Source organism: Gastrolobium bilobum, unplaced genomic scaffold, assembly GCF_033153095.1.
Source record: "Gastrolobium bilobum isolate Gb01-03AN ecotype WA unplaced genomic scaffold, APGP_CSIRO_Gbil_v1 utg16813, whole genome shotgun sequence".
In the NCBI taxonomy this organism is placed as follows: Eukaryota; Viridiplantae; Streptophyta; class Magnoliopsida; order Fabales; family Fabaceae; genus Gastrolobium; species Gastrolobium bilobum.
The window spans coordinates 7,679-79,767 of record NW_026899974.1 but is presented as its reverse complement, the minus strand read 5'-3'; the positions used below and the strand labels follow the sequence as shown (position 1 = coordinate 79,767).

Here is a 72,089-nt window from a genome sequence, read left to right as displayed (position 1 = left end):
CGAAGCCCCACCCTCAATCATGTTTAACCCATGAATCATGCAATAGACATGTTAGGGTTTAAAGTAGATACCTTTATTCGGGTTATTATTCCTGATCAAATGTGTTCTTGATCAATTCTTCAGACTTGAAGAACACAAGTCCTCCGATGGAAATCCACACCACCTTGTTGTCTTGTAAGAGAAGTATTCTTCTTCGAATGCCCAATCTCCTTCAATGGAGGTTGCTAGACTTAAGAGAAGAATAGAGATTGGGTAGTGCCTTTGGTTATTCCAAGAGAGAGATAGCCGCCACACTGATTTGTGTGTTGGCTAAGGTTTCAGTGGAGAAAAACTAAGGAAGAAGAGGGGCTATATATAGATGTGGCGACTCATTAACCTAAGACTAGTTCAAATCAGCGCCCTCATCAAATCCCAATCTTATTGGGTAATTTCCTTAATTTTACCCAATCAATCCAATTGATTAGTTTCCCCAATTTCAGCCAATTAATTTAATTAATTGGTTTCCTTAATTTTATCCAATCAATCCAATTGATTGGTTTCTCAAATTTCAGCCAATTAATCTAATTAATTGGTTTCCTTAATTTTGGTCAATCAATCCAATTGATTTGTTTCCCTAATTTTAGTCAATTAATTTAATTAATTGATTTCCTTTAATTTTAGTCAATCAATCCAATTGATTTGTTTCCTCAATTTTAGTCAATTAATTTAATTAATTGGTTTCCTTAATTTTGGTCAATTAATCCAATTTATTTGTTTCCAATAATCTAATTGATTTGTTTCCAATCAATCTAATTGATTGGTTTCCTTTATTTTCTCCATCTTCAAAAAATCTAATTTAATGACTATATTTAAATTCCAATTTCAGATTCGAAATTCAAAATTAGAATTTAAATTAATTTTATTTAAATTCAAATTTCAAATTCGAAATTCGAAATTAGAAGTCAAATTAATTTTATTAATTTAACATTTAAATTAATTAGGTTACATCATGGCTCAAGTCCAACTTGACTCATGATGCCACCTACTCTCTCTTGGCCCAATATGTGGGCTTTTCCAACTTAGGCCCATTATGCCTTATTGGGCCCAAAACTCATTTGCTAGAATTCAAGACAACTTAAGGTGTTTGTGTGCGACCCATCAGGCCCAACATAGCCACTGACATAAATGGGCTTGGGCCCATTGGGCCCAATCCATCTAATGACAACACAGAGCACTAGCAATGCTTTGTTGTCCCAGAGCTAGTTGAGTTCATCGAATGATCAACCTGTTATACCTATTTGGTTACCGTGTGAATTGTCCTTTCGTATCAGTTATCCATCCCATTGACCTAGGTCAAGGAAAATGTATCAACCCCTATGGTCTAGGGTTAGCTTTTGCCGAAACAGGGAATCTTCATTTACAGACTCTAAAGAACGGGCCATCTCATGACTCCTTTACTATGCATAGATTCTCGAGTCCCATAAATGTCATCCCGGTTTCACCGGTTTATGGATAACCTAATCTCTCACAGAGATTGACGAATTCCTTTAGCTTGTCACACTAGCCCTGAGTACTTAGGGCATGCCCAAAAGTATACCTACGAGTCTCCATTTTTCAGGCAGACAAGATATACAATCAAAGCAAGCCTTCCAGAGCACAGGTCTATATGACAACGTCAGGTCTAAGGAAAGACACACCCAAATAATAAGAGACATTACCTATTGATACTATCTGTGAGATTTCCTTGTAGTGTCTCTTTGTGGATCAGTTCAGTGCGAGCTATTCTCCAATAGGTCCACCCACGAGTCAGCTAAGACATCTCTATGTCTGCAGCTCACGAGGACTCTACCTTGCATCTCCATGCAAGTAGCTGAGTCGTGCTAGTCTTACCCGAGATAACCAATGCCCATTATCGGTATCTCTAGACTAGGAAGATATTTCTGGCAATCGACGTGTGGTGTCATTGAGCCCTCATGATCGTGATCCCTATCACTGATCCTCAATGTGACACCCGTTCTATTCCAAGGGCTTTATCCAGTTACTCATATTCAATATTTGAGACATGCAATATGAAACAAGATAAAGAATGATTTTATTCATAAAATTTATTCATAACTAATAAAGAAGTACATGGGTCCATCTGACTCTCAGATTGTCTCTAGGACACCTATGTACTAACATAAATAAGATCAATTATTTTAAACTGACTTTTAAAATATTATTATTAAAAGGTAAATTAATTTTTTATATTAATTCTTCAAATATAATTCTTTCAAACTCAATTCTTTAAAAAGGAATCTATCCCTATATAACAAATTTGAGTCATCATTCTTGAGCCTGAAATAACAGTAGTCTCCTTCTCACATAACTACATGTCTTTCTCATCTGTGACACGTGTTTTCAAAGCTTCTATATCAAATAACATTAATGTTATTCATCTTTAATTAATTATTCATTTAAAAATTCTTTTTTACTTAATTTTTTTAAACAATACTCGAATTTCTTCAATCGACATTAGACATGATGTACTATTTACAAGTCACCAATTAATCCATATTTTATCAATTAAACCAATTTTTGAGAATTTTAGTGAAAAATTTAAATGCCTGTATTTTGATATTTTAATTAATTTTTTATTATAAGGGAAAATAATATTCTAAAATTAAACTATTTTTTCCTTAAACTTTTCATATATTTCACATGCATTTCAAAATATTTATATAATGTGCCGAATAATTGTTAGTTTTATTAAAATTTAAGTCAAACGAAACTAAATCTTAATCAATAACTGAAGAATATACTTGAAAATTTATCTTAAATATAATGTTGGTTGACCTAATAAGGGGACTAATCTCATAAGTTGAGCCTAATCCAATTCGGAATATTTTTGGCAGAAGTTTGTTAATCCCATGATCTCTGGCTTTCAAGTAGGATGGTAACTTGGGACAGAACTTGGATGCTACAAGTTTGAATGGTATGATTGGAACGAGAAAGAGATATGTCCATGTAAAGCATTTCGATGCTCAAATCAGTGTTTGAGTAAATGAATATGTAATATAGAGAAGATAAATGTATCTTGGTATTTGCCTCTCGAATTATAATGAGCGGCATGACCTGCTTGTAGGCTCGATTGGCTGCCTTTGTGTGATGGTTTAGTTGATATGCCTTCTGATGGACTTATTTGGTGGCCTTTAAAGCTTACCTCTTTAGTGAGATGCCTCTTCATGAACAACATTGCTAAGACTTAGAAGCAAGCTTGTATATTCCATTTAGTCTTTGGATGGATGAGGTGATAATTAGCTTTAAGCTTTTTCTAATATGTGGGATAACATATATGCGCATCTTACATATTTCTTTAGGATTGCTTTGGGTTTGATTGCTTCTGTGCTCTCTATTAAGAATAATGGTTTAGAAGTCCCACATCATGTATATCTCATTGTATTTTCTTTCCTTTAAGTTATATAATAGAACCTTGTTAGGAATGTGGCTTCCATACTCAAGAGGGGGTGAATTGAGTATTACAAGATTTTTGCAAAAGCCCTCTTCTAGTTTCTAAATAATCATTTCAAGTATACTTTGATATGTGGAAAGCTAATCAATACATTCAGACAATCCATAATATATAATATATCACAAGTATAGAACTTATACTAGCACATACAAGATATCAAAGAAGCAATTAAAGTGCTAGAAATAAAGAGTTTAGAGTTTAGAGAATTGCAAACACAATATATCCTGATTCAGTCCCACCACTTGTGACCTTCGTCCAGACTGAAGCCGCTCGATCAACTCTTTCACTAATGGTCAAGCTTCACGGGTGCTTGACAAACCTTTACAATCTTCCAAGACTTCGAGTTCTTGGATACCTTTCAATCTCCAAGTTTACGGGTACTTGGCAACCTTACAATTCACTCCAAATTTACTTAAGTATTTGGTCACCTCTCAAACAATGAGTCTCACAACCTTTTCAACTCAAGAATACAAGGAGGGAAATATGTGGAAATGAATATACACTCTCAAAGTGTGGATATACAACTTGAAGCACTATGGGTATATGGATTTTCAAAATATGAGCTCAAATATGTTTGATCTTTGAAAGATATGAAAGAATATGCAAGTGATAGTGTAGAAGCTCTCAAAGTATGTTTAATATGTGTAGGAATGATGCCCAATGTTTTTGAGTCATTGTGAATGCATATATAGTGTTTTCATTGAAAACTAACCGTTGGAAAACTAGCCGTTGGAAAACTAGCCATTTATAGCCGTTGGGATCTCATTCAAAAAACTAGCCATTTTATAGCTGTTTATAGCCGTTGGGACCACTTTTGAAAAATTAGCCGTTTTATAGCCGTTGGAATATGTTGCAGTGGTAATCGATTCCCAACTTGACAGCAAAAACATTGTTTTGTATTTTGGCTATAATTTGAGTTATACTTGTCGGATTGATCTGATCTTGGTCTCTTTGGAAAGATAAAAGAGATATCTACAACTTTTATGAAGAACACATGATCCAAATCCATCATCTTAGATACGAAAAATTGTATGGAAGGAAGCAGCGAAATTAAGCAACAAATTTTAAGTTCAAATGTGTTCTAGCTTGCTTCCAACTACTTTTTGTGAAAGATCTTGACTTGATAAATATGTTTTGAAGTTATAAAATATGTCAAGGATCTTTTCCATGGATTTTTCAAATTTCTTTCAAGTATATGAAGGTTATGATTATGCAATTTGAAAAACATGTTTACTTTAAGAAAAACTTTGAGCTCATGCAATGCAATCTATCATATACCCTCACATATATTCTAAGTCTTAAAGATATATTCTAAATATAATTTTAGACTTAGCTTCATGTCTTGTGTCTTGGATCTTTTCTTGAACTTGATGCTTTGACTTGTTGAATATGACAATGCTTGACACTTTGTTGGTTTTGATCATTTTTCACCATGGTTATGATATTGAGCTTCTCTTAGATGTTGTCCATGGTTAGTTATCTTTGATCTTGGTGTTGCTCTTCCAATTATTCCTTGTTGCTCTTGATCAAAGCTTTTCTCTTTTTGTTGTTGCCACTTTGTTATCATCAAAACATACCTTGTATTTACAAACCTCCCCTGTGTAGTTTAGACACACGAATTACTCACAAAATTTTCGGATCTTGATATTTAACATGGTATCCAGAGCCTAACAAGAGAAATTCTAATCTACTTTCCCTTATTTCTTATTTCCATAATTTTAATATGATAATAGAGAGATATCATCCTCTATAAGGGATTTTCACTGCCATCGTTAGTTTCCAGCACCACCGACCACAACCACCGTCGTTCGTAACTGAAAAAGTTTTTCGGGGATCGTTTTGATCAAAAAGTATGTCAACGGAATTAGAAGGAGCCGATCTACCCAACACCATAGGACCTACCGTCAAAAGAGATCCCACATGCTCTCCGTTCTCATCACCATCACTTTACTGCCCGTTTTCGTGGTTCAGATCTCCCTATTGTTGCAGCGTTCTGGCTTGTTCAGTTCGTAGGTGCTACCATCGCCCCTGTTCCAGCCTCGTTCATCAATTAGTTCATCCTGTTCGTGAAGGTGTTGTTCGTTCTTACTGTTACTCGTTTGTTGTTTGCTATCATCGAAGCCAGCAACCACCATAGCCTCGTTTCTGTTCGTGTTCTGTTGTTGGACAGACTGTCGCATTTTGCTGTTCGCATGTTAATGGATCTGCCATCGAACCAGCATGCCATCATCGTAAGACCACCAATCCGTACCTATTCGTGTGGATATATGGTTTTTGCACCACTTTGTCTCTTAGTTTGCTTCGGTTCTACCGCTGCATCTTTGGCTTCTCATCCCGTTACCTCTTAATCTTATTTTTCATTTTTGTGGATTTTATTCAAGTTTGATCTGCCATGATTTGATCTCTATTTTTCAGTTTTCCATTGTTTGGCATATTGTTCTGACTAGGCTTGTATCTGGCCACTTTAATTTCATTTCCACATGTTTGTTGTGTTTTCAGTGTTTTTATTTGTGTTTAGCATTATTTTGGTCTTTCATTAAGGGGGAAACCAGTGTTGCTCGCCAACTATTTGATGAAATTCTTGAGAGGGATCTGTTCAGTTGTCTTTGTCAACGTCTGTCGTGGTCATCCGTACTACTAGCTTTATAGACTAATGGTCATTCCCGATGATTTGTTGTGCTACCAATTTTTCCGGCTTATGTTTCGTGAAGCTTCATTTTTAATCTTCTTTCTTCCCAAAATAAAGTGTTCATGTTATTCACCCTCCATCTTGAAGGGTAGTGTTAAGAAGTTCCTCATTTATGGGGAGTATCGTTCATGCTGCTAATGTTCATTCCAGTAGCGCAGTTGTTTTGCCGATGTTCATCACGACACGTTGATGGTCATTCCAGTTCACGTGTCTTTGCTGATGCTCATTTCAGCACCCTCCATGTTGCTGATATTCATTCTAACTGTCGATGTTCATTCTGGTCGTCCATGTTGCGGATGGTCATTCCAGCATAGTTGTTTATGCCGATATTCATTCTGAAACCGTCCATGTTACTGATGATCATTCTAGCATAAATATTTTAGCTGATGTCCATCTCAGCAATGTTTCATTTCATCGATGTCCATCCCGAATCCATTTTACCACACTGTTGATTTTGGTTCCTCTCTGTAGGAGATTTATTTTGATGTTATGTTTCTTAGTCTTTCTTATTCAAGCTTATTGTATTCGATTTATATGCTCCAGCTTGAGGGGGAGTGTTAAGAATATTGGTAGAATAGAAGTTTAGAAGTCCTACATCATATATATCTCATTGTATATCTTTTCCTTTAAGTTATGTAATAGAACCTGTTTTGTGTAGTTTAGACACATGGATTACTCACAAATCTCTGGGATCCTGATATTTAATAGGATCCATGGACTTCTATTATAATTTGTAGCCCATATTTCTCGTTCAGATAAAGCATTTTACATTCAACTATTATCCTGGATGTTTCATGTCTCATTGACGATTATTCTCCGGTTGATATTAACCGTGAAACCAACTGGATCACTCCATGAGTGGAAAGTTTTATCGTATATTCCTAACATTTTTGTCACAAGAGAATTGGAACTCATGCTTAGTCCTCCAATTAGAAACAACCCCTTTTGGTAGTTCACTCCTAATTTTACTCCATGGTGTGTTTGTTAATATTCTATTCCAATATCGTTGGAGAAAAAAATAAGAAAAAGAAAGAAGCAATATTACAAAAGTATGTTCAAGTAAGGGGTTCGCGGTCAGGATTGGATCGATTTTGAAGCAAAAATCATCTAATCCAATCCCTTTGGTTTGATATTTTTCCAAATCTGATCTAATCCAATCTAATTTTATTTGGTTTGGATTGGATCAATTTTCAATTTTTTGAAAAGTCTAAAATTTCAGCCATAGTAAAACAAGTCTAAAAATTCATGAAGTGTTAAAATAGAGTAATAGACAATAAAAACTAAAATAAGATAGTTTGCTATCAGTAACATCCAAGATTCTCTGTCTACAAAACAACAAGATTCCAAGTCACCATCTTTCTCTTCCATAATTCACTCTTTTAACTTGCTCAATGCTCACTCTATTGTCTTCAAAATAACCAGCAAGACAACAACTTTCATGAAAATAAGAGATTAAGAGAGGGTTCAAGCAACAAAAAATTTAAAATAAATACATGAACAATTGAAATTAAAAAATAGCAACTTACATCATCAACTTTTAATCGAAATCCGCACCAAAATTATCATTACCTTTAGAGGAGATGGAAGGGACAGCGACAATGGTGCAGTGGAGGGAGCCTCTGGATTCTGGAACGAAAGTGGGTTCTTCAGACAGAAGAGGCACGACACGGGTGGGTATGAATTTAGGAATAGTCCATTCTAGAATTTGAAACAAAGGGAGTTACTGAACTAGTTGAAAAGGGCATTAACGAAATTTCAAAAATAATAAATACATAATACATTGGATCGATTTTCACCAACTAAACTGAAAAACGATCCAATCTAATTCTAATATGTGATTTTTTTTGGTTTTCGGTTTTTCAATTTTTAGTTAATTTTATTATTGATTTCTCGGTTCGATCACTGCGGTTTGAATCGGTTTGGATCGGTTAATGAACAACCCAATGTTCAAGTTGAGTAATTGAGAAACAATTCCTTTTTTATGTGTCTAACAAAATTTTTTCTCCAATAATTTCAAAAACTGAAAAACTTTTGAAAATTCAACTCAATAACAATCAAATTCTACGAGAAGGATAATTTTTAGAATGAAGATTATGCAATCAACTGTTAGCTGAACATTATGTTCATCAGTCCTTGGATATTTTATGGTACTTAAAAAGCATGGAATTTCAAGTTGGAATAGGATAATGGAAGACATGGACTTGACATGGAACGACATATTTTCACTACCTAGCAATTTGCTTGAAGTCAAATATTGAAATTTGTACTACAATTCTAGTCAGGCGCAGCGCAATGCATGGACAATATTTTGTGATCATAATAATATTACTATATTAGTCATATAATATTGTGTCTTCCTAGAAGTTATATAGCACAACATCTAACGCAAAAGGATTGGATGGAAAAAGTAAAAAAATAATTCTGCTTACCAAGAACTAGTCATTTACAGTTTCGAGCGATAGTATCATTCAATATAAAAACTTGTGCAATTATTGGCTAACAAAATAGGAATTGCTTGTGCATGAAGATGCGGAATTCGTGAAATATGGAAACATTATTTATTGATCAAAGTTGAGAATTTTTTAGCCAGCCCTGTCTCCTTCAAAGAAAAGATATTCTTTAATAATTAATGGGTTTTATTATTCTCCTTCAACATAAGATAGGTATCTTATGTTGTAGAGATAAAATGGGTGGGTCCCACCATTACAAGAAAAAAGAAAAAAAAGAAAAAGGTGAGGTGCGGAAATCGAAGTGAGAGAGTAGGAGAGAAGTAATCTTATGCAAAAGGAGAGTAATATTTCCCATAATTAATATGTGTTTTTGTTTTTCTTTGGTACATCCAAGGAGATAGCAGCCTAAAACTCCAGAAATCCAGTCACTGGATCAGATAAGCAAGCAAAAAAAGTGCTTTATTTTTTGTTTTAATAACTTCACATGAGAGTTAGAGAAAGTCAGAAAGAACAATCAAGATCAGCAATGTAGAATGATACTTCTGAAAGATATACAGAGAATGTGAAGGACATGTGATTTTCTTTCATCTTCTGCAGACTCTGCATATTATCCCAGCATAGCCCTGAAATAGTTGAAATGTCAGTAACACTCTTGGGCTATTCCTATCTGTATTTGGATTGATAAAATAACATGAAATTTTGGTTGATTGGTCAAAGTATCTTTATTTTTTTAAAAATATTAATATGCCCCACTTTGAAAATTATTTACCAATTTAATCTTATTCTGACCTAAGTTGATCACATCAGCCACGTAAAATACTCCAATATTAAACGTAGCGTGATTTCATTTATCCTTTAATCAAAGTTGACCGCATGAGTTGGGGCGGACTGAACTTGTCTCTTCCTAAATTTTAATTTTATTATTAGGAAAAAAGAAGTATCATTTAAAAGGACACAACTGTGTAAATTTGTATGACTGGTCATACTTTGTTTAAATTTGAAAAGTTGTTTTTTTCGCTCCCCTCAGTCACATCGCTGAGGTGTAAAGTGAAAAAAAGCCACTTTTCATTTTCAGAATTACGAGTATGACCGGTCATATTCTGTGTAAGTCACTAAAAAGACACAACTTGCATCCTTTTAAATGACACACACTAAACCCTTATTATTATAATCTAAAATAATATTTTTAAATAATAATAACTTATTAATGTTAATAATTAACCGCTTTTCTAAAAATACTCATAATAATTAATTCCTCTTATTAATCTTAATAAATAGTTTCCATTTTTCTTATATTGCTGGAAAAAATTATTTCATGTAAAAAAAATAACTATGTACTAAAGATAATATATAATTATAATGGTAAAATTATTTTTTCTCTCTCCGTCACATCAGTCGACAATATCTGAAGAGAGAGAAAAATAAAATAACTTTAATATTATAATTATGTACTACACGTAATACATAGTTTTTTTTTTTTTGCATGAGATGATTTTTTTTCAGCACCATAAGAAAAGGATTTCCGTAATTAAATTTATAATTTTAATATTTTATTTCTTCCCTCACCTTAAATTCTGGGTTCACCATTGCGCATGATCCCGTCGAAGATGAATGAAATCATGCTATTGTGTAAAGTTGAAGTTTAGGGCAGCGCCATGTAGTTGACTTTGACTAAAATGAGATAAATTGATAAATAATTTTCCAAATGAGATAAATTGATAATTTATATTTTTAAAATAAAATTTCAAATTTTATTTTTACTTGTGTATATCTTTAAGAAAGAGAGAGCAGTGAACTACTTATTTACGTGTATTTACTATATAAAATTAATTGATTGGTACTTGGTACAATGTTAGTTGGCAATGATCACCAAGTTGCTTATACCTTGCAACAATGGTGGAAGACTTCCTCAAATATTTTTTTTTAACTTTCTTGTTGTTTTTGCCGTTTTTGGTATTGTCAACTACTTTTCATTAACTATCCATTTATTCTTTTAAGTACTCTTTTGTCTATAGGAAGCTATATATACTACTAGCCTAGCTGTTAGGGTCAGTTTCTTATTATGCCAGTAACCTCTCATGCATTTGCAAGTCCTTCTTTGCATGTGCATCATGTTAAATACTACAGCAATAGTGGTAGCCATGAGTTTCACAAAAGTCTTTAATAAATCTCCTTGAAGTACCAGTTAGAAGAGAATGAAAGCAAGAAAGATATGAAGACTATTTCTTTCACAAAGAAAGTTGGGGCACATGGGAGAAGATACTTATCTTATCTGGTTAACATTTTGAAAAGTATACATATATTAGTAATTGATCAATAGTACAGAAAGCACATGACAAATGTATTGAAGGCCACTCAAAACATTGCACACCAACTCCAAAACATATTGTGGGGTAGAATATCACCCAAGCCAAAAAGTTAGGGGAATACAGTAAAGATAACAACCCCATAAACAAAGCAAGAGAAGGAAAAGGGGTAGGTGGTCCTACACACCCTTTTACAAGTATCCCACACAGGCTGTTAAAGGGAACCAAATAATGCAAATTCTGATGGGTCACATGGACTAGAAAGCAAACTGACACCACACATGCCCTTGTTTCCCAATTGCACATGCACATGGTGACTGTTCCCTAAGTCTCCCACCACTTAATAACAACACATCCTAAACCTTTTTTTTTCTTGAACTATGCAATGAAAAGCACACACAAACTACATTAAAATTCTCACAACATCTCACAAATAAAAAAAATAAACAAAAACATTTGGTCCTATCTAATATTATACACAAGGATTAACTGAAAGTAAACTATAGTTAGCACATTACATATGCTATTAAGCATACATAACTTTTTTTATGTCTTGAGCTCTTCAGGGTCAATCTCTTGTTCCTTATTTCTCAGTTGAGATTGGATTTATAAAGAGGGCTCTATGGTACAATGGGGACGAGTTGCCAATAATGTGCATTGCAAGTGCCTGTGGCAAGTGATTAAGTGGTCATTGGTGAGTCCAGCTGCTTGCATAAATGAATGAACCACTGTTGGACCAACGAACCTAAAGCCCCTCCTAACCATGTCTTTGCTTATGCTCTCTGATTTTGATGTCTTTACTGGGATCTTGTGGCCAAACTTGTATTGGGTGGAGATAGGTTTGTGATTGACAAACCCCCAAATGTACTTGTCAAATGAACCAAAGTTTTTCTTAACCTGTAATTCAACAATTTTCAAAAGCAAATATTAGCAAATGCTTAGTAAATAGAAATGTTTATTGCTTGATTTGTATTATCAGCTAAATGAACAAAAATTATCACCCCCCCTCCCTTTCCTTCTCCTCATCAAAAAAATACTCCCTATTAAACTCAGAGTAATGAGGGTAAAGATAAGGACAATTCTTGCCTCCAGTCTTATTCTTGCATATTTGTAAAGAGACGGTTTCCGTGATTTGAACACGTGACCTTTTAATCATAAAGGAGAAGATTTATGACTAATCTAGACCTACCCTCTTTCTTTCTCCTCATCAATGAAAAACTTTTTTTTTTTATACTTCATTAAAATTTAATTGCTAACTAATATTAAAAAACAGCAACTAAAATTTTGTAATATATGACAAGTTGATGTGGTTTAAAAATTTGGCAGAGATCAATCAACTCATGTGGGGTCAGGCATGAAAGTTCTAACCTATTGGAACATGCTTGTCTGTAGCTTACTTGTCAGTGGGTGAATTAAAGAGAAAATAATAAGATGTAACTGTAAACAAATTTCCATTAATACTATTTTAACTAGCTGTGCTTCCCTTCTAGAATATTCACTTAAACCAGCTCAAACTACTGTTTAGGGGGGACATGATATGTAAAGAAGAGAGACCAAGTAAAAAAGAGTGATGAAAAGGGCACATTTTTTAAGGCTTAATCCTTGCTTACCTCTAAAATTTGGTTAGCATTATCAACAACTCCTCGAACTTTGCTTATATCAATGCCATATTCTGAACTAATAGACATCATTTGCTTATCAGTAAAGTTGGCCACAATTTCTGCATCAAATTCTGAAAATGCAGCCCTGTACATAATTTAAAATTATTACTTTCCTTCCTTTAAAGGACAAACAAAAAATATGTTTATGTTGGTGCATATGCAATTATGTATATGAATGCCTTTTTAGCAGAATCAAACCTGAAATCTAGGCGTTTCTTCAAAGTTGAGGTCCAATCAGATCCAACCTGAGCGCCACTTAAAACTAGAAGTTCAAACAACATCCTGAATGGACAATAGTGTTTTTGTTAGTCATCATCATTTTGTGTTTGGTGTGATTTGTGTGTTTGTGTGACAGAAAAAGAGAGTAGTGGGGGTTTACTTGTCATCATGAACTGGAACTCCCCATTCTTCATCATGATAAGCAATATAGATGGGATCTATTTATCATAAGAGACATTGAGATTAACACATTTTGTTTTCAGATTAAGCACCATTGCACTGAGTATAAAAAAGGATATGAATTTGTATCAAAATATTTGCTATGAATTACCTGAATTGGCTGTTATAAAGCTGCATCTCTTCTCCTCCTCAGTTGTCTTTGATGTCAAAGTGCTTGAAGGATCAAGAGGAACAACTCTCTCAAACTTTGCAGACTTTGATCTTCCATAATGTGCAATCTTCATTTTTCTTTGTGCCTGTTGCAGTGCCATTTGTTCCCTCCTCACTGCAGCTATGCTCCCTGGGGAGTTAGTGATCAAAGAGGAAGAGTAACTCAATGATGCCTCTATAGAAGCAGAAAGGCCTGAACCACATGACCCTTCCTTAAAACTCTTGGACTTTTTTCTCTCTAAAGTTGGAGTTTTTATCGAGTTTCTTGGGATTATTACAATCTTTTCAGAACTTGAATTCAGCCCATTATTGTCATTGCCTCTCTTTATTGCTGGAGGCCTTGGGGACTTTGACTTTGGAGAAACTGGGGGTGTCAATGAAGTCTTGCTTGGAAGTGGTAGTGGTGGTGGAGAAAGTGACTTTGGTGTCACTTTCTTAATTGAATTTCTCCTTTCAAGGTTTGGTACACGATTACAAGTTGGTTGAAGGACTGGCCTTCCATTGATTCTAGCGACTGAAGGTGTGGTGGTGGTAGTGGCTTCTATGCCTAAAGTGACTTTGGTCTTGAAGCTACTCATTATGTGTGCTTAATTGGAAAGTGTGATTTTGAGGAAGAGTGTTAACAAAGAAAAGGACTAATGTTAATGGATAAGGAGAGGAATAGCAGAATGATCAGAGGAAAAGAGAGAAGAAATATGAAGGATGTGATGAGGGATTGAAGGAGAGGGAAGGGAAGGATGTGGGGTTTTATAAACTGTAGGGAAGGTAGGGACAGATAGAGGGGAAGTTGTAACATGGGAAGGTGGGGATCTGCCATACAACCTCTTGTGAGGGGCATTACTTTTTGCAAACTAAACCACGAGGGGTGAATGTGACACACGCCACTTGGCAATGTCTCAAGATGATTATTGTTATTAATTCTTATGATGAATATTGGTATTAGATTTATCAGGTTTTAATTCGTAGAGAATCATATATGGAAGCTTATTAGAGGATTCGTTGGGTGGGATAATATTGTGATGTGCTGGAATCAACACCAACCATTTTTATTTTCATTTTTACATGTAACTTCCCCCATTTCAAAGTATATGCAGTAGATATGTGTCTTCTTAAGAATTTTTAGTGTTGGAGTGATGGATAAGAAGGATGAAAAGGCAAGAAAAAGACCAATCAATGGGTCCATTCTTTTTATCTGTATGGAATCTCACTCTTCTTTTTCTTTCTCCCTATGTATGTAGAGGTAGGATCTTTTGATACTGGTGTCAAATTTGAAGTTTGACACCTCATCTGAGAGCCGTCAGATCAAAAAAGATCAACGACTCTGATTTGTAAGCATATGACACCGTTGATCTTTTTTGATCTAACGGCTCTTAGATGAGGTGTCAAACTTCAAATTTGACACCAGTGTTAAAAGATCCTTAGCTCATGTATGTAATACTAGAGTGCATCAACTATTAAAGTTAGTCTATTTACTTCTTTATGGTTAATGTGGGATGAGTTACACTTATTTCTACCTTTAGTGAAATATGTATTAGGGGAGTATTGAAGATATACTTGTATGAGGTCCTTTATAAGAACCATTACAAATTGAGCACTGAGAACAAAGGTTATTTTGTGATTAAATTAAACGGTGTTGTAACTATAAAATAAGAGAGACTATTTTGTGGGGGGTTTTAATGACACTTAAAGTGAGAAATTTTCTCTTTTTTTTTGTTCTTATATTTCTGTACAACTTATGTTTTTATGTATTTTCCAGGGAAACTTAATTTTATATGCTTTTCAAGAGTGGTCCTAACTACTGATATTAACTTACACTTCATGAAAATAATGGAAGATATCTCGAGTTAAAGAAATTTTGAGTCTTAATCCTTACAGGTTGGATGAATGACTTGTTCACTTGGATTGAAGATATGATATGCCTAAAAGTGTAGGCTCTCATAGTCATATGGCTAGTTACAATTCTCTCTATAATATATGATCTTCTCACCAATCAAGATATCTTTGCATTTTTAGCTTCCCTTATTGGAAGGTTTCATCTCTAGTATCTGTCATTTTCTTAAGTTAAATAATATGGAACCAAATCTTATAAAAAAAAAAAGGACCAGTGGACATAAGATAGAAATCTCAAGTCTCAATTTATTTAACTAGAAGAAAGGTCATAATGCTCTAGACCCCTTTCGTTTAATTTTTTTATTGAGTTTTTTTATACATCATCATTCAACCAAAGGAGTTATTGAACTAAAATATCACTTAATTGAAAGTTAAGGGATGAATTTGATAAGCATCACTTCAACCCAAAATCTTAAGACGTTGGGTGAAGAAATATTAATTTTTTTGTATCTCTCTAACACACACTTTTACCTAAGAGTCTTTTAGGCTTGAAGCATGAATATGGCACAAGCTCATTTTTTGTTTACCTTATGCTTTCTTTAATTCCACGTGAAATTAGGAGCAGTGATAATCGAATTCATGTCCATTTAGTCACTCCAGATCTAATACCATATAAAGAATCATTTCAACCAAAAACATTAAAAGACATACGTGAAATTTAATAATTTTGTATTTCTGAAATAGAATTGACATGAAAGTCAAAGTTTGGTATTAGTGGCTGGTTCAGGGGAGAAAATCAAAATATGGATTTCTTTTCTTTTCTTTTTTACTGATCGAATGTCCAGATTTCAATACAAACTAGACTTTATTTTACCTCCATAGACTTGTAGCCATTCTTTTTACCTTTGCTTCCAAGTGAGACTTCATTATTCCATATGGGAAGAACAGAAGAGAGATGTGTAAAAAAGAAAGTACCTGCAGGCATATAGTTGTTTTTCTATATCTAAATTCTGTAACTGTCATTGAATCCTCAACCAGGGGGAGCTGGTGATAGGAAGGGATAGTCTTTTTAGATTTGAGTATTTATTTTAATTTTTTGGTCATATAATTAAGGGATTTGCATTTGTCATTTAACATGACACAACAAACTTTTCTACACACACAACATTTTGTGGGACCCACACTTTTTGAAGAAAAAAAAAAATTACGGCACGCAAAACAAATCTCTATAACATTACACAATCACTTTTCCTACAACATAACTCTTATAAAACCCTATAATTAAGTATTGCATTAATAATTACATACAGGACTCAAAGTCGAAATCATTACATAAGTTAGAATAATTCCTAGTCAATTGATTCACCTGTTTGATGGTGTTAGAATCAAATTTTGGTTATTGTTATTGTTAGCTACTTTCATAGATGCCGAGTGGTAACAAACTAACAACAATGTTACGTGGACAACGATTTTGATAGTACTTAATTGAACATATGTTAAGTTAATAGCTACCATGTTCTTATACCTATCTTTACGCAAGCATGTAGCATAAAACGAGGAAAGGCATCTCACTTTATAAAATTCCCTGCAGGTTATATTCCCTTTTCCTTTTATAATGCGTGATTGATTATTCGCTGACTACTCTGTAACTTTTATAACTTTGGTTGGTAGTTACAAGTTCTTTTTCGTTTTTTTTTTTTGGGTACAGGTAGTTACAATTTCTTAAATACTGTATACAATGTATCTTGATAGAACCATTTTTGGAAGAAGGTAAAAGTAGTTGCATGCTTTATGTATCTCCAAATAAATAAAGTTGTAAGTTTTTTTTTTTGAAATTGTTCCAAGAGTATCTCCTAGCCGAAAAGCCAAGGACTAATTCCCTCGACGCGACCGTGGGTACAACCTTTTTCAACAAAGCGTTTTCTATATATACGGCCAAGAATCGAACTCCTATAAGCATATTTAAAGGATCCAGTTATCTACCAACTGTGTCGGACCTTGTTAGTTAAAGTTGTGCGCTTTAAAAAAAGAAGAGAATTTTGAGAGTGAAAATATTTATTACAACTAATTACATGTGGAGTCATTAATATATATATATATATATATATATATATATATTATTAATAACTTCACATATATGTATATACTAAATAAATATATGTGTATATAAATTAAATTATTTTAACGAAGACAAGGGACAAATGATGGTAAACTAGACCCCAAATGCATTTTGGAAATAGCAGCGTTTTGTTACTTTTGCCCAATATGCATTTTACATATTTGATCCTAATGGATCAATGTTGCCTGTTGGATTTATGGACTGGTAGTTGATGTGTATAATGATCCTATAGGGTAAATCTTAATTAGAGATTTAATTTAAGGATTTAAATGTCATAATTAGATTTAGTGAGTGATTCCGAGTATTTTGACTGTAATCATGACTATGTTATGAACAGTGCGTTCTGCCGGAGAATTTACAGTTTTGTGAATTAACCGGTAGAGCTTAAAAAGAGCAAAATAATTTTAGAGGCATAATTTGATAATTCTGACGAAAAATATGAGTTCAGAACGAAAAATTGTATAGTCTGGCACTTTCCGTGAAAATCTCGTGAATAGTGTTTCTACCGGGTATTTTGTACTGCTGTTTAAGCAACCGGTAGAGCCCAGAAACAAATAATTGATGAAATAAGAATAAGAAAGTCCAATATATGCCAAGCAAGTCAATATAGGCCCAAGAAAATGATAAGTTTATAAGTGTTAAGTTTCAGAAATAAATAAAGTACAGTTAATGGTTCACAGTGCATTTCATTAAAAACGGTGCAGAAACGGTACTGCGAATTATGAATATTGTTCCTTAGGAAATAAAAAATTAATTTAAATAACTTTAGAAAAATAAAAATATATCCGTAGCTTTAAGTTAAGTTTCGGGTAAATTTAAGTGAAATACGCGATAGAAAAACATCCGACAAAAGGGCCACATGTGCCTAAATAGCTTGGCCACTTAAATGAATCACTATTCATTGCAAAAAATTCTTCTTCTCTCTCTTGAAGGGCCGAGCTTCAGCCATGGAAAAGGGGGAGGTTAGGGTTTTGCTTGTTTTGTTGATTTCTTCTTGAATTCTCAACCAAATCTTATGACCCACCACTTGAAATTGATTAGGAACCACTCAAGGAATCCATTGCACCTATCCATTTGAGCTATAGTTGAGTGTGTGAAGAGTTATTCCTCCTCTTATTTTCGGATTACTATTCATAGGAGGAGAAAAAGTGGGTTTTTGATGGAGCTTTGCTTGGAGGTTATTCTCTAGGCTTTGTACAAGTGATTAGAGGTAAGAAACCTCTAATTCTATGGTATTATTTTGTGATCTATGTTTTGAAAATTTGGAGCATGTTTTGAGTGGGAAATATTTGATGTTAGAAGGTGAAAATTATGATGGATTGTTGTTGGTTAGGAAGGATAGTGTTTAGTAAGCATTAATTTGTGATAAAAAATTTGAAAAGCCCTAGTGCACTTTTCCCCTAGGTTTCGGCCTTCATGGCTTATATAGGGTTCATCATGCAAATTTTTATTGTATGTTTGAAAAGGTAAAATATGTTGGAATGTAGTGTAAATGGATTAATTGGTGGAAATGCCAAAGTTGGAAAAAAATCCTACAAATACTTGCTCTATGTTGCGAACTATAGGATGTTTAGGGGTATATATATATTGGTTACATTTTATTCTAATAAAATGTGTTGCATTTTAATATACCAATGGATGAGCTAAGAAGTGAAATGCTTTGACAAATGGTGGAAAAATACCTTGAGTCCCTAAGGGTATGCCCGCGACTTTTAAAGAAAAATAGCATGATTTATGTGAAAAATTCTTAAGTAAATGCTTGACTAAATTAAAGAACGCCAACGGGTGTATAGAGGTCTAGACTTGTGTATTGGCATAGAATTGGCAAAAATATAAAGAAAGGAAAATAAGCGATAAAATGTATGCTTATGGAATAATCATGGTATTGCATCATTTTATTGATGCATTGTAAATTATTCTCTAGGTGTGCCTAGGGATTGAGAAGGATCGGAAATCTCTTGAAGCGACAAAAGTAACTCGGTCCACAAGTAAGCGTATTGGTAAAGCTTCAAGAGGTAAGCTCTATGTTTAAGGAGTCTTTTCCTGCTTGAGTGCTCCACCATGGTTAGTGAACTATGGTTGGACTGTATAACTGTGATTTAGATGCTTTGTATAGATGCATTCATATAGAGTTATTTGATAACATGATATGTTTTGCTCTGATATGACTTCTGTAATATGATTTCTGTAACAATCTCTGGCCATTGATTGTATAGTACCCGGATGTCCGCTTTGGGGTCCTCCCTCGGGACTGATGGTGTACGCCTCTGATATGTCTGGTTCCGCTTTGGGGTCCTCCCTCGGGAACACGTGCGTTGATTTCCGCTTGGGGTCCTCCCTTGGGAATGACGGCGCACATCTCTGATATGATATGGATATATGCTCTGTTCTGTTATGATATCTGCTATATGTTGTATTTGTATACTCTGTATCTGACTTTCATGCAGGAGTGAGCCAGGGGTATGGAGAATTCTCTATAAACCTGGAGCTTACTGAGATTTGTAATCTCACCCCTCTTTGGGGACATATTTTCAGGTGCCCAGATTCCCGGTGAGTCCTCACTAGGCAGGGACACGACACGTGGCTGAGGCAGTCGACAGTTCGGATTGTGAGTGGCTGTAGGCTACTACCTTTTGGAGTGTTTGATGTCTTTTAGTATTTCCGCATTTGATGGATCACGATATTGATCCTTTATTTTGTATATGGCCTGTATATGTTTTGTACATGTCTGTCACTTGGAGGCATGTACATTTGGGTATTCAGGCATGTTATATGATGATGTATTATTCAGTTTATGATTTCGTATTGGATTGCATGTTGATTAGGATAGTGGCACGGAGCCATATTTTGCATGCGCCCATGGATGGGTATCTGATGGTATCTGCATGACTGGTACTTCTGGATTACTATGCTGTATAAACTGTTTATCAGGAAATGCTTCTGAGTGGGATTGGAAAATCCCCAGTTGTCCGATTTATAGAGGAAACTCTGCCCGATTTTCGTTTACCCCGAGTAAGAATTAAAGTAGAAAAAGAAAAAAGTTAACTCGCATTTTCGTAAGTTAAGTCTTCCGCTGTTTTCTGTTTTATCATATGTATGTTAATTGAACCGGCTCGAGACGGGGATGTTACATTTATGGTATCAGAGCAGTTTCTCTAGAAGAGCCTGTGAAATATTGCATGAACTGTTCGGGTTGTTATATTCTTGAGTTTTTCTTGGAATACTATGATATGCATGTCTGATCACCGAGTGTGAGCGTAGCTAACTCATTCCTTTGTGTGAAATATGCATAATTATGGTTCACCCAAGAAGGACTTCTGATCCTCCTATTGACCCGACCGATCCAATATTAGCAGATTTGGCAAGACCCCGACTAAACCAGCGGGGAAATACTTCACAGCCAGATCCAATGATAATGGCCTTAACTGAGATGCAACAAAATATGGCTGCAGCTAGGCAGCGAGAGCTTGAAGTGATGATGAGAGCAAATCAAGATTTGTTAGAGGCTAATAGGTTGGCCAATCAAGAAATGATGGCAGCAAGCAGAATGGCGAATATTGAAATGATGAGATTACTCTTGGTTGAGGTGAGGGCGGGTGGGCAAGGTCCACAGCCACAGCCTTTGCAACAGCCACAACCACAGCCACAGCCTGAGCCACAACCACAACAGCCTGTTCCTCCTCCTCAAAATGCCATTGTTGTGGAGGGTGAAGGAAATAATGATGTGAATGAAGAATCTAGTCACAGGGGTGGTGTGGCACAGCCAGCCACTAATAGAGAGCAAAGAGAAAGAATGCTTAATGCCTTCCGAAAACATGCACCACCAAATTATAAAGGAGGCATTGATCCTATTGCTGCAATTCAGTGGTTAGAAGAATTGGATCGCATTTTTACTGTCATGGAGTGTGATGATCAGCAGAAATTGTTGTATGCTTCTTATATGTTGCAGAATGATGCAGCTGATTGGTGGAGAAATACCTGTCTGCCCTTGGAATGTCAGGGTTATTCTATTACCTGGCCTTTATTTGAAAGGCAATTCTTGCTGAAATACTTTCCGGCTGAAGCCCGAATAAGGAAGAAGGGTGAATTTGAAGAACTAAAGCAGGGTCAGATGTCTGTTGATGAATACTTGAATAAGTTCAATAAGCTGGCCAAATACTCTCATTTCCAGAGAGCTCCACCTACAGAGGATGACTTGATTTTTAAATTTCATAGAGGACTACATGATAACATCTCTGAAAAACTTGCAGGTGACTCATTTGATACTTTTGTTGCACTTGTTAAAAAGTGTAAAAATATTCAAGAATATTACAGAAGGAAGCATAAGGACCAATCTGTTCCTAATTCTGGTCCTAAAAACACCTCTGGGAATTCTAAAGGAAAAGGGTTGCAGGTTAGACAGTCTGATGGTAAGTTCAAAAAGGCGGGAAATTATAAGCCTGGAAATATTAAGCCTGCTTCTCTATGTGCTACATGTGGTAAAGTTCATGCTGGGGTTTGCAGAAAAGAGCAAAGATTGTGTTACAAATGTGGCCAACCTGGGCATTTTATTAGGGACTGCCCCTTTAATGGGGGACAGGTTTCTACTATTCAGGTCACTCCGGCTCCTATTGTGGTTGAGGAACCATCTCTACCTCTCCCACCTCCAGTTGCTCGAGTATATGCAGTGACTCAGCAAGAGGCTGAGAGGTCAGCTAGTTTGGTGCGAGGTATGATTTCTATTCGTGATGAAATGCTTAGTGTTTTGTTTGATTCTGGTGCCACGCATTCTGGTGCGAATCACCCAAAATAAGGCCCAATTGGAGTGCAAGTGAAAATAGGTTTTCCCAAAACCTAATAAAAGGATCAGAAACAGAGGAAGAAAGAACTTTTTTCTGACAATCAAGAGGAGAAAAACAACAAAGAGAGTGGAGATTCCTTGAAGCTTCTTGGAGATAGGATTCGATCGATCAAGACGGAAGATCTTCATCTTCCCTTTCTCTTCTAGGTTTTAAATGCTACTTTATTTTATTGTTATTTAGTCAGACATGAACATGTCTGGCTAGTTTTATCATTGTGGTAAGGGTCACAACCCTTGATGTGAACCCCTTGTACCTTGGTTGAAATTTACGTTTATCTATTTTAATTGAATTTATCTTTTCTTGTTCTTTATTCTATAATTCTATTGGAACTGGTCAATCTAGTAGGATTGCGAGGGTTAGGGTTTACAATAGGATGTTGGAATTCTAATTCCTGACGAGGAATAAGATAACTGCTCATGTACGCACTAGGGATAGGCTACATGAACCACGAACGTTAAAGATTCATTAATTCTAAGGTTTAACTCGAAAAGGGATTTCTAAGGGATTAGGATTCTAATAGAGTTAACAAGGTTAAAGTCACTAAGGGATTAGGGCTTAACTACTCATATAAAAGATGATGAATTGATCGATCAATTAATTAGGTAAATGTAAACGTAATCCAAGTTGCAAGGTGGGGATCGGAAATGTGTTTGTTTCTCTTTACCGCAATATTTTCTCAAATATTTTCTCCATCCTTAATCTTTTGTTCTTGCATTCTGAAAGCACTTTTGGAATCATTTACATTTTTCCTTTAATTGTTTTAGTTTATTTTATAAACCACAATTGCTCTCAACCTATTTTGATTAATCCAACAAGAGAGGAATAGTTATACCAACTTGGGTGCCTTAATCCTCGTGGAGACGATACTCTACTCACTCTTTATTACTTGGTACGATCGGTGCACTTGCCGATTTTACGCAACAGTAGTATTTATAGAGGAGGTGATATATTGTTGTGCATAGACAAGAGGCTAGAAGTCATAGAGGGTGTGTTTGCAAACATTGACAACGATAAGAATTAGAGTTTCAAGAGACATATCCATGAGGTTTAACTCTTTATTTATAAGGAATTTTAGTTGAAGGTGGTGCAGACCCACTTCACATAGTTAGGAGAAAAGCCCCTTACATGACTACATAATAATACATAATTTTTTGGGAAAACTTGAAGATGCCTCTATAAGTTTTCTGAATTATCACTTACCCCCCTCACAAATTTTTTGAATCATTTACACCCCTATTTAGATGTTTTTTTATCACTTACCCCCCTGATTTAAAGTTTCTTTATCATTTATCCCCCTCACTTAGGGGGTTAAATAATAAAAAACTTAAAGTCAGAGGAATAAATGATTCAAAATTTTGGGAAGGGAGTAAATGACTATGAGAAAAGTTACAGAGATGTTTTTGAAGTTTTCCCTAATTTTTTTTTATCAAACATTAATTTAGCCTCAAAATACATTTTGAGATTTGCAAAACTTTTGTAGGACACAAAATAAACACGCTTTAAAAAATTTTACTTAAAATTTTTTTAAACTTAATTATAATCATGGTGTTCCTATAACATTGTGTGAGCACCATTTTTTTTTCAGTGAAGATATTCTAATCGGTTCATTGGGTGGATCCCGGGATTAAGGTTTTAAACCCCTCCCTAAGATAGTATTGGGATAATCGAACACATACTGTTATCCCCACCTGCTTAGTTTCCTAGCGTCAACTGAACTACCATTATTTAATTTTGTCGGCACCATTCTTATTCTTATTCCTTTAATTTTTATTTCTAACAATTAACCTCACCGGCTACTACATTATATTTGTCCCCTTTCTTCCCGCGTGAATGATAATTGAAAGATAATCCAAATTAATTGGTTTTCTTTGTAATATTATCATTCTTTTGTTATATGAGGAAGGATATTCTTACTACTAAAATCTTCTACTACCAACTCACCTATCTAATCACCATTGGATCAACATTTTCTCTTTTTTCAAATTTTTTTTAACATTCTCTCTCTTTGATTCAATGGTGATTAAATAGGTAATGAGTTGGTAGTAGAAGATTTTAGTAGTAAGAATATCCTTCTCTCTCTTGTTATATATAGATAGGTTTTCTGCATGATTAATTTACCCAGCTTTTCCAAAATTAGGCCTCAACTTATGTTGATACTTTTTCCCCATGAATGAGACAGCCCATGTGATTAAGAACCGACCTTTAAAATTCAATAATTCTTCATTTTCAATAAAAGACTGCCAAGATAAATATGACAAAATTAAAATGCTAGAATATGCAATGCCGATTTGTAACACGCTCGACAATTCTTTGTTTACCCCTTAATCTTGTTTCTCTTTCTTAGTATAAAAGGCACATGATTCTCATTTCCTTGATGCTTCCATTTGCATTATTATGTTCCAAAATAGAACCAACACAACTTTTTTATTTATCAATTTGAATTGTAAAGTCTGTAAACTCGTGTAAGGATTGTTTTTCCATTGTCTTCATCGATCAAGGCACATGATGATAATTTCCCAGAGGCATCGTATTTTGAATTATTTCGCTTTAATTCTTAACTACTATTACATTTGTTAATTTTTATTTTGAGTTAAAATATCTATAAAAGGGTTTCTTTGCACTCAATCGATTGTGTTTTCAGAAACAGATTTATGTTACTTTATAGGCATATGAACTATCAATCATAAATTTTATGATGCCGATCGATTTTAGTTCCACCAAATAAGTGTTATAACTGATATTTTAACTTATGTATTAACCTTTAGTTAGTGAGTTAGTTACATATTTGTGAAGTTAGTTAGTTAGTTGTAGAGTTTGTTAGCTGTGAATCTGTGTATAAGTTCATAGTTTTACTCATTTTGTATTCATTGATTAAGTTCTCATTAATCAGAAAACACTTTTCCATTATGAATTCTCTCTCGTTTAGGTTCTTGATCTCCCTGTGTTCTGATATAATAAAGTATATGCCCAAAAATGAAATTTAGAAAACAACTGATATGAAAGATGACACGATCAGTCCCACATAAGTTCTTCGATCACTCCCATTGTAAGAAAAAGGTGACACAATAAGTAAGTATTAAATCAAATAACAACTCTTGTAAGGAAATTCCCCAAATCTAGGGCTCTTAACTCGGAAAGAGATCATCCCATGTCATATTTAATATGATTATATCATGTGAGTGAATATTAACTATTAATGATTTTATAATTTCTTATCCCAATATTTTCTCTCTATTCTTTTATCATCGTTGATTTACTCTTATATGATTAGGATCATCTCAAATAACATAATTATGTTAAATAACATGCGAGAGATCCACTCCCCTCATAACTCGCATCTCAACCACTTAGCAAAAGCCAACTTTCGACGCAGCCATGCACAAGCAAAGGTCTTGACCCTTATTCGAATACCTTGACTGGTATGCTTCTAATCTCGTGCATTCTATCTCATATTCATATTGACTTGAGTCTTGGAGTGTCTGCAGTTACACCATCTCATTTTGTACATTGGAGTGCATGAAGGAGCCGCCTGCAGCTACCCTTCGATCTCCATTTCAAATGTTTACACATAACCTTTTCATCAGACCAAATACAATATGGACTGGCCAAAGTATATCGGGCCTAATCACACATGGTTGATGTAGAGTGGATGCTCTTCTTCTTGGGCTTTGAGTGGTTGATGAGGATCAATATGTCCTTGTCCTTAGTTGGTGCGATGAGACTGGATGGGGAGTACCTGCGAAGACACTCTGATGCTTAAGTCAGTATCAGAGGTAGGAGTATGTATGTTTGTAATGAATTAGATGAATGTACCTGAGCGTGTACCCTCTGCTTATATAGTGGTTCTGATGCCGTCTTCATAAGGCGGTCTGCCCTCTGATTGGCCATATTTGGGCTGCAGGTTAGGCTAGAACCTGAATAGTCTTATCTTCTTAATGTTGAGCTATCTTGATAGAGTTGCGGCGAGCTGGTGCTGTCCTTTGTTTATTAGCTCAAAGGCGCGGTGAGTTTGCCTTGGTTCTTAAGTTATCTTCCTTATCTGTGGAGCTTATACCAAAGGGCGGTTTTATGCGCGATGAGAGCATCGCGTCATGCCATGCGCACGATGATGGCCATCGCGCTTAGTTCCAGGCCCTTCATGAGTTTGGGCTTCTTTATATGTTTTTGGGCCTCTAATGGGCCTATTATATTTTATCCAGATCACTTTTCATTATGCTCAGGTACACTTGACTAAACAAAGATAGCTTTAAAAATCTCTTATTTTTCCTTATGAATCTACATGTCAATCAAGCATATTCATGGATGGTAAGAGACGAATATCATTATGACTTTGATTAATTATTTAATTTGTAGGGTAAAAGGCCCTCCTCGATGATATATCTTTTTCTTTATCTCTTACTAATTATATAATTCTTCCCCTATAGCTAGTCGTGGGAGTGAGAGAATGCCATAGTAACAAATTGCAGTCTATTTGGGGCTGACATTGTTGGATGCACAACATGCAGAGCTGGACTATGTTGCGGGGAATATTTAGTTGTCTAGTTCAAAACAAAAAGGATGTTACATTACTTTGTTTTTTATGGGGTGTTCATGATCTATGAAAAAAGCAAATACAAAAACAAAAGGTACAATTCTCTGCTATAGCTGCATTATTTGTACCTTAACTTTGTACGTACAATTATCTCCCCGTTGCTTTCTTTATTAAGCTACACACGAGAGTAGAGGTGGCAAAGCGGGCTGCCCGCCCCGTCCCTGCCCGCCAAAAGCCCGTCAAAAAGTGGGCTGGCCTGCCCCGCCCTATCATTGAAGGTGGGCTAGATATCTCTGCCCGCCCCGCCCCGCCTCGTTTGGACGGTCGGGGCGGACTGCCCGCCAAGCCCGTCACATTTTACACTAAAAATTAAAAAAAAAAAAAAATCAGCCCGGGCGGGCTAGCGGGCTTGGCGGGGCGGGTTTAGAAAACTCAGCCCGCCCCGCCCCGTTTGGCGGGCGGGCCGGGCCGGCCCATTTTGCCAGCTCTACACGAGAGCATACTCGTTTTCTATAAAGAGGCGTTTGGTTGAGGAGAAATTTTATGAATAATAGAAAAATATTATTGATAGAGAAATGGGGGGAAGTGAGTTCGGTAGAAAAATGTAAAAAAAAGTTGTTTGGTTAAAAAAAAATTTACCGAAAAAATTAGGTAACATTTATAAAATTTATGTTTGGCGGTAGGTAAAATATAAATAGAAAAAAAAATTATTATTACGAAAATAACCCTATTTTAAAAATTGAAATTATGTACTTCTGCATCAAGATGCATCGGTTAATGCTAATGTGACATCACTTCTCTGCAAGAATGGCAACCATGCTTCGAAGTTCCCGAGTACTACGTTCTTGCATCGGTTTGATGTTGTTGGGCGTGGTGTTTCAAGTGCCTGGAAGAAGGATCTTGTCCCATTCTCCATGGCTTTGGTACCTAGACTTTGCTGGGATGAACCCAACGATAGGTATGAAGATGTTAAGAAACCATGGAAATGGAGAAAAGAAAAGGATGATTGCACAGTGTGATTTTTGGTACCTACACTCTGTAATTTTTGTCACCTTCAGACTTTAAGATTGTCGTCATCTGAAGTGCAATGCAGCAGGGCTCTTTTGGAAGGGTAGGCTCGTCATCTTAATATTGCACACTGTGACCACTTATGTAGATAACTTGCAGTACCTCTTCTCATTTGGGATTATTTGGCTGGCTATTTGGATCAAAAACACATGCAAATTGGTTAGCTGACACAATCATTTAGGTAGACAAATTTGTGAAATCATTCAACCAAACAAAGTGATCATACAATTCCACTTCTCTATTTTCCTATCTATCTCATCAAAATCCTCCAACCAAACACACTCTAAGAGAGTGTTTGTTTTAGGAGTTTTGAAGATATTCTCAGGGAAGTGATTCTGACTTTATCATTTCTCCACGTTTGGTTCATGATATCATGATTTTTGTCCATGAATATCAGTTGCATAGCTATCAATAATTGCACGTAAAAAAGGAAGAAAAGAACTGTTCCTGAATCCAACAAATCACGTGGAATTGCATCTAAAAACCTGATAAGTCAACACGGTACAAAACAGTGACAATATTACCCTCAATACAGTGGGACAATTGGTTGTATAAAGGGTTATTTTTAAAAGAATAATTTTGTAATTTCAATAAGTTTTTCATCAATATTTTATATTCAACCAAATACACATTCAGAAATTTCACTCAATTTTCTTGGTAAAATCTTATCCAACCAAACAACTTTTTTAAAATTTTCCTATCTAACTCATTTTTCCCACAGATCCTTATTAATTACATTTCCCTAGTAAAAAATAATTCCAGCGCGCTGAACCAAACACTCCCTAAATTCTTGAGTTTTTCTCTTTCTTTCTTTCTTTTTTCTTTGAATTTGGGTTTTAATCCTTATATATTTTAATTTGTAGTGGTGTTGTTTTCTACAGGGAAAAGCACATGTGTTCGTGTTGGAAAAATTATTTCCATATTTTTGTTTTTGTTCGATCCTTATGGGTAGTAGGAATAACCAAGAAAGTTAATTATTTTAATTTTTAAGATAGGGAATCGTGTAGATTTTCATAGATGTAAAACACTCTAAACCATACTATTCATTGATATCAATCGCATATGCATAGCTTTTCTTGACATTCTTACTTGCCAGATACCTTCTTCTACTACAAATTTCATGAACATATGCACATTCTTTAACGCACAGTAGTACTCCTTCGGAATATCATTTGGTGAGAAAAACTTCAATAATTTTTCTTCTCTTACCATAACTTTTTTTTTTCCAGTAGTATTTAGGGCCCATGAACAAGGCGGGGAGGAGTTTAGCCTAGGAATATATAATAGAGAATGTTAATTTACTTATCACCAAACAGATAAATCAATTAATATGAAGTTGTTCCAACTTAATCGGGTCTTGAGTTTGAAACTTTGAATACTAAATATGGAATTGTATCAAAAACTTAATAGGGATTTGAAAATCTTAATAGAGATTAGTTGAATAATTCATGAATTGATGGAGAAATTGAAAGAAGAAGAAGAAGAAAGTACCGTGAATATATTCAGTACTATGATCTCTCCAAATCATCCTAGTGCGACAAGGCATTAGAAAATAATATAAACTATTAAAAGGACATTACCCAACACTTTAAAGTTTTGAGTTGAATTGGTTCTTTATATGATATTTGAGTTTAAGTGACTATAAAGGTCACGAGTTCGATTCTTACTTCCCCCACTTTCAAGTGGAATTAAATAAATACACGGTAACAAAAAAATGGGTCTGTGCAATATTCACGCTTCAAGCCCAAAGGGCTCTCGGCCTCTCGCGTGAGGAGGTGCATCACTCAATACCTTAAGATTTTGGGTTGAATTGGTTTTTTACACAAGTCAAGTTGTTGATTATTTATATATATATATATATATATATATATATATATATATATATATATATATGAGGAAAATATTTCTCAAGTTGTTTGAAATATATTTATTTTCGGCCAGCCAAAAACTATGTCATTTTGTTTATTTATTTCCTTATATTTATTGATTAATTTTTGAATGGTTATAATTTTCTTTTTCTCTTTCTTACTTTATCACCATTGATCCATCTTTGTACAGTTATGATTTAGTAGCCGGAGATAAAGTTATCTCAACCAACTTGAGAAACGATAAGTCATATATATATATATATATATATATATATATATATATATATATATATATATGAGATTTATTAATCTCCTTTAATAGAAGATAGCTTGCCTCATGCATAGAAACAAATTATGTGGGTCCCACCATTTTTTAAAAATAAAAATAAAATAAAAAAAATGACACAATTTTTTATATCTCACTAACATAAGATAATTGTCTTCTATAAAAGGAGACAATTTAAACCCTATATATGTATATGAAAAAAATGTTTCTGCAGTTAATGCAGATAAATTATTTGCATTTATTCTCAAAACGACGTCGTTTTAGTATTGAAATCTTAAAAAATTATAAATATAAAGACTATTATAACCTTAAAATAAATTAAAATTACAAAAACATCATGATTTCCGTCCCAAAACAACGTCATATTGAGCTTACTACAGAAAAAATGAAATATATATATATATATATATATATATATATATATATATATATATATTATATATTTTTCCTAGCTATATATATTTTGTAAAAGAAAGTGCTGACTATGGAATGACTCTTCGATGCTTTCTTGCATAATGACCACTCATTAATCATATATGGGTGCATGATTTTTCCTTGGACTTGAAGCACATGCAAGATCCAAAGCAAAATGAATCGTTTTCTGACACATTCACCACCGCATATTGTTCGTGTGCTGGAGGAAAAATCCAAGATGTCCACCAATGATAATGAATGATCTTTTCACATAATTGTATTGGATCAATATAATATAGACATCATTTTGGAGATCAAGGAAAAAAAAAACTCGTGCATTCCAATTATTTTGCATCAACTTCGTAGGTACGTTATTGGTGAGGATAAGTAAAGGGGATAAGACTTTCTTTGTATACGGAATACGTCCTTCTCTTCATCATCATTGATGTTAGGAGTGTTTGGTTTAGGAAATTTTTTTGGAATAGTAGGAAAATGTAATAGATAGAGAAATGATTGGAAAGATAGATAAAGTGAGATAGGTAGAAAAATGTAAAAAAAAGTTGTTTGGTGGGGAAAAATTTTACTGGAAAAATTTTACTGGAAAAATTAAGTAAATTTTAGGGTATGTATGTTTTGTTGGAGGTGAGATATAGATGGGAAAATAATGTTAAATTACTAAAATAACCCTGATTTTAAAATTTAAAAAAGAGCACAGCTGTCAAATTTACTTCTACACAAGGGTATATTGGTTACACAAAATTTGCTTTAGCCGTGGTTTTTCAAAAAACCACATACGAAACAGCTTTCCAAACAGTGGACAAAGCGTCTTTTTCCTAACAATTTCTCAAAACCCATGCATTTTGGATCACTAATTTTTTATCTGAATCCATCTAACCAAACATGTCTTTTTTGGAATCCACACGCCACATGCCAAGGAAAATTGGAAAAAGAGGCTTGCCAAACATCACCTTATTGCTTCCTGCACAAAAACCATGCTTTGAGGGATAAATTAAATGTGTTCTACAAATTACAAAATGCCATTTTGCTTTTTCATTTAAAAAAAATTCTTTATGTACTGTTAGGGTGTGTTTGGAATAGTTGTAAAAAAAATGCTGAAAATTACTTATGCATATAATTGATATTTTCATGAGAAATAGTAAGCTTGATAAGCTAGGTCTACTTTAAAAAAATAAGTCAGATCAAAATATTTAACAAGTCGAGTCAAATTTGAAATAATTTACATAAATTGAACCCATTTAGACTAAAACCTAGTTTGTCCGGACTTATTTACCTCCCTAGTTGCAGACATTGGATTTCAATTTGATCTGCCGGTAATTAAAATGATAGTAAATACTGATATGTATAACCGGCCTCTTAATTTTTAGATGTGTTGATTCATAAGTGATTTTATGACAAATACTTTTATAGAGAAATACTTTGACTATTTGACCATTTTGCCCCTCATTAATTAATTAATAACTATTTTGCCCCCGATTCGAAACTATCTATCAATCTGCCCATCTTTAATCGACTAACTTGAATTTTTAATCGACTACATGGTTGTTGGGAGATTTAATCGACTAAATCTCCCTACTTAATCGATTAAAAAATCATAATGACTTATTTTCCTTTGTTGTCTGTTGGAAGATTTAGTCGACTACATAGGGAGATTTAGTTGATTAAATCTCCCAACAACCATTTTTGCCTGTTTTGACCATTTAATCGACTAAAATGCAAGATAGTCGATTAAAGAGAGGCAGATTGGTAGATAGTTTCGAATCAGGGGCAAAATGGTTATTAATTAATTAATAAGGGGCAAAAGGGTGAAAAAGCCGAAATACTTTCTCATGTTATTGAAGAAAATATTTCTCATGTCACTCATACATCGATATGCGTGCTTTATTTTTTTTATTTTTTTAATTTCTTAATGGTGGGACTTACCTTGAACATGTGTGTGTAGGAAAAAAAAATTTCTCATAGAAAAACAAAGCCCTACTTTTATATATGTTGTATAAGATGTATTTTTTCTGAATGAAATTACTAAAAGAATATTAAACGATTAAAAATATTTAATTGAGGACAATAGGGAAGGTTTATGGTAAAATTGAAAAGTAATCAATATTCACACAATCATAATGCTTAACACAAAGTTAAAAAAAAAAAAACATATTTTAATTCATTAAGACAAACATGTCGTATTTAAACAAAAAAAACTTTTTTTGCAAGAAAAGCTGTCTTCAAAAATAATTCAGCCGAAACAAACACGCATTCAAAGCACTACAATAAATTCATTAAAATTATGGGAAAAAAGTATCTAATGTTACTTTAGATAATTTTGTCTAATGTTCATCGAAACGACGTTGTTTTGGGATTGAAAAATTTAAAAATTAGAATGATAAAGACTATTATAACCCTAAAATAAATTAAAATTACAAAAACACTATGATTTCCGCATCAAAATGACGTCGTTTTGATAAACATTAGATAAAGTTATCTAAAGTAACTTTAGAAAAAAATAAACCCTAAAATTATATTATGTGGATTGTAACATAATCATACATATTCGTAGAATAGATCAAATTTAAGATGTTATATAATAAATATATAGTAAATTTCAGCTGAATGTAGCATTATGAGAATATTTATGGGTTTCTTTTTATTTTAACTCACTTGAATATTGTAATCATAGTTTGTAAGAATTAGACTGGTCATCAATGTAACTCTCCGATTGAAAAATCTACCAAATAAAAAAAGGCAAATGATTTTCTCCATCCACGAATGAGAAGAAGTCTTTCCTAAAGATACATCAAACTGTGTGTTAAATTTATTTATTTTTTTCTTATTTTAAAAAAACGATAGTTCCACTATTTTGGTTCAGTAGGAGATAAGATTTTCATTCCTGTAAAGTAAGAAAAGTTTTCCCCTAAAAAAAAATGTTTTTTACGAGTTATTGGATTTGGATAACAAATATAATGGTGAAACCATTGGGCCAATAAGTGGCAAGTCACATGATAATCTCACTAGTGTACGATAATTTTATGTTACGGTTATATGTATCACCTTTTGGCTTTTACTACCATCTCTATTATTGTTAGATTAGTAGAGGAGAAGAATGAGAGATTGCAGGTGTTCGATCTAAATTTGATTCGATGGTAATTGAAATGATAGTAAAAGATGATAAGTATAAATTGATGATGATGCGTCATAACAAATTATGAAATTGTTGAAATTTATTTCTTGTAATTTTTCAATTGATGATTACAATTTGGTATTTTTACCTCTAATAAACTCACTTTCGAGGAGATAGTTCTGGTTGCACATAGCTACTTGCGATTCGTTTATTGTTTTGCCTTCAATAAATCAGAGATTTAATTTATTTTAAAAAAAATTGGGGAATTGATCCTCATATATTAAAAATTCACATGATTAGTCTATAAAAAAAATATTCATATGATTTGATTATTTAAGTTTTTATGTCTATTTCTTTTTTCACATGCATTGAATAAGTTGAGTCCAATAAAATTTTATCAATATTAACGGAGAGAAATATACACAGGAAAAATTTACGATCATATAATTCTTTAAGGAGAGAATTCATTCTCAAAAAAATGTTCCTAAGTTTATTCCAAAATAAAATGTGCTATAGTTCTATTAAGAGGAACAAATGTATAAATTGTGATTTATTTAATATAACTTAGAGTTCACTTCTTTCACAGTACTTTAAGTTAGATAATGATACAGCACTATTTGATAGTGGAGAAATTTTTTATTCTCGCGAAGCATGATACGAAAAATTTTGTTAGAAAATATTTTTTTAGAAATGTAACTAAAAAGTTATTTGTTAGGTTAAAATATTACGAAAAATATTAAGTAAAATTTACTGATTTTATATTTAATTGATTTTATAAAATATTATTTGGAATCCGAGATTATTTTACAAAAATAACTCCTAATTTTACTTTTGCACGAATAAACATGCACCAGGAACACAAGCATAATACTCTACCTTGCTGCCCCAAAAATAATTTGAAAAGAGCGCAATTCACACATATATTAGCGACCACTAGTTTATCGGATTATAGACAGACAACCTCGGATATGTTCCCGTTGAGTTCTTGAATCAAAGACACGTTTTTTACCATTTTGTCGGCTATCCTTGACTTGGTTCTCATTCACCTGCTTAATCAGCACGCGGTTTCGATCAAGCACCGACTGCACTTGCCGGAAGCTCTTGTTCAGGTTCGTCCACACCTCGGGGGTCCCCGCCCTCTGCCTCCTCCATCTCCCCGTCTGACTCCCCGGTGATGGTGTTGACGATGGTGGAGGGGTGGTGGCGGCAGCGACGGTTCTTCTTAGGGCGACGGCGGTGGTTTGTGGGGTCTTCCATCGTTAATTCAGTGGTTGAGGAGGAAGAATAATGGTCATAAGCATGAAACAATAGGCTCAAACATGGTATTTTTGTCCAGAAATCTGTGTCCATTTTCCGACCTTGTGAAATTTTTAAAATACCACCTCATCGATGGTATTCTTGATTGAGAAAAGTGCGTGTAAATCAAAATTCTAGAATTGTAAGAAAATTTTTGTACTTCCTACCAAACATAAGAAAATTAGATTGCCGATGTCACTTTTATGGGAAAATAAAATTTCCTCACGTACGCCGAAGCAATGTACTTTTTTTTTATGTCAATCCAGGTTTCATATAATATTTAGTAATTTATTTTTATTAATACTTTAATAATGGATTATCAAAGATTCATATTGATTTATATTCATATTTCAGAGAGATTAAATATTTATTGTGATAACTGCATAATCAAAAACTAATAAAATATATCAAATAATGGTAGCTCAGTTGGCATATTAAAGCTGAGCAAGTGAGAGTGAGAGTATGTGTTCGATCTTTTCCAGTACTATCTTTAGGAGATGTTGAAAGTCTTAATCCTTGGCCCGTCTCGAAATAGGATTGCCTCCCGTGGAGGATTACTTGTAGTTTATAAAAAAAAGGAGTAAATACCATTTTTGGTCCCTAACAAAAAAACACGGTTCCCACTTTAGTCTTTTACAAAAAAAATTAGTCTCAAGGTCCCTAACAAATTCAAAATGGACCAATTTAGTTGAAATCGTAGTCCCTCACAATTCAAAAAAGACCCATATTAGTCCATCAAAAGGACTAAAATGGGTCCACTTTAAATTTATTAGGGACCAACTGACTAATTTTTTTTTTGTAAAAGACTAAAGTGAGGACCGTGTTTTTTGTTAGGGACCCATAAGGATATTTACTCAAAAAAAATAAAATAATAAAATGTGTAATATCTTATGCACTAAAAAATATATATAACAACTTATCAAGAATACCATTAAAAACATATGGATAACATAACAATTTAAATTAGAAAATGATCTGAAATAGGTCCATTTTTAAAGAGATGTTCATAATAATAATAGTATTGTTGGGACCTGAACTTAGTTCTGGTTTGCAAGTTAGGATCACATGCAGACTTGCGTCTCATCATTGTCTAGATAACGACAATCAAAGCTTAGTTGAAACACATACAATAAATACCTGGACCATGATGTTCCCATTTGCACTTTTATTTCTCAAACATCACTAACCTTCTATTCACTTAATTTCCCCCCTCATTTCTAGGTTAGCACTTTAGTTATAGAAAGTAGCAATTTGCGTTTGAAAAAAGTTCTAGCTAGGTACACATATTTTCGCTCCCATTAGTGTTTTTCTTTTTACTTAGCAACAAAAAAAAATTGTTCTTCTTACTATTTAGTATGAAATGAATTAAAATTTTAAGATTATTATATATTATAGCATTATTAGTTGTGCATATAAAAGTAGACGTGACTACACATAATGGGGTATTTGACAGTATGCTTTTTGATCCATCTTGCATTTGATCATTTCTACATGTTTAAGAACAAGCAACTAGGAGCTTCATTTCGTAGTAAGCAAAGGTGGAGTTGTGAATACAAACAAACAAGAAGTTAGAAACCAGAATCAAATGCATTTTCATCGCAATTGTTTATTTTCTTCGGTAGCACAAGCTTGCTGGGTACCAAAAGAGTTTGGGTAGTTAGCTAAACAAAATGGTTTCTGTAATGCTTATCCGTTTTAATTTGGTCAATCTATTATTTTGAGTATACACATAAGATAACTATTATTACCGCTAAAAATTTACTTACATGATTGGCTTTTTATTCTTAAATTATTAAAGTTATTCATTTATCTTGATTTTGAAGTAAGGTGATCCTTCCGTTATCTTAAAATTTTATCTAACAAAAAAAAAAAAAAAAACTTATTTTATCTTTTGGTCAAAATATTATTATAGAATTTGACATCTTAGATAAATTTGAAGTATTTACCACAAAAAAAAAAAAAAACAATAAACTTCTTAATAGTTAGCAGTAATAATATTTGAATAACATTGCAGTTTTTACGGTAGCTGAAGACTGAAGTAAGTCGAAATTGATATTACTGATAAAAAGATATGAGGCTTCAATTTGGGTCCATGATAGAAACCTAGTCTAGAGCCCATGCCATAAATATGGACCACATTCCTGGGCCACGTTCAATGTTTTACAAAATCAACTATCTTAATTCAAAGATAATTTAACCCGTAACAAGTTAATAGATTAGATTTAACTTATTTAGGCAAAGCCTAATCTAACCGAACTCATTTACCCCTATTAATAAGTTATTTACAAGATTTTCATTAAGATAAATTGCCAAGAGAAATTTAATTCAAAATTTTGAAGTTTTTATTTCCATTTTTTCTAGTAACTCCCAGAAATTTCTCCAATACAATTGACTTACCAAACTCACACTCCTCTGACCTTGAAAAGATTCGAATTAAGACACAGTATTCTATTCCAATCAAGAATTTTCAAGAAGCTGCTACTTCAACCTTCTATTCCATCCACTTTACACCTTATATATACATTCATACACAAATTTCCAAACACCAAATCCCACACACAAAGAAAAGAGAAACAATAAAAAATAAACAAGAAAACACCATCTTACAAAACACACTTCAAAAAGCATTCAATTCAAATTCTGAAAACAGATACGTCTCTGTTTCAAACTCTGTTGATGAACCAGAGAGACCCCTTTGATCACTTCCCAGCATTACTCTATGGAAATTCAGACTCATTGGGGTCTGAAGGGAACACCCAAATGGATTGGAAAGAGACCCGTGATGCTCACATATTCGAATTAGATCTTCCTGGGCTAACCAAAGAGGATGTGAAGCTTGAAGTGCAAGAAGCCAGAGTGCTCTGCATCAGAGCAGAGAAAAAAGAAGAACAAGAAGAAAAAGAAGAGGAAAAATGGCATTGTAGGGAGAGAAGGAGCAATGGTGTGTTCTCGAGGAAGTTCAGGTTACCTGAGAATGCAAAAGTTGATGATGTCAAGGCCTCAATGCATGATGGGGTGTTGACAATAACAGTGCCTAAGGATATGACCAAGAAGAAGCACAAGCACCACAAGAAAGAGGTTCAGATTTTTGAGGAAAAAGATGGTGAAGGGGTTGCTCCAAAAGGTATTGGACGTTTTGTTTGCTGCAAAGCTTAGAACTTCAGAAGTATTTTAAGTTTGTTCAAAGGTTGTGTTTTGGTTTGCTATTGTTCTTTTTTCTTCTATGTATAAAGTTTATGGTCTGAATTTTCCCTTTTTTGTTTTTTATACTTTGATTGTAAAATTGAAATTCTTCAAAGTTCAGTGGTTATTGTAAGTGGTCTCTGGTTCATTATGTGCTCGATTTTGAACAATTAGAGTGTAAAAAATAAAAATTAGGGAAGTTTGGTTTGTGTGATGTAGCCACTTAAAGCGAAAAAAGTAAAAAATTTCAGGTTGTTTTTTTGGTTTAGAAGCTATTTGTTCCGAACAAGTGCTTTTATTTGGTGGTGCAAAAGATATTTTTAGTTTTTAGAGATATAAATTAAAAGGGAAATATTTTTCTCATTTCGTTGGAGATAGATATCTTATTTTATACACTTATTGAATTTTGTATCAGCTTTTTTCATTTTTTTTTTTTTGTTTTAAAGTGTGGATCTCACATATTTATTTTACACACATGAGAGAATTATCTCAAGCAATATGAGATTAATAATTTTCAAATTAAAATATGTTAAATGACGAAAAAATTATTGAAGCTCAAATATTTTTAGAGCAAATAAGAATAGCATTACTGTAGTTTCGGAGATTGTGCATAGTTTTTCGGTGTAAAAATGGAACAATTAAAGTTTTTATTTTATTTTATAATTTCTTATTATTTTTTATGGTTTGGTTAAAATTAAATTAATAAGGGAAAAGTTCACCAATGCCCCTATGGTCTGCTTCAGAATCATTTATGTCCCTGTGGTTTTTTTCCTGTCACATATGCCCCTATGCTTTGTAAAAAATAAGAAACCACAGGGATATATGTAATAAAAAACACACCCTTTTACAAACCACAGGGGCATATGTGATAAGAAAAAAACCACAGGGGCATAAGTGATTCTGAAGTAAACCACAGGGGCATTGGTGAACTTTTCCCAATTAATAACTATAAAGTAATATAAATAAGAGTTAGTATTTTAATTTAACCTGATGATAACAAAATAATCATAAGGAAAAAAAAGTATATGTATATGGCAGCTATGTAAGCATTTTGACATCCTCGTAAAATAAAAAATTTCCTTGTGCCTGCAGTAGAATATTATTATTATTCTCGATAAAAATGAATAAATAAATGCACTAACAAAAATGAATACGAGAAAAAATATTTAAAATTAACTCTTCCCATGCGGGATTAATGCTATAGCTTTCAGCATTATAAATTTTTCATTATTTATAATGCTAATTATCAATTCTTTTTATTATAAAATTATTCATATCTTTTTTCATTAATAGTACTGATCATCACTTTAATAAATTTGCATTATTAAATTTTTTTATGAAATAGTTATCATTTGTTTCTTTTTACTTTTAATCACCTTTTTCTTATTTACATTATTAGTTTTATATTCTCACAGTATGATACCCGGCTTTGATTGTTCCTTTCCCTATTTGATCATATTCAAACATTAAATAATTCAAGCGTTTATATTGCACTAACCATTATTTGGCTGGAGAATAGCATCGCCAACTAATTTTCAACGTGATGATGAGTATTGCAACATAAGGGATGACAATTATCTTCATAAATTAGATATTGACACCCAAAAGACTAGACAGTGCAACCTGAATGCTAGCCGTAAGCATTACCCAATATCATTTGATATACCCTTTGATCCTAACACTGCAACTAGATGGCTTTATGGAGTGCACCGAATCACATAAGTTGTTGTTTGCTACCTACATGCTAGATGAAGATGCACATGAGTGATGTACAAACACCTCTTAGGTCTATGAGATGTAAGGCCAGATTATGACCTGAAAATTGATTGAGGAGATGTTCCTGGGGAGGTATTTCCCCTACGATGATATACAGTGGAAAAAAGGACAGTTTAAGGGCCTAATGTAAGGCTCAATGTCAGTTCACGAGTACCTGGTCAAGTTTAATGGCAATTAGCTAAGTTTGCTTACTTCATTATCTCACATTGAAGTCATAACATTATCTCATACACACATAATCTCATATATATCTCATACACACATTACTGAATAACATAAAAGAATTGTTGTTAAATATATTTCTTGTTACTAGCATGCACATAGTTCAGTGAAGCCTAAAGTGCATGTAGCACTATGACTAGAAACCCTTTTATAATGTGCTACGAAGTTCAGCACTAAGATAGAAGAAACAAGTTAGATAATTTGATTAAACAATCACTTGTTTTAAATATCGACCAACCATTTGTAAATACCAACTTATGTTAGAGAGTCACTCTATATATAATCGTGCAAATTTTTTATTTTTTACATTTCTCTACCAGTTAATGAATTATTCGATTAATCCGATCAAGTTGAATATGATCCTAAAGACATCACCATAGACTATAATTTCGAAGCCGTGGGTGATGCTAGAGTAATTGTTGTCAATTATCAATGAGTGTGTGAACTATTACAATAAACCGCCTTTGAATAGATCTTGTAGACGGCTATAAAACCGCCCATAACATATATTTGGAGGCGCTTTACAAAAAAATTGCCTCGGAATGAATGTATTTAAAGGCTCCTTGTCAAAACGCCTGAAAATTTGCCACTATATGAACTATGAGGGCAGTTTTTGAAATCGCGTATGATACACATTTACAGGTGGTATTTATTTTACCGTCTCAAAATGACTTAAGTTTTAGGCGGAACATATAACCGCTTATTCTACCGCCTCAAATTTATGAATACAGAGGCGATTTTTGAATATCCGCCTCAAAATTTTATGTAGGGACGGTTGAAATAACAGCTTTTAATTAATATTTTAAGGCGGTTTTTGTAAAACCGCCTTTCTTAAAGAAAGACTCATGCACTACCGCCTATGTATGTCACTTGCATGCGGTTTTTGTATAACTGACTCAGTATAACGGTCGTTATTTCCTTGTTTTCTTGTAGTAAGATCATGATAACTCACATTTTCCCTCCAAAAAAATACCACGTACAAGTGTTGTTTGTTTAGGGTTCAAAAATGGAGAAAATGGTTATTGTTCATGTTGGTTAATGGTTGTTTAAGTCACAAATTCAAGCCTCCTTTTGTTCCATACCATGTTGTGTTAGTGATATCAAAACCTTTACCATGTAAGTTCAAGAAAAACCCTCTTTGTTTACATCATGTACACAAGTGGAACTCCAAAAAAAAAAACAAAGACCAATTTCTGTATTTCTTTCTTACATGAATATTATTAATTCATATTGAGATAAACTCCCATGAAAAACATGAGTTGATGTCCCCATTTCTCTTTGTTTTGCTTGCCATCTTTTGTATACGCTGCTTTTGGATTGGAGCAAGAACTTCACCAAGAAATATATAAAATTACCCGCTATTTTGTGCACGAGGTGTATGTTTTACCCCTAATATGGACCTATTTAAACTAAATAAAACTCAGAAGTTGAAATGCTAAAAATGGGTGCTCACTCTCCCCCATTATATATGTACTACCCATGTGTCAACTTTTACCTCTAATAACACGACACAATCATTTGAATCATTCATTATTAACATTGGAGAATTAAAGTGGCTAATTGTGGTTGTTGACTACTTTATCAAGTAGATAGAAGTTGAACCACTGCTGTATGTCATAATTCATAAATATTTTGTATTGTCTCTCTATCTTCATAAGATCAGTTATTTCATTTTTAAAGCAAATATAGTCTTCCGAATGTGAATGTTAAGAATAATTTATAAAGAGACTTTGATTGAAAAATAAAAAAAATTGAAGTAGAAAGAATACAAGTCCTCCAATACACAGTGGGGATAACTCACTCCTTTGCTTTAAAAATCCAATGGTATTAGAAAGAGTTAGCTAGAATATTATATTTTGCATTTACAAGGCTCTTTTTATCTCATTTTTAGTTGCACAAACCGACAAATATATCTCAAGTTTAAGGTTCTTTTAGTATATAGCTACAACTCTCACTTATCATGGTATGCATCGGCGGACCTACACTTGCACCTTTGTCTGCAAATGTAGACATAAATTTGTGGGGAAATTTTTTTTTACTGTTGCTCGAGCACCGTACATGTTAGTTCAAATTGCTAAAGGATTTCAGGATAGCGTAGCTTTAGCCTCAGCCACCTTACCGACTGTTGGGTTGCAGAGGAGAATCAGAACTGAGAAACTTATCACCTGGTCATGCATCTCAGCCTCCATGGCATCAGAAACTTGCATGAGCTTCACAATTAGGGCACCACACTATTCTTCAAACTCCTTCACCATGCCACCACACGACTGCACTTCTCTAAGCTTCTCATGCGGTGGCGCACCACCAACGCTGCCGCAGCACCGCTCCCACCGCCACCTTCCCCATTACAAGGCAAAAAACTTAGTCACTCACTGAAACAACAAAAACCTCTTAGAGTCACAAATTTTTGGTTTAGCTGAGCAAATCTCAAGAAGCAAATCTCAAGAAGCAAATCTTAATCAGAAAGCTCTGTCTTCAGAAGGAACAAGATTCGTATTCAAGCAGCCATGGTCAATATATGTCACTAAGACAAAGAAAGCAAAGAGATGGAAGAAAAATTAAAAAATAAAAAATACTATTTTAGTGGATGTTTGGTGATGATTTAATTGGATGTATATTTAGATTAGTTTAATCTGTATTAAAAAAATAATCATTACTAAACATACATTATTTATTGTCAAGGAACGAATAATCGAAGAATGTTTTTGTAATTGTTTTATTGTAATAGTTTAGTTCAATATAGACTATTATTTTTTATAATAAGTTGAAGTTTTCTTTTCTTTTTCTTATTTATATTCTTTTATTATTAATGTATTTAAAATTTTCTTTAAAAAATATTTTTCAAAGACACTGCCCCGAACGTCCGCCACTAAATGTGCGGACATAAATCAAATCTTTTAGGTCTGCCACTGATTGTATGATGACTCACCCTTTTCCCTTAAAAAAATACAATTTACAAGTGCTGGTTTGATTGAGTTCAAAAATGGAGAAAAATGGTCACTGTTCATGGTGGTTGATGGTTGTTTAATTCATAAATTCTAGTTTCTTTTTGTTGCATACTATAGTGTGTTAGTAAGATCAGAACCTTTTCCATATAAGTTCAATAACAACCCTCTTTCTTCACCTCATGTACACCTAGTGGCGGACTTGCACTTGTGCAAGTGATCGCAAAGTGCAGGCACAAACTTTTGAAAAAAAAAGGGACATCATTCCCCTTGTGTCCTGTCTCTTTCATGAGTTTAACCTAAGCCTCCAAGAACACCCTTAAGCTTCTTAAACTAAGCAGCGTCAAGGAAAATGGTTGTTGTGATCAATTCCGTTGGAAAATTACTTTTGAACAAAGCAAAGTCCAGAATTTGAAGACTAGGATTCGCACTATCGAAGCTCACAAATGTTAGAGCATGAGTACCACCTCCATTAACTTAGAAGTAATAATCCTTGTAAGAACTCCATAATCTCACCCTTTTGAAGATTTTTAAGGTAAACATTGTTATCAGATGAAACAAACCCAATACAGATTGTTCCTTGCACAACAACAAGTAACTCTGATGCTCCAGGATGTGTATGAAGTGGTATAACTCCACCCTTTGCTAAGTCTAAATGTGCCATAGAAATTCCAAGGCCATTCACAACAGAAAACTTTGCATCAAATGCTGGTAACATAGAAGCTTTGATAATATTTGAGGTGTTACGGGAATTTCCAAGGCCAGTGTAAACAAAATCATCCACAGTGACTTTTGCATTTAACTAGGTGAGGATAACTTACTCTTTTTCTTTAAAAACTTCCATCGTATTGAAAGAATTAACTAGAATATTATGTTTTGCATTTACATGGCTCTCTTTATCTCATTTCTAGTTGCAAAAACCGAGAGACATAGCTTAGGTTTTAGGATCTTTTAGCATGTAGCTACAACTCTTAGTTATTGATGACTCATCATTTTCCCTCCAAAATAATACCATGTGCAAGTGCTTGTTTGTTTGGGTTCAAATATAGAGAAAAATGGTTACTTTTCATATTAGTTTATGGTTGTTTAAGTCACAAATTCTAGCCTCATTTTTTTCCATACTATGTTGTGTTAGCAAGATCAAAACCTTTTCCATGTAAGTTAATGAACGACCCTCTTTATTCACCTTATGTACACCAATCAAGCTCCTAAAAAAAAGACCAACTTTTACGTTTCTTTCCTTCATGAATTGTACTAATTCACATCGAGATAAACTCTTATGAAAAACATGAGTTGATATCCCCATTTCTCTTGGTTTTGCTTGCCATTTTTGTATGTTGTTTTTGTACTAAAACAAGTACTTCATCAAGAAATGAATGAAATTTCATTATTTTTCCCGCTATTTGTGCACTAGGTGTATGTTTTACTCGTAATATGAACCTATTTAAACTAAATAAAACTCCAAAGTTGAAGTGCTAAAATAGGTGTTCACTCTCCCCTCACTATATATGTAATATCCATGTGTGAACTTTTACCTCTAATAAAACGACACAATCATTTGAATCTTTCATCATTAACATGGCCATAACAACATCCATGCTATGCTTTTTGTGAGAGGAAAAAACAAATTGTATAAATGTAAGTAGGTATATAATCAGCTGAACACTCATCTATCTTGTAATATTGGTTGTTGACCCCTGGTGGGGATTAATGGGTGAGGTTTTGTTCATTTCCTTAACTATAGAGAAATTCGAATCATGGACACAACACCATTGATCGAAAAGTACCTTTTTTGTACTCTTCATTAGGGAATGACCTATGTTATCATGATTAATATGAAAAGCATATACATATGTTTATCATTAATGACATTATGTAGGAAATGCATAGTTTATATGATGCTAGCTAGCATAATTTATATAGTGTACATAATTTGAATAAATAATTATATTTAAGGTTAATATATTTTTATCCTTGTCAAATCTCTTAGTATATTTTTGTTTAAATAATAACACATATCACTCTTATATATTTTCATTTAACTTATTTAATTTTATACCTGACATAATTTTTAAAATACCAATTGCTTGCTAGTTTAGTTTAAAGAATGGAGGAGACTTTTCCAAGGCTAAGCTACTGGTTATATTTACCTCTTGGGAAATGCAAGTCAAGCTTTAATTTGGAAAAAAGAATTTTCCAACCATGTCTTCTTTATGATGGCTCCAAATAAGTGGATTCCATCAACTAAGGCCTTGGAACCCCCCTTAAGACCCGCAGGCCAATATAATAGTGTCACCATCTCTCATCCTATTGAGGATGCTAATCTCTATATTTATGTCCATTACTTGGAAGCCCTCTCCTTTGAAGAACAACAATCAATATTCAGATAAATAGCATGAATCCTAAGGATAAGTGACAAAGATGAAAAGGAAGTGAAAGAGTTCTAAGAACTTCATCTGGGAACGAAGAAAGAGGGATTTGGTAGAATTTTTCATTCTCCTTCAATTTTTGAGGATGGTGTCAAGTCTATACTCCTTTGTAACTGCACATGGGGAAGAACCTTGGATATGGCTAAATCTTTAAGTGAGCTTAAAAAACAATTAAGTAGCAAGCCTCAATCAAATGGAAGAAAGCAAAGTATGACCAAAAGAAAATGAGGACATAAAAGGCAATAAGTACAGAAGCTAATGACAAATCATTAAAATTAACTAAATATAAACATCATGGAATAAAAAACTTTCCTAACTCAAAGAAACTTGCTAACTTTGATGAAATTGATCTAAAAAAGGACCGCAATCATGGATTTCAAGCACGTTGCATATTCAATTTGGCTCAAAGGATAGAGAAAATGACACTTGTACTAGAGAAACTTGAAGATGCATGTGACTTGTGCTCATATGAATGTGTTAATAGTAAGTAAACGACCTATATTCTGCTTCATGTATAAATAGGTCCGGTCATAGTTGTGTGTAAAAAAAAAACTTGATGTAAAATATTAAGTAGCGGAAAATTATGATCTTTGTTTCCAATGAAAAGAATGTAATCAATTGACTTGCTTTGGTAAAATGTTAAAGTATTATAATCTAAATTGAAAATGAACTTTTATGGATTTGATGCTATGTTAAATCAGGTGAGGACATAATCTTGTTGTAAGGAAATTGTGTTTTGGAAGCCTTTTATAAGATGACTAGTCAGAATTTTGGTTGAAGTCAACTTCTGCCGCCATTTCTAAAAAAATTATTTCTGGAGTTGTAGAACTCTAAATGGGGCAAATGTATACTTTTTAATATATAAATTTCAAGTCATTTGGCCAATAATTTGATTTAATATGAATTTTTGAGTAACGATAGTTTTTATGAAATTCTAAATGGTCACTTCTGGGAAAATTTTGCAATTTTTTTGGCTGTTAGTGTAAAATTTTGTTTTCATGCTCCAATACGATTAAGCGTACATTCCTAGGACGCATACAATTAGGGATGTTACACAAATGACATCATAGTGTAGCAATATATGGCTCTATCTGTTATGAATATAGTGTTTTCTTCATTTTCTTAATGCATTGGAATGTGATTATATCCAGAGTAAACATCCATAAATGCGAGGACCTGATATCCTGAAGAGATATCTACTAGCTTGTCAATGCTGGGCAATAAATATAGGTGTTTTGAGCATGCTTTGTTCAAATCTATGCAATCCTCTCACATTCTCCACTTCCCACTTTCCTTTTTCACGAGGACCACATTGGATAGCCATGTTAAATAATTGATTTCTCTTATGACTCCTGCTTGCAACAAATTTTTGACTTCATCATCGATAATTTTTTTGTCATTTTGGAGCCACTTTCTTTTTCTCTTAAGCCATTGGTTTGGCTTTGAGATCAATAGATATATGGTGGGAACAAAAGGCGGGATCAATTCCTGGCATGTTCGTAGTTGTCCAAGAAAATAAATTCTTATTTTACTAGAGGATTTTAATCAGTTTTTGTTTCTCATCTGGAGAGAGGTGTCGTCCCACATTTGTGATGTTTTCTTGGTGTTGACCAACTTGTATTTCCTCTAGTTCTCCATTAGGCTGGTGGCGAATGTCGTACATTGAGATCAGTCATGTGCATTGAAGCTTTTCCTTTTGTCACTATTCTTAGAATGATGCATGGTTTTTCTTGGGATGTTTACTTTAAGGCTCACGTTATAACAACTTCGATGCAGTTTTTTATCCCTTCTAATAACAACTATTTTTCTTTGGGGGTCTTTGAATTTTACAAGCAAATAGGGCATGGATATGATTGCCCCTAGATCAACTATTGATGGTCTTCCTATGTTCACATTATATGTTGAAGGACAATCAACAACATAAAAACACACTTTGATAGTTTTTGCCCTGCGGAGGATCCAAAAGTAACTTGCAATTCCACAGTGCCCTTGGCCTGTATGTGTTCACCAAGAATCCTAGCAATCTTGTGTGGCATGGAGTTATTTATTTCTTTGGGATGTTCATGTCTTTGAAAGCTTCCCAAAATATGATGTCGGATAAACTCTCATTATCAATGAATACTCTTTTTACTTGCAGATTTGTCATGAATGCCGCAATTACTAGAGGGATCATCGTGACCTTGGACGATGTCTCAAAAGTCATCTTCATCAAAGTTTAGTGGTAAGGTTTTCCTTTGGCGCGACTTATGATTTTTATAGCCTAACACAGTCATGATGAACTTTAGATGTCTTTTTCTTTGGGGGTAAGATTCTCCTTCTTCAGCCAATCCTCCTGAAATCATTCCCAAAATTCCCGCGACATTGTTAGGAAGTTGTTGTATAGGATTTTTTTTGTTGCACATGTTGTTGCTCTTGTTAACGTATTTTTTTGTTAGGGGAGATCTATTGCGGTGCATATTGTTGTGCAGTATTCAATTGTGTTTCTAAGATCAAAACATTCCTCTATTGTGTGGCCATAGTCTTCATGGAACTCATAATACTTGGATTTATCCAAGTTGTCTCTTTTGTGAATGGGTGTAGGTTTTTCAACGTTTAGGAATCTCGTTTGCAATACATCTTTAAGTATGTGTAATCGAGAAGTGTTTAATGTTGTGAACTCTTCAATCTTTCTTTGTTTTCTGAAATTTCTTCTTAAATCTTTTCTTCGATTAGTCACCTTTTATTTCTGTCTGTGATTCGCATGGGACCGTTAGTAGTCTTCAAGGTTGATATACTTCTCTGATATCGCGTTGAGTTCTTCTACAATTTTTGGTTTTTGTTTATCCAAAGAAGTGGAAAATAGTCCATCCTGAAGAACATCAACGATTAGATTTAGCTAGACTTTTGGGCCCAAGTTTCTAACTAATAGGGTTTCATAAAAAAATTTGTTCGAGTAATCTCGCAAAGCTTCTCAGGACTGTGTTTGACTACTTTCAAGGCATGTGTGGATTTGTATTGCCCCTTGCTAGATAGGAATTGTACTAAGAACTGGTTAAAAAGGTCTTCCTAGTTGTGGATGGAGGTAGAGCCGAGCACCATCTTAAGGCTACTTCCTTCAAGGTGGTAGGAAGCATGCGACAATCGATGGCGTCTGGGATGTCTTGTGTCATCATATTCGTTTGGAATTTTTCCATATGGTCCTGGGAGTCTCCTTTGTCATTATACTTGTCAGTGAAGATTTTGATACCAGGCATGGATAGGCTCATGATTTGTGTGGTAAATTGGTGGGCCACTTTAAAAACAATTTTTGGGTTTGAGAGGGAGTTTTGGTCATGGTTGAAAATTTGGCTATTGTGGGTTTTCATATTGTTTGTGTTATCCAATTCAATAATCATTGAACAGATAAAAAATAAACTAAAATAAAATACTGATACAAGATATGTATTTTGTAAGGGAAAAATGTTTGTTCTTTTAAATGACATAACTTATATCATTTCACTCTTACAAAGAAGTGAGATCCATACATTTTTTTTGTCCACTCTCTCCCCCTTTATCTATCTCTTTCTCTCACTTCAAATGATAAAATTTTACCTCCTTTAAAATGACACACACTTTTTCCGTTTTGTAATTCATGTCTTTGACCATTTATTAATTCTTAGATTTCTAAAAGAAGAAGAGAAAAATTAAAGCAAATTATTAGTGCTCGCTCAAATAGTAACAAATTTTACTACTTTTCTTTATGTAACAAACCTTGCAAGAAGTCGATATATATATATATATATATATATATATATATATATATATATATATATATATATATATATATATATATGAGTTAGTTTTTTTTGCAGTTACTGCAGATAAATCTGCAGTAAGCCTAATACGACGTTGTTTTGGGGCGGAAATCATGATATTTTTATAATTTTAATTTATTTCAAGGTTATAATAGTCTTTACATTTATAATATTTTAATATTTCAATACCAAAACAACGTCGTTTTGGGAATAAATGCAGATAATTTATCTACATTAACTGTAGAAATATTTATATATATATATATATATATATATATATATATATGGATTCGTAACTTATTTACATTGAGCCCAAAACGACGTCGTTTTGAAGCTGAAATCAATGTATTTTTGTAATTATAATTTTTCAGGGTTACAATAGTGTTTTTCATTATAATTTTTTTTTAATCCAAACGACGTCATTTTGGAAGCAAATGTAGATAACTTTCTACATTCACCGTAGAAAATATTAAAGCCTATATATATATTGTTTTTACATTTGATGTATTTTTTTGTTTTAATTTTAGAGTAAATACCTTTTTTGGTCCCTAACAAAAAACACAGTCCCCACTTTAGTCCCTTACAAAAAAAAAATTAGTCAGTTGGCCCCTAACAAATTCAAAGTGGACCCATTTAATTGAAATCGTGGTCTCTCACAATTTAAAAAAAAAATCCATATTAGTCCCTCAAAAGGACTAAATCGTGGTCCCTCACAATTTCAAAAAAAATCCATATTAGTCCCTCAAAAGGACTAAAATGGGTCTACTTTGAATTTGTTAGGGGCCAACTGACTAATTTTTTTGTAAGGGACTAAAGTGGGGACCGTGTTTTTTTTTTAGGAATCAAAAGGGTATTTACTCTTAAAATGGGTCTACTTTGAATTTGTTTGGGGCCAACTGATTAATTTGTTTTTTTGTAAGGGACTAAAATGTGGACAGTGTTTTTTTTAGGAATATTTACTCTTAATTTTAATTTGGTGAATGCAACGACGTCGTTTTGCTATGGCCACAACGTTTTGTTGAGAATTTTCATTTGCTCTCTATTCTCTCAAGAAGTCTCTGCACAGTGAACTCAGCCTCCGCCACCGTCCGCCGTGGAGTTTCCGTTTCCGACCGCCGTTGAAGCCCATTCAAGCCTTTTACATATTTCCTTACAAGATCAGGTAAAAGGGTGATATCAGTTTTGTTTGCATTTGCCTCTTGTAATTAGCTTCAGAGAGAGCGCTTTCGTTTTTAGGTTCAAATATGGTTTATAACTTAACATGGATTGATTAAGGGCTTAAAGTGGATGTAGGGGTCACATAGTTCCTGGGTTTATTCAGGGGAAAATTTTTTTTTTTTTTTTTTTTTTTTGGGCTTAGCGTTAACAAAGTCTAGGCTTTGTGTTTTGATCACCAGCTGTTTGATAAAATGCTTGATTGTTACGTGCAATGGTGTATTGGTTTGGGGGGAAGAAAGATTGTTCCTGTGAGAATTCTGATGTGGTTAGTTTGTTTTTATAATTGATGTGGTTTTGTTAATGGATACAATGTTTGACTATAAACAATGCTTATGAAGTGCTTGGTTTATTGCCTAAGTAAGCTGACCCTTTCCAATCATGCCTTCTGGTTTTTATGATTATTTGGGTTCTCTGGGTTTGTAGCTCATCTTGTATGTTAGGGGTCATTTATTTGATTTTCGATTGTGATTTAAGGTCAAATCCCTGTTTTTGGCATTTGAAATTGGTATGCAGTACACACTTTCATTTGATTGGTATCTTGGATTCTACGTGATTTGGTTTTAATTTGGAATTGTAATGGTTTATTGAGTTTTCTCATAGAGTATGAATTGATTCAGTTTATTTGATTTTGTAGCTGTCTTTTTGGTTCTATTTCGGTTGGCCTAAGGTTTGAAGCTGTTAACATCTGAAATCAGCACATCCTTTTTGTTGTGAAAGATTAGAGTAGAACAAAAATGCTTAGAAGAAGGCTTTCTATTCTCTCAACGTCAATCATCAGAAGTTCAATTCACAGCAAACCCATTCTAAGATACCCATCTATCCAATTTCATCCCTTGCGGCTCCCTCACTCTCCTAGTGCTCATGCAACATTTAATCCCAATGCACTCCCGGATTGTGAAGGCTTTAGAGCTTACAGTCTTCTGAGCTTGAATGATCTGAGAGATAATGTTCCCAGAAAGCAGAAGACAAGGAAGGGCCGTGGGATTGGGTCTGGAAAGGGCAAGACTGCTGGGTATGGTCACAAGGGTCAGAGAGCCAGAAAAGGTTCAAAATTGGGGTTTGAAGGAGGGCAGACCCCACTTCGTCGTAGAGTGCCCAAACGTGGGTTCAAGAATCCATTTAGCCTCACTTTTCAGGTGTATTTTCAAGAACTCATCTTTTTTAATTTCTTTTTCTGTATGTTCTCTTATTTTAAGAAAATGAAATATTAAATAGGAAGCATTCACTCACATCCTTTTCCTGAAGCTAGAGTATACTGCTATGCTTACTGTCGATATTAGGTTTTATTTTACTTTTTATTACTAGGCATAATTTGCATGATACAATTTTTCTTTGTAAGACTCTGAGATCTCCTGTAAACTTATATGGCTGAGTGGCTGACTAAATTTGTTTTAATTGATAAGAACCTCTATTTTCCATATGCCAATTGCCAAGCATGATCTGTACCAAAAAGTATTGTGAACACTTACAGCAAATGTATGTCAAGGTGTATACTTTATTGTATTCAAGGATCTTTTCCTGGTGTATTTTAACTGTTTGTATGTGATTGTTGATATAGTAAGACATATTGCCAACGTTGGAGTTCACTCTGGCTGATAGAGTTGAGCCCCTGGATGTATGGGCATTGAGTAACTTCCAGTGACTTATTTGTTTTGATTCAAGTTTTATATTAATTTCAATTTGTTTGTGCATATTTTTATTCTTTAATATTGTTTAAATTAATGTCTAGATATCTTTATTTGATGGTGAAGCCATGACAATGACTTGAGCTCTTAATATTGGACCCTCTCTGCTTGGTTTCTATCCCTCCCTCTTTTTCCTTAATCTATAAGCCATTTGTATGGCTATTTTCTTAAGTTTCTTTTATATCATTTTTTGCAGCCAATAGGTTTGGGAAAAATTGCTAAGTTTATCAATGGAGGGAAGATAGATTCTTCTGAACTGATTACGATGAAAACACTCAAGGTTTTGTTACTGATACCTCACTGAATTGTTTGCTTTGTGTGCTTCCTCTCATTCTGGTCGTTATTATTACATAGGATGCAGGGGTACTAGGGAAGCAAATGAAAGATGGAGTAAGATTGATGGGGCGTGGTTCTGAGCAGATCAAGTGGCCAATTCATCTAGAGGTAGACTGTAACTTGAAGCCTAAAAGTATTTTGAGGATCACAATCATGTTTTTTAATTCTCAAGTCTTAACTTCTGAATTTTTTATTTATTATTATTATTATTATTATTATTATTTATATTTTTGAAAGTGTATTGTCATAAATTTCATCATTGGTCATAATAATTCGTCATTTTTGCTGTAGTAATAGTATATGGTTACTTAGATGCTGGCTTGAGAGTCTGCTCTCTCCTTTCTTTATTGGCAGCATAAACCATCAAAAGTTTGGAATGGTATACAAAGGATGTAGTATGTCTAAATATTAAGGAACAAATTGTTGGCTTGAGATTGCATCTAACTTTGAATTTGTTATAAAGAAAGTTGGTATTATCCTTATCTTCAAAATTTATATGCTAATTTTCCTTAACCTTGGAAGGAAGGTCATAGGTTCGTCTCATGTAATTAGCCTATTATAGACCCTTCCATTAACCCTGCGCAAAGCGGGAGTTTTATAGCACCATGATGATATTTTTTTACCCGAATAAACAAATAAACCCTCATAGTCTGAGATTATGGTTCCATATTTTGTTCGTCAATAAGAAAAAGAGATGTAAAATTGGTCTTAATGTTTAAGTACTAAAGTATAGGTTATGTTTTATAGTCCTAAACTGTTTAGGCATAAAACAGGAATGTGTTTTCACACAGTAAGTTTCCAGGTATCAAGGGTCACTGTTAGGGCTAAGGAAGCAGTTGAAGCAGCTGGTGGGTCTGTCAGAAGGGTGTATTACAATAAGTTGGGCTTTCGGGCACTGCTGAAGCCCGAATGGTTTGAAAAGAAGGGGAGATTGTTGCCTAAAGCTGCTAGACCTCCTCCAAAGCAAAAGGATAAAGTTGATAGTATTGGTCGGCTGCCTGCACCAACCAAGCCAATTCCATTTTTAGTTGAAGGAAGCGAGGATCTTCCAGTTCATCTTAATTAAATAAATAACATGTTTGGTACCATTTTTTTGGAGTTTGTAATTCTTTATGATGTAAACGGTTTTGACTCACAAGTTTTTTATGCAGTCTCTTCCAATGGAGCAGGTAGTTAATTCAGGATGAGATAAATGGATTTCCTTTGGGACAAATGAAATGGAAAAATCTTGTTTTTTTATATCATTTCTTTTGAGGAAGTGATGTAGGTCACTCGGCTGAACAGAGCCATAATTTCATGTGCAAGGGTAAATTGCTAGAACTCTCTTCAATTCAATAATTCAATTTTCTGGCGGATTTTGTGTAAGATGCTTATGGACGGCACTTGTCAAATGACCTGGTTGAATTTTTAAAAACAGGGTGACTGTTTTAACTTTTAATCCGAATTTGTATTAATATGTATTGTTATTCTCCATTGATCATACGTGCATAATCATCATTCAAGGTGAACTTGGCTCAGTCAAACGGTTAGAATTGGAATGTCATAGTGAGAGGACTATATTCTTTCTCTCGTTAGTTAGGACAAAAAGTGGGTATCCTTAAGTAATATATCTAACTTCAAGAGAGAAAAAAAATAATTTTGAAATTGGAGAGGTGTGTATCCTTGTTCATTGTTTAATATAGGAATGAATTCACAGTTCTTGTGCATAAAATGTTACTTGAAATCCCTTTTTTATGAGTTATCACAATAATTTAGATTGAAATAAACATATAGTTGTGTCTTATAATTGTATACAATTATATCTTTGTTTTAATCTAAATTTTTATGACTTTTTTTTTTTATACATGAAATTTAAAAAGTAAAACAGCAAAATACAAAATAAAGAAAACAAAAACCAACGAAAGCAGAAAAGAAATAAAACCAAAATACAAAAAAAGGAAAGCAAAAACCAACGGAAAGCAGAAAAGAAATAAAACTATCTTGTTTCTTTTCTAGGATGACAAAAGCCATGCCTGAAGCAACAATCTTAACGAAGCAGGAGGAACCACAAAGATAGACTCATCAGACAAAGAAGAATTTAGAATAGGAAGATTAGCTAAACAATCAGAATGTGTAATCAAGACCTGCCAATCACCATCCAAAAGTGTCCGTATACGAGTCATCAAACCTTTCATGGTAATGTAAATATTTCTATTTCAAAAAGAAAATTAAATCAATGGGACTATTTATTTTTAATAATGACCCTTTCATTTTCATTGGCGCTTTTGTCATGATCATATATTATTAGTTTTTTTTTTTTTGGTATGCTATATTATTAACTTTTTATTATGCTTTCAAAGTTTCTCTGAATGTTGTAAAACATTCTAACCAACAACTAGAAGAAATGTAAACTACGTTTATGTTTTTCTTATTGATTCGTAGATGATCCTCACGTTCATCTTAAACAATTTTAAATAAAATCAAAATCATTATGGACATCATGGGTGCAGATAAACCATCAATTTCTGACCTAGTTTAATTTTTACTTAAAACATTTTGGACACTCACCTAGAGTACATAATAAATAAGAACTGGAAAAACAAAAATTTCGTATTGGATGCATCAAATTTCTATCTATCAGAATACAAAAATTGTAAATTCTGAATTTAATATAACATGTGGTTGACTTCAATAATCCTTAACTCAAGCCAGTTGTCACATGAGACCTCAATCTTTGCTTAAATCTTCACCATGTAAAACCCTTTAGAGAAGAGAAATTAGTGATAGCACCAAGAGCCATATATATCTACGCGTTGGCATGTCAACCTTAAAGCCAAGAGAGTGCCTACCACGTTGTATCAATTCATAGTTTAAATACATGCATGACTTACTCATAATGCATCAAACATACAAACACAAACAATATTGCATTTCTAGCTAGCAGCTAAAGAAACATGAAGCTCCACTACTTTTCCTTGTTCATTCTTTTGGTCATCTTGGAGGTGAGAACCATTTATGGTCTCTCTACACAAGAAAATGTGCTAAAGAAATCATTGAAGTCCTTACCCCCTGAAGCCTTGTTGTCCATTAGTTACTATCAGAAAACATGCCCTGATGCTGAAGGCATTATCTCACAAAAGGTTGCTGCTTGGGTTAAGATGGACCCCACCTTGGCCCCTTCCATCATCCGCCTGCATTTTCATGATTGTGCCATTAGAGTAATCCCACAACTCAATCTCTCTTTAAATTTGAAAATGTGTTTTCTATAGTCATTTCTTCATTATCTAAAATAGAGTCCACTTACTAATAATTATTTGTTAAAGTGATAAGGAACTTGTTTTTCTTAAAAAGAATTCAAGTTCTAAGATTGAAGAAAATGGTTTTGAAATAACCGCACCCTATATAAGTCTGACAATGCTCGAATTGAACTAGTTAGATTTCTGATTATCTAGTTGGAAAAAAATAAAAAAAAATAAAAGTAGGGTCCATTTAAATTTTCCAAATGCATCTTGTGCATCACTTTAAATTGATCCGCGCCATATGACACATAATGCACCATTAACTTAGTTAAGTGTTGCCTATAGTTGTCAAACATGGTTAAAATCCAGCATCTAAAATAATTGTTGTAAGGAATTGATGGATTGCAATTTTCCTTTGAATTTGATTTAAAGTATGATGAGTGTGAGTCTTAGAACAGCAGTAAGGTTGCCTTTGTGACCTTTGGTCATGGGTTCAAGCTCATAAAATTGTCTCTTTGCAAAGATGTAAGGATAAAATTATGTATGATCCACCCTACCCTTTTCCTTGCAAGTTGGAGAGCCTTTGTGAATCGGGGTTTGCCTTTTTTATTTATTTAAAGTATGATGGTAATAAGTTTATTAACTTACTTATTATGATGTAATATTTCCATTAGAAGTGTTGACTTGATATGTGGATGTGACATGAATTTTGCTTTGTCTTATGTCATAAAATTGATCAAAATGCAGGGATGTGATGGATCAATTTTGCTTAACCATACAGGGAGTGAAAGGAAAGCTTTTGAGAGCAGAACCCTAAGAGGTTTCCAATTGATTGATGATATAAAAGCTGAGCTAGAGAGGAGATGTCCAAGAACAGTTTCTTGTGCTGACATTCTCACTGCTGCTGCAAGAGATGCAACCATTTTAGCTGGAGGACCCTTTTGGGAAGTCCCATTTGGCAGAAAAGATGGAAAGATTTCCTTAGCCACAGAAGCCATGTTGGTTCCACATGGCCATGAAAACATTACAACTCTTATTGAATTTTTTCAAGAAAGAGGGCTAAACATGCTTGATTTGGTTACTCTCTCAGGTTCACACACAATTGGTAGGAGCACTTGCTATTCTTTTATGGACAGGCTTTACAACTTCAATGGGACTGGAAAACCTGATCCCTCACTCAACATCTTTTACTTGAACTTGTTGAGGAAAAGATGTAAAGGTGTGTTGGATTTGGTGTACCTTGATGTTATAACCCCAAGGACTTTTGACACAACCTATTACACAAACCTTATGAGGAAAGTTGGGTTGCTGTCAACAGATCAATCACTGTTTTCAGATGCAAGGACTTCTCCATTTGTTGAAGCATTTGCAACACAACCTTTCCTTTTTACTAGTCAGTTTGCAGTGTCAATGGTGAACCTTGGGAATGTTCAAGTTCTGACTAGGCCTAATGAAGGTGAAATCAGAGTGAACTGCAATTATGTCAATTCTGTGTAATTGTTGTTCTGCTTAATGTGTGGTTATATATTCATTATTTCAATTTTACATTTGGGATATTAATAATTGTCGTAGTTAGGGCTCGTGTGTCTCTGAGGATCATGTACAAGTGATAATTGTTGGGAGAGTGTCTATGCTGCTGTGTTGCGAGAAATTTTACTTTTCTGATTTTATATATTTGTATTCATAAATTGAATATATATAGTTACAAACTTGTACCGAGTTGTTAGTAAATTTGAACAATATATATTATTTTCAAACACATTATATGAAAGCATATTATTTATCGAAATTAGAGCTTCATTGAAGTCTATGTTCATGAATGAAGGAGAGAGGTATTATATTGAGCAAAGAAAAATAGAATACAGAGAGGGGGAGAAAGCACCCAATGTGGATGGCAAAGAAGAAGTGCTTCTGGAAGATGAAGAGCTTTTCCCGGCTTCCTACAAGGAGAGTATTTTGGTACAAGGAGAGTATTTTGGATCTCAAGCGGAGAATTATAACCATATAAAGACGGATCAATGTTAATAAAGGAATAGAGAGAAAAAATATTAAAATAGGTAGTTACAAAATCATAACCGTTGATTTACCTTTTTATGATTGTGATCTCCCCACATAATCATATCATGTTTTTTTTTTACAAATGAGAAAATCCGAGTATTTTTAGTGCTGAAGTCATACTAAATAATGGGTTCTACTCTCATTTAAAATGGGACACATTTATTATAAATAAATTACAGATTATATATTCTGAAGAATATATAGGCAAAATATTATAGTTATTTTTTTGTTTCTTTCTTCCAAAAATATAAATATATTAGTATAAGTGTTATGTTTTTATTTGGGTGTAGATACGACGAGAACACATTAAATATTTCTCCCTCAAAAGACCTAAAAAATTTATTTAAAAATAAATAAAATATAAATCATCAATTTTATTTAAATTGAGAAAAATTAGAAAATTTTTCTTTATTGTACTGCTTGGTAATATAAAAATTTAGATCAACGTTTGGGAGTTTAGATATGCTAAGACGAGTAGAAACTTAATCTCAATACGCTAATAATGATATATCCATTTGAATTTGGCGACCTTAAATTTGAATTTAACAATAATTTTAAAAATACTGCCTTTATCTTTAGAATAAAATGAAAGCACAATTAAAATGAAATAATGAGCAATTTACAAAGAATAAATTGCAATAATATTTTTAAAATTAAAAATAAAAAAACCCAAAAACAAATTACAATGAAAAATAATTGTAAAATCAAATTTTTATTTTTTTCTCGAAAGAAAATAAAATAAAAAAGAAATGAAATAAAGAACAGTTTACAAAGAATAAATTTAACATTTTTAAATAAAAATAAAAAATCAAATTATTCCAAAAGTACATTACAATGAAATAATAAATGTAAAATTTATATTTATATTTTTTTCTCAAAAAGTAAACTAAAATAAACAATAATATTTTGCAATGAAAAAGAAATCGAGCGAATTAAATTTCAGTTCTTCTTAAAAAAATGAAAAATAAAATATAATCACAAATAATTTTCAATAAAATATTTTTTTAGGTTAGAATAAAAAAATTAAATATAGCAATAATTAATTTACACTAAATTACTAAAAGACAGAATGAGAATAATAAACTTTTAGTTTTTTCTTAAAAAAATCAAAAATTAATTGAAATCACAAATAATTTATGGAAAATTGTATATCTCCTCTAATATGAGATAAAATTATTTGCAACAACACAAAAACAACATACTTTTGGAGTTTAGGAAAAAAATATGTAGGGTATTTTAAAATTTTTATTTCCTCTTATATTAGGAATTTTTTCTAAAATATCATGTATTTTTTTTTCAAATTCTAAAATGACATCGTTTTAGAGTTGAGAAAATAATTTTGTTTCCTATTCAAAAAAAAGAAGTTAATCCCATAATTTATACTGAAAAAATAAGGTTTAATGTTTCTCATGTTATAGGAGATAAAATTATCTGCTACACATATATAAAATTATGTGGAACTCATATTTTCTTTTTCTCTTATTATCTTCAAATGGCCCATATGAACTCCATATACTTTTATATGTTTATAGGAGATGAAATTATCTTCTACAATATAAGAAACATCAAATCCAAAAAAATAAAGGTATTAACATTTTTCCTAGGAGATAAATTATTTTAAACAACTTAAAAATGACGTCATTTTTATAATATAGCGGCTTGATTTTTTTTTTTTGAATATTACAGGAATCGAACTTGTAACCTAATACACACTACACACACCCAATACCACTAGACTAATCCTAGTGGTGCACGGCTTGAAATCGCTTATGTGTAACATATAATTAATTTTACATATCATCACAGGTTTATTATTATTTTTATTTTATTTTTTTTCTTGAGAAAGGTGTGTTGTATGCTGCATTTAGCAGTTTGGTAGATACAACACTGCTGATAGAACGTTGTTAGAAGCTGACCGAACATTAAATCAGAAAGATATTATCAAATTGAATGTAGCCATTACGATACTCAGTGCTGCAAAATGTTCGCTAGTATTGTCTGTCACAACACAACAGTAAGATATTATCATATTGATAAAACCAAGACGTCGCTAATGTTCTTTATAAATTTCTTGGCATAATTTATTTAGTTACAATTTTTGTCCAAAATTCATGATCAACATAAGATTACGATAATAAGGTGAAGACGGTAGCTAATTGATTATCCACACTCTCACTGTAGTTTTGATTACTTTCACAATGTTTTAGATAAAATGCTATTTAATGGTCATCTCAGACAATTTTAATTATTTATTATTAAATTAACGGTTTTTTTTTTGTGTGTGTATATATATATATATAAATATATATATATATATATATATATATATATATATATGTTAAGGAATTCGTGCTTAAAGTTTTCTTTTGGTAACGTGTAAAATTGAAATACAGTCTTAGATTAGTTAGAGATTGTGTATTAAATTTTCGTGAAATATTTTTTTTTTTCTAATACACTGTTCTATGCAACATCCATCCAATTGTCCATGTTATTCTCCACCACTGAAATAGTACATATTAATTAAATATGTATAATTTATGAAACAAATAAGTTTATGTTTTTGCATAAAAGATTTAATATAAATAACATAACTGGTTTTCCGTTCCTGTTCACATGAAATTAAATAGCAATAAATATACTTTCCATTCCCTCTAAATACCCTGCCATTTATGCAATATGAAATCGATCTCCACCGCATAAATAGAATTCATTCAAAAAATTAAATGAAATGAATTTTCTATATACGCCAAACAATATATAATTAATCCAATCATTAAAACACATTACTTTAAATTAATTACAATTCTACCAAAAAAAGAGAGGGAGAATATACAAAAATAAGATACCTCTAATTAATTTCATTTAATTGGTTGATCAAATTGAATAGCATAAATGAACCTACCAATCCATTTCCTCCCTTGTCATAAAAAATCAAAGATAAAAGAAATTGACTATCTTTGAAACCAAAGAGAGAGAGATAGAGATAGAGTACTGGTGGTGAGTGAATGCATGCAATGGCTAATAGTAAGAGGGCAGTGTTGATAGGATGCAACTATGAAGGAACGAAGGCAGAGCTGAAAGGGTGCATCAATGATGTGTGGAGGATGCACAAATGTCTCATTAACAGATATGGTTTCTTAGAGGAAGACATCACTGTCCTCATTGATACTGACCATTCCTACACTCAACCCACTGGCAAGAACATTCGATCCGCCCTGTCTAAGCTGGTCGGCTCCGCCTTGCCCGGCGATGTCCTCTTTGTCCACTACAGCGGCCACGGCACCCGCCTCCCAGCCGAGACGGAGGAGGACGACAACACCGGCTATGATGAGTGCATCGTTCCTTCGGATATGAATCTCATCACAGGTAAGTTAACTCTTAAACGTCCGTTACTTCTTTCTCTTTTCTTTTTATTTTTTTTATTATCTCGATTGATTGATTACTTGATGATTTATTTGAGTCTGGTATATTTTTTTTATGTGAAAAATGTGTATAATTTTAAAGGATATAAAGTTATGTCATTTTAAGTGAGAAAAAGAGATAAATTATGGATAAGAAAATGGGTGAGAAAATTTTTAAAGATGTGAGTTCCACGTCTTTATGAGAGTAAAAGGATATAAAGTGTGTCATCTTTTTTCTTTTTTTATATTATGGATGAGTTCATCACTTACTTGAGTTGGATAAGATCATTTGGGTTCAAAACTCCCCTTATTATTATTATTATTATTATTATTTATTTTTTGGATACAATGCAAATTAAATATATAATCTAATATAAACTATCTAAACCTTTTATTATTAGACTAATTTTAGGCTTAAAAAATTATCTATGCTGGAACTAACTTTTACTAACATCATAAACCTTTCTCTTATTTTTTGTTAAATTATTCTCTCACCTAGTATAAAAAAATAATTTATTTATTAATAATTTGACAAAAATAAAATACATATCATATTAGGAAAAATATGTTTCATTTTTTTTTTTTTTTATAACAATATGTTTCATTTTAAAGGATGTAAAATTGTGTCATTTTAAGTGAGAGAAAAAGATAGACAAAGGGGGAAGAGATGACAAAAAAAATAAAGATGTCGGTCTCACCTCTTTGTAACAGTGAAATGATATAATAAGTTATGCCATTTAAAGTGTTTGAATGACAAACATTTTTCCCATCATATTATAAGTGGAAAATATCATATTATAAGTGAAAGATGCACCAAAAATTCAGTGCATCTAATCCGATGCACCAAAGATTTGTTCCTGATTGAAGTCTTAGGGAGCGTTTGGTTGGAGCTTTCTTAAAATATAGCCAGGCAACTGAAAGTGGGATTGTGTGCTATCCATTAGGGGTGTTCGCGGTCTGGATTGGATCGGTTTTGCAAGCAAAAATCATCCGATCCAATACCTTCGGTTTGATCATATAATCATCCATTCGGTTTTGATTTTTTTCAAATCCGATCCGATCCAATACAATTTTTTCGATTTGGATTGGATTGGATTTCGGTTTTTTGAAAATCCTAAAATTTATTTCATGATTATTGTGCAAATAACATCTTTTGTATATTGGCTTTGTAATTTTATTTTTTGAAATACAAAAGCACTAGTAAACTATAATATAATTTTTTTAATTTTGGCAATGAGATACGAAGCTCTACAAAGATAAAATTTTGTTGATAACATATGACTAGATTTTTTCTTGGGTTTAGTTAATGGGTCTTGGGTTTATAAATTTTTAGGCTATGATTAGGGAAATTACCCAAGTAGGTAGAGGAGAATTAATATATTGGATCAGTTTTCATCAACCCATCCAAAAATCGATCCAATCCAATTAAAATTTGCGGTTTTTAATCGGTTTTCAGTTTTTCGGTTTTCAGTTTATTCGGTTATTGGTTTTTCGGTGCGGTCACCGCGGTTTGAATCGGTTTGGATCGGTTGATAAACACCCATACTATCCATGTTTTTGGTACAAGATATCAAGTTTTTTTCCTAGCAAACCAATTTACCCAGCTATTGATGATTGTTTGCAAAATCAGATGAAATACACTATGCTCAAATCCCACTTCCAATGTGGTATTTGACGTTAGTCAGCTAAATGAAAAAAAGATGATGAAGGAGATGCCAAAATTACCCTCTTCTAACAGTATTTTCTTGCTCCAGCTTTAATGGCGAGTGCTGAGTGTTCTCAAAACAGCATTTGAATCTTCAATATTTGCATGTTTCACCAACTCCTCACAAACAATACCCATAACCCAAATATGATTTTCTGAAAATGCAATTGGAATTCTCATTACAAAGGAATCAACTTTTTGAGTTTTTGCAACCTCTGAACCTAACCAGATGGCTAAAGAGTTGTAATCTGTCATGGGGTTCTGTTTTTCAGTCTCATTGAATCAATATCTCAAATGGGTTTTCTGATTCTTGGACTACTGTGAATTTTCTTTTGTTATTTTTCTTCATCTTTTTTTGTTGTTGTTCTTTCACTTCTTTGTTGGTTTCTTGGTGTGTGAAAGTGTTAAGATGGGGAAAGAGATGATAGAAAACGTGAACGATGATGGAGAGCTTGATGAGCTTGAGATGTTGCTGAATGAGATCCCTTAGATGACCCATTAACCACCGACAACATATATGGGTTTGTACTGAAAAAAGTGAGAGTAAAGGGTAGGTGATTAAAAAAAATTTAAAAACAGGGATATTTTCGTAATTGTAACTTATTTCTCCATCTATATTTTACCTCAAGACAAACATAGACTTTATAAATCTTACCTAATTTGCCCGATAAATTTTTTTTTAACCAAACAACTTTTTTTACATTTTCCTACCAAACTCACTTCCTAACCATCTCCCTATCAATTACATTTCCCTAGTATTCAAAATATTTCTCCTCAACCAAACGCCCCTTATAGTATCAGCCTTTCGTATTTAGAGAAAAAACCCTTGCAAAAAAAAAAAATTAATCGTCTAGTCTTTAGAAAATTCAAGATGGACTCATTTTAATCTAAAGATTAATACGAGTCTTTTTTGAATTTGTGAGCGACCACGATTTCAACTAAATGAATCCACATTGAATTTCTTAAGAACCTCGAAACTAATATTCTTTTGCAAGGAACTAAAATGGGGATTATGTTTTTTGGTTAGAGATCAAAAAAAATTTACTCTTATATTTATTATTTATATTTGGGTTGGCGCAGTTAAAAGGGGTCGGCACACCAGGTTCGGTCGTCTACGTTAGCATTGACCTAAATTTGATTCTCTATGTAATCTCATGGTAAATCATAATTGAGCTTGGTGAACTTTCCAAAATCTTGAAGAGTGTCTCGTTCCTTAATTAAAATTTTTATTTATATAAAAAAAATGAAATGATCTCAAAACACGGAAACGTCAAATTATGTCGTATATTAGTTGGCTTATACATTTTCAAAATTCTATGCGTACTGTTTTACACTTAATTATACTACTCGCACGAGCTTATTTTCTGTGCTTTACCAAAAATTAAAAAATATGAAATATGGGTGGAAATAAATATAAAGGCAAGAATAATATAAAAGTGATACTTTTTATTATATTTAGTAAAAAGAGTACCGAATAATTCCGATCGGATATTTTAAAGGGCTTACAAACGTATATTTTAAACATTTTTCAATACTTGGGGACTTAAATCACAAGTGGCTATATATAACTATATAAGGAAAATATTTTTCGTTTTACCCTGACTGAAGTTTTTTTTTTTTTTTTTTTTAACATTTTTAAATCTCGAGATAAATAGTATTTTACTTAGGCTATATATTTGTTTTTATTGTAAAAAAATTTTGTGAGTCACACTTACTTAAAAGCAAGGGATACCATCAACTTCTTCTTTATCTTCTTTTTATGATGCGACTCATTTATCTGAGTATGGCAAAAAAAAAAAAAAAAAAAATCTGTGGCAAAAATAGAAATATTTTTCACTTTTACTGATTCAACTTTTTAGTCAGGTTTTGCGTTTTAACTTTTTATTTTATGGTCTGGATGTATTCATTTATTTGAAGTTAAATATTTGTTCTCTATTTTTGTCTTTGTTTGAAAAAATTCTTTTTAATAATTTTTCATGAAATCATTCTTTTATTTGATTTTTCCTAGTTTTTTCCCCCATTTATCTTTCTCTTTTGGAGATAACGACTACTCAGAATTTGATCTGGAAGCTATGCAGTAGAGAAAAAATCGATATATATTTGATATGCAAGCAAAAGATATTGAATCCCATGTATAAGGATTCTGTTGATTTTTTATTTAATGGTTACATAATCTGAAGATATAGTTTGTTATAAACTGAGTTCAAATTTTTTTTTTGGTGTCATTCTGCATTTTTTTAATCTTATAATAAGATTAAAAAAAAAAAGTGAGTTGAAAATCATCATGCCTTATGTTATATATCTATCAAAAATTAAAATATTTATACATTTTGTGATCTTATCTTATGACTGGGTATATTCCAAATTAGTAATATTTTTCTGCAATTGGCATGATTCTTTGGGAAGCAATGGTAACTGTTACTTTGTGTGTGTGTGTGTGAAAACAGATGATGACTTCAGGGAACTTGTAAGCAAGGTCCCTAAAGGTTGTAGGATCACAATTGTGTCAGATTCTTGCCACAGTGGTGGCTTGATTGAAGAAGCTAAGGAGCAAATAGGAGATAGCACAAAGGAAGAAGGCCAGAATTCAGGCTCTGGCTTTGGATTCAAAAACTTTCTCCATAGAACTGTTGAAGATGCCATTGAATCTTATGGTATCGATATTCCATCAGAATTGCACCACCATAGATACAAGAATGTTGTTGAAGAAAGACATGTTGAACTTCCTCATGGGGATTATGGCTACTTGAAGAATAGGTCATTGCCTCTTTCAACTCTTATTGATATACTAAAGCAGAAAACAGGGAAAGATGATATAGATGTTGGGAAAATAAGACCTTCACTTTATTATATCTTTGGGGAAGATGCTAGTCCTAAAGTGAAGAAGTTCATGAAGTTTATCTTGAACAAACTAGAACAACATGGAGGTGGAGAAAGTGGAGGACATGGTGGAATTTTGGGGCTGGTGGGTAACCTTGCCCAAGAGTTTCTCAAACAAAAGCTGAATGAGAGTGATGATGAGGGATACAAAAAACATGGCGTGGTGACACATGTGGGAAGTAAGCAAGAGGCATATGCTACATCAACTAAGCACAACCTTGTAGATTGTGGAATCTTGTTGAGTGGTTGCCAAACTGATCAAACTTCTGCTGATGCAAGTCCTTATGGAGATTCTGGGAATGCTTATGGGGCTTTTAGCAATGCCATTCAGGCTATAATTCAGGAGACTGATGGTTCAGTTACAAATAGGGAGCTTGTTCTGAAGGCTAGGAAGAAGCTTAAGAGACAGGGTTTTACTCAGAAACCAGGACTCTATTGCAGTGACCAAAATGTTGATGCTCCTTTTGTGTGTTGATTTGATAGTGGCAAAATGAAAATTATGTTGGTTTTGCAAGTGTTTTTTTCTGAGTTTGGGGAAATTAATATTGCAGAAATAAATATATACTTTGTTTATGATTTTAATAATGATGTGTGGCATTTAATACAAAAGTGTGTGGGCTAGATAGTTATAATGATTTCACAAAGCACGCACTCTAAAATATAGGAGTGATCTCTTTAATAGAAAAATTAAGGGTTTTATTTCTCATGTCACATAAGAGAGATTTTATCTCATACTCTCACTTCGATTTCTGTGTTCTATTTTTTTCTCTCTTTTTTTAAAACATAAAGTGAGTCCCACTATTTATTGTGAGAGTAAGAAAGAAGATTTATCTTATGTGACATAAGAAAAATAAAACCCAAAAACTAATTTAAGAAAAAAGAATGTGAAGTTTCTAATGTTGAAGTCTTCCACGGAACATAAGTCAACACATTTTTATTTGATGTTGTTATGTACCGACAGAATAGAGGTATCAATATGGATTGAACCTGATGGGTCAACCTGCCAACCTATCAAAATGGGGCTGGTTGAATTATATTTTTTAACCCACCAACTCACTTCAACCCGCCCCGATTAGTTGTGGGTCGAAATGGAGTGGTGGCGGGTCAGAGCGGGTTGGCCTGCGGGTCAACTTTTATTATTATTAGGTAGTATTTTATTTGTTACTAAATTTTTGTGATATAATTTATTTTTATTTTAGTACTCCCTTAGAAAAATAAAGAAGAAAAACTTTATTTATGACAAAGATTATCCATATATAGAGACAAAAATAAATTTCTAAAAAATATCTAACTGAATATTAGCTTATATTTAAGCTTAAGATTGAAAAAAAATTAAGGGGAGTGGGAAATAAAAATAAGAAATATTATAAAATTAATAAAATATAAGTTATTATTATTTTTTAATTATTTTTTGTTTTTAGACGAGTTGATCCGCCAACCCGCCTCAAAACGGGGTGGGTTGATATTTTCAACCCACTATCAAACGGCGGGTCAACCCGCCCCGCCCCGTTTTTGGCAGGTTGAAAGTGAGTCAGGGCGGGTCATCTCGTTTTGTCACCTCTAGGCAGAATGAGCTTCAAGATTGGACTCGCAATTCACTCCAAACTCACTCCTAAGTATAAAATTCGGGACATTGACCGTACTGCTCCCTTTTTTAATATAATATACCTGAATGTCACGGAGTCAATTTTTTTTTTTCAAACTGCCACGGCACCATAGTTGCTGGAGTAGTCAGCTACTATGGACGGGACACGTGTCACTTTCCCAACGGCTGGAAGGCCTGGTTGCACCAAAGTAACTGATTACCTCAGCGACTTTGAGTTGAATGAGTTGCGTGTCCAGCCACTGGGGATATGGCACGTGTCCAGTCCATAGTAGCTGACTACCTCAACGACTATGGTGCTGTGGCAGTCTGAAATTTTTTTTACTCTGTGACATTCAGGTATATTATATTAAAAAAGGAGACAGTATGATCAATGTCCCATGAAATTCTTTATAGAAGGGATAGGTTTCACCCGGCAGCTGAAACCATTTTATTGTGGTTATGCACACACGAGAGCATTTTTGATACACCCATGTAGCTATAACTTTCATTCAAAAATTGACACTTGGATTATAATTTCTTATTTTGATTGGCCCGTCGCATAGAATCAACGGTACCGCGGGGTAAATAAAATATTTCGGTGCACACACACCACCCTTAAACTATCTGTCTTCCCATTGTGCACAGTAATCTACGACGTAACTAGTTACTGTCTCCTCCATATACCGTCAATCCACATATCCAACCCTTGTCCTCAAGGACCAAATTGGTGTTAAAGTTTTATTGTAGAAAAAGAAGAAGAAGCAATATTCCCGTGCTTTGTGGACTGTTATGTCAAAATGCTACATGATTCCAGAATCAACTACACATTTCCCATAATTATCTCTTAATATTTCTTATTACAAAACTGAAACAACTTGTCATCTATAACGTCTGGCATGGGCCTAGGCCCACTCAACCAACACTACCAAATGGGCTTCAAGAAAGGAGAGTAACCAGACAACCCCAAGACACCAACTTTAGTTGGGCTATCTGATGAGGACTCATTGTCTTGTCTACAATTTTGTTCTCTTGTCAATCGTTTTCTATTAGGTTTACCGATGAGGCTCGAGAGGTAGGTTTTTGTCCTGAACTTCCAACTTCGTCTTCCTTGAGAAGTTTCAGAATGTTCTGCAATTTTTTTGCAAATCTTTATTTGGTGGTTGAAGCTCACATTGCGTCTACAATCAAGACGATAGGGAAAAAAATAATAATAATAAAGGTGGAAAATGGCTATGTGTGAACTAACTAAATTCAGGTTAATGCTTATTTATATTTTTGCATCCTATTATTTTCTTTCGTTTTACTTTATAATTTTCCATTGATAAATTTTATTTTTAATATCTTGCATAATCATCCTAATTCAAAAGATTATATGAATACATCAAATCAATTCCCACTTCTTGACAAGCTTGCTCTCGTTTTTTGAAAAGGACCATGCCAATGGGAATTGAGTTATTTAACTCAATCAACCTCTGACAATAAAACACAATCTAAGAGAAAACATGATCAAGTTAAAACTCATGCAAGTAAGAGAATCAAGGAGTACATGTCATTACTAATAGCATATCTAAATTGGGAAAGAGTATAAGGTAATGGAAACTAAGAACCATTGAAAAGAGTTGCAAATCGTCTTGGAATTAGCAAAGATATATTTGATGATTCCAGGAGTCTTATGAACGAATTGCTAAAATTGATTTAACCAAAGAAGAATGCGATTGTAGCAGATAAGATATTACTTGTACGACTATATATATTTATGGGATCTGATATAGCAATTTCTATGGATATTATCTAATTTAGTTTACTTCGTTTCTTTAATTTTTGATTTGATGCAATTTATTTATGACAATGAAGTGAGAACCTGAGAACTTTAATATTTAGCGACTTTATTACTTAGAGTAAATATTATTTTTGGTCCATAACAAAAAATACGGTCCTCACTTTAGTCTCTTACACAAATAAATTAGTCAGTTAGTCCCTAACAAATTCAAAGTGGACCTATTTAGTTGAAATCGTGGTCGCTCACAAATTCAAAAAAGACCCATATTAGTCCCTCAAAAGGACTAAAATGGGTCCACTTTGAATTTGTTAGGGACTAACAGACTAATTTGTTTTTGTAAGGGACTAAAATGGGGACCGTGTTTTTTGTTAGGGACCCAAAGGGTATTTACTCTTATTACTTTAGATATTTGTTTATAGCAATGAGTCAATGACATGTTATTCACAATTATTCCTTCCATTTTTTTGTAGTTTTATTCCTTCAATTTTATTTTGTTAGATTTAGATGTTAATTAATGTTCTGTCCAGAGGACAAAGATGTCTATCCCAATGGACTAATATATTTATGTTGGATCTAGGTGCTCCCTCTAAGGTATTTATGAGTTAGATACCCTTGAATTTAGCAAATCACTGTGCACAGAAGAATAACAAACAACTTTCGCCAAATGGGTGGTGTGTGTGCATACTAATAGCATAACAGTAAGAGAGAGAATAATCATACTTATAGATTTTACCTCCTATTTATAGAGTTTGCATGTGGGTATTGGATTATGAACCTTTTGTGCTTCTATCAGCAGCCCAAGCCTATGCTTAATGCTGTCGTATTAGGATTGATATCCTTGATGGATATCGTCCCTTAATTATATCAGATTTATATTTAGATTGCCCCTTGTTGGGTTTAGCAATAAATGAGCCTCATATATAAGTCCATAACAGTTGCCCCTCTGCCAGAGAGTCTGGGTGTCCAGGCTGCTGGGTGCATATAGCTTTAAGAATATTTTGAATTTCTACAAGTTTTATACCTGTCCAGGTTTCTTGAACATTATCCCAGTTATTGTAGTCTTTGTATATACCAGGGTAAAATACCAAATTCTCCAAACTTCCCTTTAAGAAGCATATGGGAATTTGAATTTACAAAAATCTAGGATTTTTATATTAGTTCCAAGGGTCCCATGGGGTAATATATCTGCCCCCTATCTCGGTAAATTGAACCTTCAACTCGCCAAGATATTATTCATGTTGTTCTAACCCAAGTTATAATTGAACTTGGATTGCTTTTATTTCCTGATGACGAGTTTCCCTCAAGTCCATTTTCTATCAACCCAGTTTAACTGCTCACTGCAAAGCTTACCGTTATTACGTGAGCAAATATTTCGCTTAGAACCCGGCTCTTTGCCTCTGTATAATTCCTTATATCACAATTATATATGAACCAGGATTATCTCTATTTGCCTGCAAAAATTATGCATCAAGGATAAGGGTATCATACTGTGAAAACAATAATGAAACCCTTACACGTGGTAAATATTAATATTAATAGCGTGTTGTAAGCAGCATACACCGTCTTCATATTTCGTGCATATGAAATGCACAAATCATTTCATCTGTTTAATCATTGCTTTTTGGGTTGAATTGACAATTATACCCTTGACCTTGGCCATTCGAAGTGCCAGCTGTTACTCTTACTATTCATATTTCCCCCTTTCTTTCCTTCACTTCATATTCATAATCGCAATTTTCTGAGAAGTTTCCTCTGTGCCCTTCCTTTCTGTTATTCTTCCGTAAGATAATTTCTCTCAAAGCACACTCCAAAACTCTTTTCATTTCAAGTCAGGTACTTCCATTCTCGCTGTGGATTCCTCTATTTCTTTTGGTCAGTTTGAATATCTGAATCTGTTTATGTTTTTTGAATCTCCATTTCTCTGGCTTTTTGAGTTTCTGAATGTTCTTGGATCTTCGAATCTTGTTGTTTTTCCCTCATATGATATTGTGTCTTATGAAGTTGTTGGTTTGCATTATCCTTGTATAATTTTTCTGGCATTTTTGAGTAACTATACATCACTTGTTTGAAGATTTTAAGCAAACTGCCCATATTTCTTTCATCTCCTTTACCAATGAGAGGGAAGAAAAATCCTTGAAATGTTATCCGTGATGAAGGCTAGGAAGAAGATGAAGCAGAGCTTCTCAAGAAAATTCCTCATGGTCTTCGATATTGGTTCTGGGGAAAGCCCAGAACTGAAGAGGAGAAACACAAAGCAATGCTTCGTGGATATCGTGGTGGAAGTAGTAGAGGTAGATCCGGGTTATCAAACCTCAGGATTCAAGAGAACCCTACTGGACAAGGTCGAGGTTCGAGTAGGAAGGGTAGAGGTCGTCCTTTTTCAAACACTCGTATCCTACAATACTTTCCTAGAACCTGGTTAAGCCTTTCTCATATAATATCCCATCCAAACTCGGATGTATCAAATTCTTCTCATGTTCCTCCAATATCTTCAAAGCCTAAACAAACTGGTCCTTGTTATTCTTGTGTCTTCTTAAGTTATAAACTTATAGAAAGAGGTTGTGACTCTTTAGCCGAGTCCACTTTGTCGAGTTGTCGCCATGGAGATGTTCTGGGATCTACCTCGGCTTCTGGTCTTGCAAATGATTTGATTTCAATCTCAGATAAATCTACAAGTTTATCAACTAGTGATTCTTCAACTAGTAGCTATTTTGATTCAGGTATGCCCATCCATTTCTTCTGATTATATTTCTCCTTGTTTTAAGTATCTATGTGGTCATCTCTGTCAGAGATTGTAGAGGAGTCTCGCTCTGCTGAGTCGGATTCTGAGTCTCCTCTTGCCGCCTTAATATCCTAGTATTCTTGTTATTCCAGTATTACATTTGAGATGAGTGTGGAGGATGTAACCGGGCTCAATGTCGGCAACCTAGAAAATCACGATGTAACACCCCGTGTATACCCGGTTTGTTAACATGTATTAAGCCACGCTTAATTAAAAATGCAGAATATCTTTTTCTTTTCAATTATGATGTCATTATCAATTACCAAGTTGATTACTTAATCACTTTCACAAAACATTGCCTGTATGTAAATTGCAAATAGACAGCTAACTGAATTACCTCAATACATAAATATATGTGAGTATCTAAGTCACGGAACTACAACACGTAGACCGGACATAATCCTGATACAATTATACAACTCGAATCTAAAAGCATAAAGTCAAGTCAATGTGGCATGGACAATCCCCATGCTCACCAAATAAGGCAACATAGCCAACAGAGTCTCCACACAATAATCCATAAGA

General features: G+C 33.4%; 5 protein-coding genes and 1 pseudogene across 5 annotated transcripts; 4 read left to right on the top strand and 2 right to left on the bottom strand.

The window, feature by feature from the left end:
• Window positions 1–11,401: 11,401 nt before the first annotated feature.
• On the bottom strand, window positions 11,402–13,783 carry LOC133294598 (uncharacterized). The gene is made up of 5 exons (XM_061493300.1): window positions 13,147–13,783; window positions 12,976–13,033; window positions 12,795–12,878; window positions 12,546–12,681; window positions 11,402–11,832 (listed from the first exon to the last, which is right to left on the bottom strand). The coding sequence occupies exons 1-5, from the start codon at window positions 13,781–13,783 to the stop codon at window positions 11,542–11,544; spliced, it is 1,206 nt and encodes a 401-aa protein (XP_061349284.1). The 3' UTR covers window positions 11,402–11,541.
• Window positions 13,784–37,143: 23,360 nt separating this feature from the next.
• LOC133294594 (18.1 kDa class I heat shock protein-like) lies at window positions 37,144–38,115 on the top strand. The gene has a single exon (XM_061493296.1). It carries the CDS (start codon window positions 37,265–37,267, stop codon window positions 37,742–37,744), a length of 480 nt encoding a protein of 159 aa, XP_061349280.1. The 5' UTR covers window positions 37,144–37,264; the 3' UTR covers window positions 37,745–38,115.
• A 4,893-nt stretch (window positions 38,116–43,008) lies between these two features.
• Window positions 43,009–44,312, bottom strand: LOC133294596 (auxin-binding protein ABP19a-like; annotated as a pseudogene).
• A 5,655-nt stretch (window positions 44,313–49,967) lies between these two features.
• LOC133294599 (uncharacterized) lies at window positions 49,968–53,437 on the top strand. Its single transcript, XM_061493301.1, has 5 exons — window positions 49,968–50,078; window positions 50,769–51,270; window positions 52,016–52,099; window positions 52,174–52,263; window positions 52,958–53,437. Exons 2-5 carry the CDS (start codon window positions 50,869–50,871, stop codon window positions 53,219–53,221), a joined length of 840 nt encoding a protein of 279 aa, XP_061349285.1. The 5' UTR covers window positions 49,968–50,078; window positions 50,769–50,868; the 3' UTR covers window positions 53,222–53,437.
• A 1,651-nt stretch (window positions 53,438–55,088) lies between these two features.
• Window positions 55,089–56,870, top strand: LOC133294600 (peroxidase 7-like). The gene is made up of 2 exons (XM_061493302.1): window positions 55,089–55,352; window positions 56,121–56,870. Exons 1-2 carry the CDS (start codon window positions 55,089–55,091, stop codon window positions 56,868–56,870), a joined length of 1,014 nt encoding a protein of 337 aa, XP_061349286.1.
• A 3,575-nt stretch (window positions 56,871–60,445) lies between these two features.
• LOC133294595 (metacaspase-5-like) lies at window positions 60,446–65,892 on the top strand. Its single transcript, XM_061493298.1, has 2 exons — window positions 60,446–60,797; window positions 64,985–65,892. The coding sequence occupies exons 1-2, from the start codon at window positions 60,446–60,448 to the stop codon at window positions 65,890–65,892; spliced, it is 1,260 nt and encodes a 419-aa protein (XP_061349282.1).
• Window positions 65,893–72,089: the final 6,197 nt, after the last annotated feature.

What these genes read in the sequence shown, in the direction of transcription:
- LOC133294598 (XM_061493300.1), bottom strand. Translation starts at nt 13,783, where the DNA reads ATGAGTAGCTTCAAGACCAAAGTCACTTTAGGCATAGAAGCCACTACC. An exon ending in AAGAAACGCCTAGATTTCAG is followed by an intron (nt 12,682 to 12,794) that starts GTTTGATTCTGC and finishes AATTATGTACAG; the next exon opens with GGCTGCATTTTCAGAATTTG. An exon ending in ATGCTAACCAAATTTTAGAG is followed by an intron (nt 11,833 to 12,545) that starts GTAAGCAAGGAT and finishes GTTGAATTACAG; the next exon opens with GTTAAGAAAAACTTTGGTTC.
- LOC133294594 (XM_061493296.1), top strand. Translation starts at nt 37,265, where the DNA reads ATGAACCAGAGAGACCCCTTTGATCACTTCCCAGCATTACTCTATGGA.
- LOC133294599 (XM_061493301.1), top strand. Translation starts at nt 50,869, where the DNA reads ATGCTTAGAAGAAGGCTTTCTATTCTCTCAACGTCAATCATCAGAAGT. An exon ending in CATTTAGCCTCACTTTTCAG is followed by an intron (nt 51,271 to 52,015) that starts GTGTATTTTCAA and finishes CATTTTTTGCAG; the next exon opens with CCAATAGGTTTGGGAAAAAT. An exon ending in AGTGGCCAATTCATCTAGAG is followed by an intron (nt 52,264 to 52,957) that starts GTAGACTGTAAC and finishes GTAAGTTTCCAG; the next exon opens with GTATCAAGGGTCACTGTTAG.
- LOC133294600 (XM_061493302.1), top strand. Translation starts at nt 55,089, where the DNA reads ATGAAGCTCCACTACTTTTCCTTGTTCATTCTTTTGGTCATCTTGGAG. An exon ending in TTCATGATTGTGCCATTAGA is followed by an intron (nt 55,353 to 56,120) that starts GTAATCCCACAA and finishes ATCAAAATGCAG; the next exon opens with GGATGTGATGGATCAATTTT.
- LOC133294595 (XM_061493298.1), top strand. Translation starts at nt 60,446, where the DNA reads ATGGCTAATAGTAAGAGGGCAGTGTTGATAGGATGCAACTATGAAGGA. An exon ending in GGATATGAATCTCATCACAG is followed by an intron (nt 60,798 to 64,984) that starts GTAAGTTAACTC and finishes GTGTGAAAACAG; the next exon opens with ATGATGACTTCAGGGAACTT.